Genomic DNA, 72,089 nt, shown 5'->3' on the forward strand with positions numbered 1-72,089 from the left:
AACGAATATCGGTTTAAAGACGCGCGACAAAATAACTGTATTTCCATGATGGTAATTATACACGACTTGCACGAAAAATATGAAATGTACACAATTTATGTTTAAAATTGACAGTGACATATATTAGGCCAAGACAATGTGTTTAATGTCTAAAATCTTATTAAATTAATGTAGCCATATGTACATAAATCAGTGTATTTAGGTAAATTTCAATCACATTTTGTTTCGGCAGTGTAAGACAGTTTTTCATTTATATTCTTAAAACTATACTGAAAAGAGATTAACTGAAAAAGTTTGCAGACGAAGTTGTAAAAACACTTTTATTCGGGAAGGGCCTAAATTGTCCTCCCGCAAACTTGTAGTATATAGCTGTTTATTACCTGTATTATAAGAATGTTTTTCATGAAGGTTTTGTGAGTTACAAAATTGTTGAATTCCATGTGCTAAGTTTATAAAAATCACGTTATCGTTTGGGCATATAATATATTTTGCATCTATTTATAAATTATAGCCTCGTTTCGGAGGATTCTTCCGAAAAAAATCCGAAGATGCTCGACGGGTTCGTGTGTGTGTGTGTGTGTGTGTGTGTGTGTGTGTGTTCGGGTTTAACGTCTTTTTAAACAATTTTTCAGTCATATAAACGACGGTGTCTACTTGTAGCAGTGAGCACAATGCCCAACTTTATAGTGCTGCCTCACTGGAATATCACGCCGTAGACACGTGGCATGATACCCCACCCAGTCACATTATACTGACACCGGGCTGACCAGTCCTATCACTATCCCCTTAATGCTGAGCGCCAAGCGAAGAAGCTGCTAGTACCATTTTTTACGTCTTTGGTATGACGCGGCCGGGGATCGAAACCACGACCTCCCGCACTCGAAGCGGACGCTCGACTGGTTTGTAAGCAGTCGGAAAATATAATTTCGGTTTGACATAGGCAACATTTTTTGTTTATTTGTTAGTTATTCTTGAACATATTCATGACTGGTTGGTCAGATCCGATGCAGTGGGCCATATTTTCAGTAAATAGGAAGTCTCAGCTACAAACTCTGGTTTTCATATAATACTCGTTCGGGTTTTAGTAATGGACCTTTAATACACACATTTCATGCAGAATTTGATAGGTCGATGAGCAAGGACAATTAAGCAACCGATATTGCAACAGGTTACTTCCTGATATAGTCAGTGCGCAGTTGTTTACAATTTTACAAAATTGCCGGGATTATGTGTTTAACTGACATATATATAAAAAAATATGCTTTTATATACTCCTATACTCCTTTTGACGTTTCTTGTGCTAGTGTTGAACATTTAAACAGTGCTGGTTACTTATTTTTGTCCGTTTTTTTATTGTCCAACGGTTGATTCTATGAACTACAATTGACATTTTGAAGTGGTCAGGTAGAGAAGAATGGTCGTCGTCTGTTTTTCAATATTATTAAGCAAAGGCCTCTGATTTGGCATATACATAAAATATAAAAACGAGATTTATCACATATTTGACGCCACGGGGGCGAAATAATTTTGGTGTTACACTAGTGTAATAAAGCTTTACCATTGACGTTTGAAGCATAGAAGACGTTTAGTCTTCAAGAAATGATGTTTCAGCAGGAAAAGCTAGCATGTAACAATTTTTATCATTTTATTCAACTCGATAAATAAAGTCAAAATGAAAAGATACTCATGAAATATCCTCTATAATTATGTACCGGTACATTATTTGGGAAATAGATTTTCTGTTCAAATGCGTAGTAATCTAATCACGAATATCGGAAGCCTGAGTGATTAATTACAACGCATCTGAACGAAAAAACGAATTACACCAGGAAGGGATACTAAGCTGGAATCCTTTTTAGGCGTAAATGGACGGAGTAAACCGGAATAGCCAAAATTAGGTCATTTCGCGAAACGTGTTTAAATCGACAAGACAATGCACGGTAAAATCCCTTTTGGTATATATATAATTAAAAGAAAATCTTAAAAGTATTAGATTATACGGCAACGCCTTTCCGCTGAATGCATAATTAAGTATTTCACCTTCTTCCACGCATGACATAATTGTTACTTCGGAATAGCTGATGCCTTGTTAAATGTTATATATTATGTTTTGAGATGTGATGATTTTTTGCTCTCGCGGGAAAACAACATACTGGTTTCGAAGCAGTTTCCGTCGGCTAGTAGTATCCGTCAACGCGTTTTTTTACGTTTCGTGACGTTCTTCACAATGAAGTCGATATTGTTTCCATAACGCTACCCTGCAATCCAGAGCTCTGTGAAATTTCAGCAACAAAGGGTAAAAACTTTCCAAGAAAACTCGTATTGTTCATTCCATAATTGTTTTGTTTACATTCCGCACATGGGGGATTTCACGTGCAACCAATGCGCATGCGCAAAGAATAACTCCGTAATCCCCAATTAAGTTGAAAGTTCCTCCTTTTGGCAGTCGAAACCAGATGATTTACCAAAAATACATAATAAAGATAAAAATGAGTCATTTTTGTGCATCGGTAGAACATCGGCTTCACAAGCATGAGATCGCGAGTTCGAGTCTCAGGTTTTGCTTTTTTTTTTTACCTCCTATTTTCAACAAGCCTAATTTAACACCTGAACCTTCAAATTTCTTAAAATTGTATTAATTAATTTCACCAGAAAGATTAAAAAAACACGGATGGTGCTTTTCTAGTCGTATTCACTGTAAAAATGTACATAAATATTAAAACAAAAATTGATGACGGAAACTGCTTCTGTAGTCTACCGATTCAGCTCTATTTATTCACCCCTTTTGGAGCCCCTCTGTGTGTTATCATGTGCGCTAGACACTATTGATATTCATGTTTTCGTAAAGCAGAAGAGCTAATGTGTTCTCTTTGGGAGCATTTTACGGAACTGAAACGTTCAAGAAAAAAGATATTATAAAAACCTTCATTTTATGACGGAAACTGCTTCGAAACCAGTATGCCTCTCATGTCAAGTTGAGTACTAATTTAAAATATATAAAATGTATAACGTCCCTGAACAAGCTACCACAACAACGTCAATGGAAGCCAGGTTCGATCGGTATAAATGAAAGAAGTTGATGTTTATTGTTTATTCACATAAATTTAAGAACAAACATAAGATATTTTTGTTATCATTTGGTTCCAAACAGCGGCACGTCTGTCGCATAGAATGCGAGTTTCCGCATGCTTATCATGCTTATACGTTTCTCTAAAATATAGACGCATTTAGAAGACGGTCTGAGATATACCAAAGTAGTAACAAGAGGGTAACGTACCTTTTAAAATGATGTTGAAATACTGCATTCAGCAGAACGGCGCAATTGTAGAATAATCTATAATAATCTATATTTCTATTAATGGTATAGGTACAATAAGTGGTTTAGCTGCCACCGCTTAATAGCACAATAAACTTTCAAAGGGATATGAATTAAGTCAAAGCCTATTTGGAATGGGATACAACGAAAACTGTGTATAAATAAATAAACAAACAAATATCGTGTATGTTCTTCATTATTTTCATGCTTATAAAGACAGCTGCTGTACACTAGTTAAACATCATAAATAAATCTTATATGATATCATGGCAGTCAAAGACATTTTCTACACTGAATAATTTTACAAAGTTTGAAAATAACAAGAGTAACTACGTCACTAAGGGCATTTCACGTTCAAATACATCGAAACAAATATGCAGTCCTTAATCCTGAAATCAATGCAAGACTTACTTTAAAAAACAAACTTTACTTAAAAATAGATGGAAAATCATTTTTTAGAAGAAGCTTGTTTAATGGAGACTAAGCAACGGCGTTTTCAAATCGCTTGAGTTGTTCTCAACTGAATAACCTCAATGAACATGTCGGACAGAAAATGTTGTTAACGATCATGATTATACTCAACGAAAGGCCCAGTGTAATATGACAATTACTTGAGTTTCAATGACTGCAGGTGTATAGATGTGTGGATGTCATGGCAACAACACTTCGTATACATGTTTTCATCTTAATCATAACAAGCAGAAGTAATTTATAAGTTTAAATTTACCATCAGATTTATATGTGTTTTACCGGTAAACGGTTATTTGTTTTACAAAACGTAAGAATGAGAACAATTCATTGGATAAATGTGTCCGTTTGTTTCGTTTGGTTTGGGTTTAACGCCATTTTTCAACAGTATTTCAGTTATGTAACGGAGGGAAGTTAACCTAACCAGTCTTCCTAGATTCCAGTACAAACCTGTTCTCCGCAAGTGTTTAGCAATATCTTTCATAAGACTAAAAGCACATGACTGACATTTCTCACATGTCTAGAAAATAATATGTGTTAATTACATCAAATTACCAGCACAAAAGTGTAAATGCAATTCTATCATTCTATTTTACGACCTCTGCTCATTTAAAAGGTTTTGTTACGCATATAAGGACACTATTCAAACCATAAAAATTACTTTCCTTGATATTATTACTATTCTTGCCATGAGTATTATTGACAAACCTAACAAAAAATCAAAGAACTAATGTTCCTTAAAAGGTAAAAATATTCTATGCGTACAAGTAATATTTCCCGGTACAGTGTAAATTGCTATAACGAGAATCGCTATAAAATGTTTCCGCAAAGTTTCTATTACAAAACAAGCAATCATTCTCCCGGGTGCGGTGGGCAACATGATATCTTATATCGGTGTATAATATGATACATGTATTACGATTTTACAAAATACTTGGAATGTGTTAATTGTCATTCATTTTAATAACAGTACGGTGGTGCATTTTCAGCTACAGCTATATATTTTAGATCTCTTTGCTCAGTTAAACACTTTTGAATTATTAACTGGTCGTACACACTATTTTCTGATTCAAGCGGGATATTCTTTAATAAAGTAATTTGTTTCAACAGATAGTTGGATTATTGTTGAAGCTTATCATGTATTTAACAGTTATTGTTTCGTTTTCGCTACTGAGTTTTGTTCCCATAGATGTGGAAGGATACTTCCAATGTAAGTCTTTGCATCTCTGTATATTCTTGTTTCAAAATGATAACGACTAATAATTTTGATGTCTAGCTATTTCCAAGAGACATAAAATAACAAATAATAGAATTGACTTTACAGCGAGAAGGAACAGCAAAATTTGAATGTTCCGAATTCGACACCATCGGCTTTCAAACTGTTTATTCTAATAATGATTTATTAGTTCATGCTTTAGTCTCTGTTCGTGTTTCAAAGGATGTAAGGAAGGTAATTTATTTATCTATTTTGTTGCGTCGCACAGACACAATTATAGCTCATATGGCGGCTTTCCAGCTTTTATGGTGGAGGAAGACCGCAGGTGACCCTCCGTGCATTATTTCATCATGAGCGGGCACCTGGGTAGAACCACCGACCTTGTATAAGCCAGCTGGATGGCTTCCTCGCATGAAGAATTCAACGCCCCGAGTGAGGCTCGAACCCACATCCATGAGGGACAAATGATTTGAAACTCACCGACCTTTACCACTCGGCCACGGAAACCCCTGTAAGGAAGGTTAGGTCACGTCGGTGTTGTAATCAAGTATATTGTGCCCTCAGGATTCTTATATATCATTAAGTAATGTTTTCTATATACTTGGTAATTTGTTGGAGATATTTTGCCAAGTAGATCTGAACGTGATTTGTTTTCTTTTACTCGTAAATATGAGCAGTAACAAAGTTTTCGTAACGAATGATTTAAAGGTGTTAATCAGATTTTGATCAAGTAATGGATTTGGTCAAAGGTTTAACAAAGGATCATTTACACTTATTTGTATTCATTGACTGCTTAAGACATGTAAGAATTTTGCTTCTTTTTTTTTTTATTATTTTGGTTTTCCTGTTCTTGTTGCGAAAACGAGATAGAGTTATATTAACATATGTATAAATTTATTGAAGATACTTTGCCTAAGAAATCATATGGAAATAAGAACTATTGTATTATATTTGTCAAATATTTACATGACCAAATATATATATGTAGCCGAAATTCATAAGAAATGCAAGTTTGTAAAAATATCATTATCTCCCTGTTCCTATCTTGGTTACGCAACTTGGATAGAAATTCCGAGGCTAACACTTGCAGATTGCTGGAATATTCCAATATCTATGAAATGCAAAGAAAAATGTAGAAATTATATTGAAAGCAATATTCCACTTTTTCAATACTTTCGTAATAAAGGGGAGTAATTACAAAATTCCATCAATAAATAATAAAAACATGCATCTTTAATAGGGATCTAATTCTATGAAACATGTCCTTTTAATTAAATCTGTAACAGAATATACTAAAAATGAAAAATGTCATAAAATGTTGCTCAAATGTGATTGACCACCTTTAAAGTCTACATTTCAATATTATGATATAGCAGTTTTGAAACAGTTTTAGCATAATATTTTTCCGGTCGCTTCGGTTTTCAAATATGTTGGTTTTCAACAACTGATTCCGTGATTTAAATATAATATATATAAAAAAACTGTTTTGGTCAAAGACATTCAGCTCACTTATTACACAATGTCTTTGTATAGCCTGACTGTAAACTCTTTATATGTTAGAGCTTCTTTTTTACAGTGTGTGACTTTAATAAGACTATTTTTGCATCAGAGGAATCAACCGCAACGTTTCTAGCTAATTTTACATATAAAGAATACTTTATTTCTTTCCACAAACCTGACAGACAATACAGGAATATATTTGTTGTTTTTGGTCATCGTGACGGTCATATAGCTGAGGACAACTTATACTGGAAAGATAGTTCATGGAAAAACAGAACTCATATTAGCAGTCAACTAAACACGAACAACCACATCGATATTAGAATAGATGTAAGCAATATCAGTATGGCGGATAATGGAACATACGAATTAAATTTTGGTGAAAATGTTTGTTTCGTCCTGTTTGTAATGCGTAAGTATAAACATATATAAACATAAACATAATCTAGACTAGGTACATAAATGGTACGGTTTTTTTAAATATTCGATATTTGACAGCTATCATTTCATATATCAATGTATATGCATCAGTTAGCTCTGACGGAGTACCAAAAGCAATGTTGAATTGACAATACTGAGGACAAAAAAGTTACAATATTGAATTTCTACTCATCATTTCGTACTATCTTTTGTAAAGCAGATATTTTATATCTTATTAACAAGTGATTTCTTATAAGGTACAGGCGTCTCACTTCTAATGATGGTTTGTTCACAAATGAATTGGGAAAATTGCGAATGTATTTCCAAAACCGTAATTATCGAAGTCATATCCTTGATGATGCTTTAGTTAAAGGCAAAGAAAATCTCCTATATAAGTGACCCCCCCCCCCCCCAAATACCAGACTTTTTAATCCCCAATATACAAGATCCTGTCTGGTCCACTCTGATAAGGGTCCATAAAACCCCGGTAGACTTGACATGTAGCCTAATTATTGTCAAAGAATCATAAATTTTATTGCCTACAGATAAATTGGTTATTTCCTGTGTTTTGCATTTTATTGATTGGAGTGCTGTTTTTTGGGTTTTTTTCAGAATGTACACAAAATCATTTTAATTGATAATATACTAATTTGGATTGCTCAGTCATGTTGAATAATTTCCCGTCCAATTAAATTATAACTCTTATAGCAAAGCAATTCTCACTCCTCAACAATAAAATAATTATTTTAAAACTTATATTTATTTAAAGATAAATTACAATTTTGGGTATATTCAATGATTATGATCTTTTTATCAAAAGTAACAAAATAAAACCTGAAAAAGATAATTGCTGGATTTTATTAGAAATTAAAGAAGCGTTCAGCTGCATTTTTAATAGATAAAAAAGGAATTAGACAGAAGGATTTTATATATTAAAATGCATAAATCCCCTTGTGTTGTCTAAATAATGTTTCTTTTATGTATAATAAATCCAGCAATAAAGATATATCATTGTTCAACATACACATATTTTATTATTTCTAAAAGCTTTGTGCCTGAATGCATTTTTTATATTTTTGATAAAAAACAGGCAATGATGAGATGTAATTGTTAGAAAACTTGATTTATTTAAAATATGATAAAAACACTGTTGTATCTTATCACTTTGTTTATTTAGCCCTATTTCAATCAAGCTTTCTAAACTCGTTATAAAGGTGAGAACTGATTTGCTATAAAGGTGAGAAATATCACCTGCAATTTATTTACTGCACGGTAGCTATACAGTAGCTAATTATGATAAACAGAAGCAAGTCTATCAATGGTCCAGGCCTGTGTATTGGCCATTACCACCAATACGCAGACCTTATCATTCCCATAGGCCACATACCAGGCATACCAGAATCAGTGTCTTTAAGGCATCAGTATTGTCAGCCGAAGAAGCCATGATCAATCACAGGCAGAATACAGATGATTTTATCCCCTTTGTTTGTGTATACAACCCATCCCTACCAAACATTTGTCAGATCCTTAATAAATATTGGGGGCTTTTTGAAATATCTGAGAAAAGCAGTGTACGCAACCTGGCCAAATGTAAACCAATTATTGCCTACAAGCGACCTACAAATCTAGGTGATATCTTGGTTCACGGTAGCCTGATGTCTTCGGATGTAAATGGTGGTGTTCTTAGATGCAATAGAACACGATGTTCTCATTGCGCTAATATCACTGACTGCACAGTTTACAAGCTCTCAAAATTTAAAAACTTACGATGTTAAACAAAATAACGTTTACACTATGTTCCCGGCGGCCACGGCAGTCACGGTTCAGACCACCGTGGAGAAAACGGGATGAACGTGCCACAACGTTGGGGGACGGGATTGGCAAACGTGACAGACCGTAATTGCCGTGGATGCCGGGCCAGATTTTTAAACTGTCAAAAAATTTGCCACGGCAGCCACGGTGCGGATGAGAACCGTACTAGACCGTAGTAAAACGGGAGAAACGCAACAAAACGTGACAGTACGTATTAGACCGGTACAAAACTGGGATGTGGTCCGTAGTGGGACGGGAATCATATGTATTCCGCGGCATCTGAAGTTCCTTTCCAGTTTTGTCTCGTTCTGCACCGTTCATTCACGGTTCTCACGGCAAGCTTGGGTGTATAATAGCCGTTTCGTTACGTTTGAATTACGGTGCGTCCCGGTGTCTGACGCTTTGCAGGCCGGTGTGTTACGGTACGTTGAGTTCTACTACGGTCTGACACGGTGCACGCGGTCTTGAAAGGTGTATAAAAAGGCCGCGGCAGGCAGGAGAGCTTCATTTGAGTCTGAGCAGCCGACGACGAAACATTGAATAACTTGATCAAGCTTTGAAATGCCACTAAGGAAGCGACGAACAAAGGCCCCACGTCCTGCACAGGTAATACCGGTTCAGGAGCGGTCTGAAAGTCCTCTTCCCTATTCACCGCCGCCAGATCAAGAGGAGGTTACTGCTCCTGCTGACCCGGTTCCTACCAATGAGACCGAGGAGGCAGAAGAAGACGCATGTACTAGAAAGAGGGCAGCCTCTAGGGTCGTTACCACCTTTTCGGAGGAAGAGAAGGAGATCAATATTGACTTCTTGCAGCAGAATCCAACGTTGTACTCCAAGAGGCTTGCTGGTTACAAAGACGCGGTGGCGAAAGAAGGCTGTAGGCGGAGCAGGCCAGGCAGATGAAACGCACCCCTAACGAACTCAAGACGTGGTACGACAGCATGCGCACCAAGCTTGGTAAACTAAAGAAAGCGGCCACCAAGTCAGGGCAAGCTGCAGATGGCTTCACTGCCACCGAACGGTAAGTCACACTTTATTTCTGCGCCGGGATTGCTCTAAATACTTGTAATATTATTTGTAGTTACAGCTTTACCTCTAGAAATAGTTTAATAATAATAATGATAATAATGATTATAATTTATATAGATATGCTCGTATAAGTTATAAATTTCAAATTCTATTTCATCAGGTGGATTTGCTAGCACTTCCAGTTCCTGTCGGATCACATCACTCAGATGCCCAGAATGACCGTTGCGAGCTTCAATGCCCGACTTCAACCTTCTTCTTCTGCTACATCTTCCACATCTCTACCTGCTCCTGATCCTCAAGAAGAAACTCCACCTGCTCCTGAGACTCCAGAAGACGCTCCATCTGCCGGCACCACAGATTCTACGCACACGTCGTCTACAGCCAGCGCTAACCCAGGTGCCCTTATGGGCCTCTTGGAGACTTTCCTGACCCAGCGACAGAATGAGGCACACCCATCAACTGCGTTTGGCTGCTACGTCGATGGAAGTCTTCGAAGCCTCTCACCAGATATCCGACGAAAGGCAGAAACCAGAATTATATGGGCGTTGCATGAGTGTCATAACGAAGCGGAGAGACAGCAGCTCTGGCCGGTAGATTCACAGTACACTGGACCGGCTGGCCAGCGACACCTGGCTGCGTGCGGAGAGCCTCCAGCCCAGCGTCCAACCGGTCGTCCAAGGGAGCCCTCGGTCAAACAGTGGCAGCCACCTCCCTCCCAGTGGCCGTCTGAAGTGACCAACTCACCCGATCTCTGGCACTCAATGGATCGACCATGGGTGCAGCAGCAATTTCCTGAGATGAACATCATCTGTCCACCGCCAGTCACTGGAAATCAGCAACAAACACAACGATCGTCGTCAACCCAGTCGCTATCAACATCAGCTGTCGAAGGGCAAGATATGTCATACAGCCAGATGCTCAACTCCGACTCTTATCTCGTTCTTGGTGGGTCAGATCCCCAGCAACATGACAAGTCCCAGCTAAGAGAGAAGGATCAGTAGCTCTAGCACTTCAGCCAATGAGAAGCAACTGGACTAGACGGGACAAATTTTAAAAGTGTTTACTACTTCTTTTTGTTATTTTCTAAGAACACAAATTCAAACTAATATATGCGTGTTTTTTTGTTTTTGTTTTTTTTTTACTTTTTCATGATAAGCCTGAAATCCGTAGAAAATTGATGACATATTTAGAACTGATTCATAATGGAAGAATTCATTTGATTTATGAAAAAAAAAGGAAGGCTTAACGCCGAAACGTTGGAAGTTAATAATTATCTATGAACAAACGCTACACGTGTTGTTGTTGATTTTTCTTATTTGTTATTTGATTTATGAAAGAATGCTCAGAAAGAGAAAAAAAACTAACTATTGGGAACAGTTCTTCAATGGCTATTTTATTTTAGTAACAAAGTATAAGATAAAGTAATTTTACTTTTACATAATAGAAATAAGTCAAGAATTTTTTATTGTTTAATTTCTTTTACCTTGATTTGTTTTACTATCATTCTGTCAATAAAGCAGTATCTTAAAAATGTTTTCACAAACTCTGGTCTTTGAACTTATTACGTATGATTGAAGTGGACGAGGAATTTGTACTTCATGGCAAAACATGTCTTCGGTGATGTCCACTCTAGTAATAATCAGGCAATCCCAGTCATTTACAGAGACTACTTTTAGTTTTGGAATTAGAAACACAAATTCTACAAGAAAGATATTATCTAAGAAGCGAACAATAAAGGCACTGATTAGACTGCGCGGATGAACAGTCTGGTCGGCGTATTTGTTGGTCGCATAAGTCATTAAGTTCTTTTTTCTTTCACTGGGGATTGATCATTCTGTCCTGCCACTCTACAGCACCAGCCTCTGAGTTGAAGTATCTTTTAAGGTACTCCCGTTGTTGCTTCGCGTCCAGGGTGTCTCTGTTCCTTCCTTCTGGTGGTACGTCTACGTACTGCCATTGAACCTCATCTCTCCAGTTGCCAGGAACCAGATTGTGTTCCTCATCTTCATGGTCTACCTCGTTCACTGGGATGACTGGAACTCTTGTCCTCAGGAGATTGTGGAGCACGACAGCAGCCTCAATTATGTCTCTCACTGTAATTTGATTAAAATTTATTATTCATGTAGTTTAAGCAACTATGCTCCGTTTGATAGACTGACGAAAAAAGAGAAAAATTTCGGTTTTGAGAAATTCAGGGTTATCCAACTGTATGTCGGACATTGAAATATGATCACATACAGATAATCTAACAAAAAAGAACGCTGCAAATAAGTGATTTCGCTATTTTTTATCACAATTGTTACCACGTGACTCACGGGGTAAAGTCAATGGTGTTAAAGCTTTTTTTGACATACCGTGTATGTACACGCCTGCGTAGCTCTGTCGGTAGAGCGTCTGACTACAATTTTATAACTATGGAGGTCGCAGGTTTGAATCCTTACTCGAACAAAAAATCTTTATTACATACATACTAGTAGTTTAGACACAAAAAAACGAGGGTTTTTTTTTTGTTCATAGAATGTCTAAACACTGCATTTGTCAAAAGAAAGAAAACATCAAAAAATGGAATTCAGTTGCTTTAATAAGCCCCCGGAGGCACGTGAGGGTGACCTGAGGCAAGACAGAATAGAGCCCCAGCCTAGTACTGGTGAAACTCAGGAACCACATGCTTAACTGAACTTTGCCGTGACATAACTGAAACAAAATATTGTAAGCGACGTAAAACTCCATTCAGTCAGTATCATTAAAAGGTTGAACATTATAGTAACAAAGTGATACTGACCTGTGTCTGGTCTCTGTTCCAAAGTTCCAAGGAAACATCTAAATCTCTTGGCCAGGATCCCGAACGCATTTTCCACCACACGTCTTCCACGGGATATCCGGTAATTGAAGATGAGTTCTTCTCTTGGCATCACTCTTCTCCCATACGGTTTCATCAGGTAGCTTCTCAAGGCAAATGCATCGTCTCCTAGGATAAAGTAAGGGATGTTCTGATTCTGATCATCGTTAGGCAGAGGGCATGGTTGTGGCAACCCTATTCGGGATTCTTCGAGAAGTTCACTGAGCTCCGAGTCATTATAGATTTGGGCATCAGACATATGTCCCACTCCACCGACTTCAATCCATATGAAACGATACTGGGCATTCACCAAGGCGAGGAGAGGGATACTGAAAAAAAACCTTATAGTTGTGGTACAAGGAGCCTGTATTGGGTGGCTTGCTGATGGCAATATGCTTCCCGTCCAGAGCTCCCACTGCATGAGGCAAATTACACTTGTCTTCAAATTCCCGGGAAAGAGATCTCCAATCATCGGGTGTCACAGGAACGGCGAACACTTCATCTTTGTAGGCTTCGACGACAGCATTACATACTTCTGGCACCATATGGCAGATGGCTGCCTTACTGCACCGGAACGCATAGGAGAGTGACGAGTAATTGTCCCCAGTGGCCAAATGTCTTAAAGTCACTGACAGTTTCAGTCCAGGTGTTAGGGCAGAGCGAAACTTCGTGTCTTGTCTCTCGATAACTGGTGTTATTTTTTCAAGGATTTCGTCAAAGAGCCATGGGGGCATCCTTAGATAATTTTGAAAGGCATTGATATCTTCGTTGCGGAGCTCCCTGGTGAGAAATGTTGCGTAGTGACCTAGCTGCTGCCTTCTATCTTCCGATAACCATGCGCGAACCCACAGGGATCTTGGCCTTCTCCTCCGCCTACTTCGCCTTCTTCCTACCTGGCTGCACGCAAAGACTGGATAACTGCAGCAAACAAACAAGAAAACACAAATGGGGCATTCATGTTCACTTGTCGAAGTATCTTGATACAAAGATTGCTATTAGATGATGGGTTTTCTTTATACCGTGGGCACAAACGTGCTCTAAAGCTCTCCGGCGTCCACGTTTGATCCGTAGAAGGCCTTTACAGAACGTGAAAAACGCATCAGACCTGGAAGAAGACGTGAACAACGTGAGGGATCCCATCAGAACGCGTCGGACCAGGAAACAACGTACATGCATCCCTGGTAGACCGCGGCCCGAAACTTAGTACGCCTTGGAGGAGCCGCTTCTTTACTCCAACGGCTCGTCACGGATACCGTGATAATCCGTGATGAAACTTAGCACAACCTAACAAAACTTGGATATGGAGACAAAATTGGCCAAAATCCCACGTCGCAATACGTTTTGGGCAAACGGGGCTGTCGTGGCCGCCGGGAACATAGTGTAAACTTAGCTGCATGTCTGAAAATGTTATTTATTTAATCACATGCAAAAAGTGGGACAAACACAGAAATTTTCACAAAAAATGATTAGCCATAAGTTTGATATTAGGCATTTTCCTGATACTCCTACAAATGTATCAGAACATTTCAATTCTGAAAATCACTCTGTTAGTGATTTTTCTTTCATGCCAATCGACTTGGTAAACAATGACTGTCATTCTGTTATGTATTTTGTCATGTTTAACTATACATTCTACATGAAGAAATACGGCTGGAACCAAGTGGAACTGGAGCCATAGAGGAAAATACGCCAGTATTTGTGTATGCTCATCCACATGCGTCAGTTATTACACGTCCGTTTGCAAATGCAACAATGGTTTGGTTATTCGATGGGCTATCTGCCAATCAAACGGCAAGTTTTATCCAACAAGATGGTTTGATTTGGATACCACATATCACGAGAGGTCTAGACGGGAGGAATGTAACGTACCGAGCCGTACAGGATAACGGAAATGTCAACGAAGTCAATTTTATTCTGGATGTCACGTGTAATACTTCTTGATGTTCTTATTTGCATGTTACATCGATTTTGAACGGTTTCGTCTTTTCTACCAACACGGATCAAATAAAATTCAAGAAAAGTTATACAATCATGCTTGATTCTGTATTCCAGATATCGTCTAGTTTGGTTTTCAAATCCACATAGATCTTGTTCAGATATTATTTATTAATTTAAATCAGATATTGATGAAAGAAGCGAGTTCATACTTGAAACAAGATTACTGCTAACAATACGATTTTCAGGAGTTTAAATAATGTGTGTGAACGTTCAATCAAGAATTATCAATGAAAACATATCAATTGTTGGTCATTCAGTCGGACAGTGTTATTTTCCTTGTCTAAAATCCCACTTTGCAAAAATGAGTCATAAAAGTGACCCCTATGAATTCGTTCCCTTCCTCATTTTAAGTACTATCTTGATATTTGAAGTTGAGCTGAAGAGTGATAGTGACATTTTTGTTGTTGAGATATAACTTTAACATTTTTGAGTTCAAGCAAAAACATGTGTGACATTATAAAGAAAAACGCACAAAATTAAGTAATGTAAATGGTAAGTATGTCACTCGGGGCGTTGAATTCTTCATGTGAGGAAGCCATCCAGCTGGCTTACGGAAGGTCGGTGGTTCTACCCAGGTACCCGCTCGTGATGAAATAATGCACGGAGGGGCACCTGGGGTCTTCCTCCACCATGAAAGCTGGAAAGTCGCCATATGACCTATAATTGTGTCGGCGCGACGTTAAACCCATCAAAATAAAATAAATAAATAAAATGTAAGTATTTTGTATAATCCTGAAAGTATATTGTTTGATTCGAACAAATGTTTAATAAATTTCAAAATAAAATAATTGAATAAGAAAAACCAACTTTTAAACCTTCAACGTTTTACTTTAAAGATTGCTCTACAACTAGTTTTAGAAATTGATACGCTCTTTGACAGGAGCTATTCAATATATCGAACAGGTATAAAAGTAAAACTGTTATCTACTTATTTATATTTTACACTTGTATTTAGATGGACCAAGCAAACCTCTCACCTTAGTACCAGGACAGACACAATATTATCTCGTGAGTGGAGATCTTATGCCGGACATAACTTGTACAAGCGACTGTAAACCGCCGTGTTCTACTTCATGGGGGAAATATAGCAGAGGCGGAACACTTAGCCTAGGGATCGTCACACCTTTTAATACAGGGGAGTACACGTGCACTGCTACAAGGACTGGTGTTAAGACCGTGGAACGGACAGTCAATATTTATGTCGCTGGTAGTTATTGTTAAGTTCAGCTTAATAAAAATACACCTGCCGCTTCTAGTTTTTTAGCTGACCTGTCGCATAGTGACAAGGTGAGCTTTTGTGATCGCCTTTCGTCCGTTCGTCCACAATTTCTTGTGAACACGACAGAGAGCACATTTTGCAATCAATTTTAATCAAACTTGCACACAGTTTGTATTGGCATAATATCTCTGTTCCTTTTGACAACTGGTCAGATCCCATCATGGGTTCCAGAGTTATAGCTCCTTAAAGGCCAAACTTTGCTATTTTTGCTTGAGAACACGAAAGAGACCGTATTTTGCAATCGATTTTAATCAGACTTGCACACAACTTGTACTGGCTTAATATCTCGGTTTCTTTCGATATCTGGCTAGATCCAATCATGGGTTCCAGAGTTATGGTCCCTTAAATGGCTAAAATTTGCTATTTTGGCTTTTTGCAGCCATATAGAGACTTCATTTATAGTTTGATTTGATACAAACTTGCAAAATATCTTTAACAACAATACTGATTGACCCCTGAAAGAGCCAAAATTTGTTAATTTTTACACTGTGAACACGATAGAAGTGATATTTTACATTCGATTTAAAACACACTTACACATAACTTAAGTCACAATAAGGTCTCGGTTCCTTTCGAAAACCGGCTTGATTTCCTCATGGGTTCTAGAGTTACTGCCCCTGAAAGGGGCAATATTTTCTATTTTTGCCCATTCAGCCATATAGAGGTTTCATTTATGCTTTGATTAGATACAAACGTGCACAGAATGTTTATCATGATGATCTCAAGGCCAAGTTCGAAATTGGGTCATGTGGGGTCAAGAACTAGGTCACCAGGTCAAATCAAAGGAAAAGATTGTTAACACTGCAGAGGCCACATTTATGACCCTATCTTCATGGAACTTGGAGAATGTTTTATCTTGATGATTCCAAGGCCAAGTTTAACAGGTGAGCGATATAGGGTCATTATGACCCTATTGTTTTATTAGTGTCTTTATGAATATATGATAATATTATTAATATTCTAATGAAAATCATTTTAAAGTTTACATTTATATCCTTTTACCCTTAGACTGCTAAGACTGCTAAATTTCTATAATGAACTTGTCCATCTTACAATTTGGACAGTACCATTAACTGTTAAAAGAGGTGCTTACCAACAAAAATAGTGGCTGAATAGCGAACAGTGCAGATCATGATCAGACTGCACGGATGTGCAGGCTGATCATGATCTACACTGGTCGCAAGGGCAGAGTCAATCGTGTCCAGCATGGTAAGGGTTAGTTTGCCTAATTTCATGGAATTTCAGTGTGCTGTTTTCCTTGATATTAAGCGCATATTCATGCTGAAGTGTGTTCCTGTTCTGTTCATACCCCTTTATAACATAACGTCAGAAGTCAAGTCCCGATGTTGTATTTGTTTTGCAGTCGAACAAACCTGGTTCATACAGTTATCACAATAAAAAGTGGTATACATTCTGTCAGTGGGAAGCATATTGCAAGAAATAACTTGCACAGCAGACTTTAAATCCCTGTGTAATGTTTCTTTAGGAATTCATAGTCCAAACGGACATTTAACGTTACTAGGAAGTGTTTCTAAGGAAACGACTGGGGGATATATTTGTACAGCAACTAGAAACTGGTCGAAGAGACGAGCCGAAGAGTGCATAACTATTCATGTTCAATGAACATGATAGATTTGTATTCTCAATATCTAAAATTGACCAAAATGTACTCTTATTTAGTGCTACACTGGCTTAAATTGAAGTGATTCAATTAATGTACATACAATATATTAATGTTAAAGTCTAGAGAGTGAAAGCACATCGTGTTTCTAATGGGTATATAAAGCATTCTGTCATGGGTCAGCTGCATATTATTTCTAGTGACAACACATTGCTTTATTTCAGATAACCCATCATTTACAATAGCCATTGCATGCCTAGCAACAGTCCAAGCATTGACAACGTTAGGACTCGGTCTGTGGGCGTTCCATATCTATAGAAGAAACAAACAATCGCCATGCCAAATGTGTTAGTATTTCGTAGCAAATTGTCATTGAATACTAATATGACTCTCAAACGATTATACTATTTTTCGAAAGGTTATTACAGAGCAGTAAGCAATATTTATTGATTTATATTTAATACAATAGAAATAAAAACTGTCAGTCCTGTCCCTGTTTTTATCATCATAGCATATTTTCATTTTAGGTTTTAATACCATTGCAAGAAAGTCGCCAAGCACAAATACAGATGACGGTTCAAACTTGGAAGCGTAAGTAATAATTGATATAAATTCTTCTAATTCTCATTAATTATTTTTGGTTTACATAAATCTCTCCGACTGGATTCTATTTGGTCGTAAAAAAACACGGGTGTGTTTAAAATGTTCGGATACAGAATTATTCAATACAGGAAGAGTACAAATTTCACTGGAAACCGTGAGCCTGCAACATATGTACTTAAAGATGTCTATATGGTTTCTATGTACAACATAAAAGAAAGACAAAGTGAACTATACAGAAAACAAGGACGAAACGAAAACCTTCAATAAAACACGATGGTGCAGCGCTGTAACGATCACTGGCAAAACAAAACTAGAGATTTAAAACTTGTAAATTTTGTAACAACCTTCACTCTTTATTCAAAATTTTCTCAAACAGCGAATGGCGGTGTTAGGTATGGCAAATATTCTAATTTTGCTTCATGACGCATGTTTTCCATAGGGAAAATACATTCGTATCTCGTAAAAGGTGTGTCAAGGGAGCAATATCTGTATATATATTCGTATTCCTTATATACGTTTATATGTGATACTGTAAAACGTGTAAGTACTCGCTTTTAACCTGCTGATTCTGCCTTTGAGACCAGTGCAGACCAAGATCAGCCTGCACGGATGTGCTAGCTGATCATGGTTTGCTTTGTTCGCTATTCAATCAGTAAATTTTCAGTGAACAATCCTTTGAATGATTAATGGAACAGCCCAAATTGAATGATGGACCACTTCATTTAAGAAATTTAGCATGGTAAAGGTTAAAAGATATTTCAATGCAGTGTCTTTATTTCAGGGTAAATAATCATGGACAGGAGCATTACGAAGATTTAGATCCTGACATCAGACGCACAAATAAAGTTTATGGTGAGCTTGTCATCATAAAATTAAGAAATGTAATATAATACATGAAATATTGAAAACTTTTGTGAGGTTAAGTTATAAATATGTCATTGTCAATTAAACGAGGTATATTTTTGTCGGTCAAGTCCATATTGACCGATGGACTTTGAACCCTTCGGAATTATCAAGCAAAATGCAAACACAAATATATATTATACTGTAGAATATTCGAACATTCGAATGTGTTTGAGGAAGCATTTAAAGTTTTATTCATTTTTTTATTTCATTTATTTAAAATTTTCAAAGGTTTGTTTTATAGTGCCTATATATATTTGAAAAAGTAAACATATGAATAAATAACGTACAGCTTAAGGGTACAAAAAGATAAAGGTCACTAAAGGGAACAAAATAGTCTAAGTACCACGTTTTTTTCTGTTGTTTCAGACAATCCTGCCGCGACTCGTTTAGAGGTATACGAGAACACCACATTATCATCTAGTCCTACTCTAGGAGTACAACAGACACACATCTAGCTACGGATTGATCGTTCTGTTGACGAACACTCACATCGTTGATTTGAATGCACTGTACTTCATTCTAAACAATTTAAATGGCAGCGCCTTTGCTGTTTTATAAAACACACCACAAGCGTACTCAAAAGTGAAATGTAAAGCATGACAACATGTCTGAGCAAATTAAACGTTTCTAAGAAAGATAATAGGTAAGGGTAGATTCCTCGGAAGCATAGAGCACCAAAAATACGCCATTTGCAGTAAATTCTGCGATTATCATTATGTGCCTAGTTTATATAAAAACAGCATTTATATACAGACACATCACCCTCATCTATTATCAGCCTGGAACAGTAAAAGTTTCTAACTAAAACGCAATGTAGACCTTTTGGTTTGCTTGCAAATTATTGTTCACTTGATATCGTCCATTCCAATATGTTCATGGGAAGAGATGCGCGAAGAATTTTGAAATGAACAAATAAGGTTTCATTAAGAGTTCTTAATATGAAATAAGGCACTGCCTCAATCGGGAATCGATCAGACTTCAACTCATCCCTTTAACATTTAAAAAAAACTGTCTACTAGGGTGTTTAATAACAAGCAAACTGTTGAGAAGCACAATGACAGACTTAAGGTGATCACAACAGCTCACACTGTGCTCAGGTGAGCTAAAAATCATACAAACTGAAAAGTTACTAGATTGCAACTCACTGTTAACAAGACTTAACAGACAGACACACATTAACAATCTATTTGCACCACGGCAGGTTAAGAGCTCAGTCTAGGGAGACATATTAGCCTTCTTGTGCAAGGCTTGTTTTTTCTATTTGTGTCAACTGTAATTCTGAAATTACTCGTAAAACAAATCCTAATTTTGTTTTTATATACACATCAAAAAGACTAGCATTACACTTTATTTATTGAATAAACTGTTCACATGTTTATCTGTATACACATTTATAATGATCACAGATCACACAACTTGTTTTATCCATACATGAAATATAGCTGAACTGTGAATAACAACTTTTAATAACAGTACTGGATGCTTTTGTCAGGCTTTGAAATAAGTATTGTCAAAATAAAGAAAATGTGACTTGCTGTAATCTGTATTCTAAAATGTACAATTTCTCTTACAACAAGAACAAATAAACAAGAGGGGCCATGATGGCCCTGTATCGTTCATCTGACAAATTGACATAAAGATCAACATTTTGACCAAGTTACTTTAAGATATGATCATAAATGTAGCCTCTAAAGAGTTAACTAGCTTTTCCTTTGATTTGACTTGGTGACCTAGTTTTTGACCCCACATGACCCTCATCAAGACATTTTGATGAAGTTTCATGAAGATGCAGTCATAAATGTGGCCTCTGGAGTGTTAACGAGCTTTTCCTTTGATTTGACCTAGTGACCTAATTTTTAATCCCACCTGAACTAGATTTAACTTGGCCTATAGATCATCAAGATTAAAATTCTGACAAAGTTTCATTAAGATTAAGATATGGTCATAAATTTGGCTTCTAGAGTGTAAACTAGCTTTTCCTTTGATTTGACCTAGTGACCTAGTTTTTGACCCTACATAACCCAGATTCAAACTGGACCTTGAGATCATAAAGATTAACATTCTGACCAAGTTTCATGAACATATAGCCTTAAATGTGACCTCTACGGTGTTAACAAGCTTTTCCTTTGATTTGACTTGGTGACCTAGTTTTTGATCCAAGATAACCCAATATCAAATTGTCCAAGATTTTATTGAGGGTAACATTCTGACCAAGTTTCATAAAGATTAGGTCAAAATTGTGACCTCTAGAGTGTTAACAGTCAAACTGTTGACGATGGACGGATACAGGGCGATCACAAAAGCTCACCTTGAGCACTTTGTGCTCAGGTGAGCTAAACGCTAGAGTTGTCACAGGAGTGACGAATTATACCCTACACAGAACTAAGCCAATATCAAAGCAGCATTTTCTTGAGCTATGACCTATGACCTCAAATTCAATCTCTATAGTTTCATGATCCTCTGCCAAAGTGTTCTCAGTTGTTGTATGGAAAAGGTTTAAATGTTCAGGGTCATCCTGACCTTTGGAACTCTAAATCAATACAGGTAATCTGCTGGTCAAGACCAACCTTGTACTAAATTTTGTGTTTCTCATCCAAGCATCCTAAAGTTATTGTCCAAAAACCGTTTTAAAGAACTGTTATTTATTTTGTTGAACTTAACATCACACCGACACAGGATAGGTCATATGGCGACTTTACAGTTTTAATGGTGGAGGAAGACCCCATGTGCCCCTCTGTGCATCATTTTAAAGAACCGGGTCAGTGTGACCTTGACCTGTGACCTACTGACCTCAACATCATTAGGGGTCACCTGCTGGTCTAAATCAACCTCCCTAACAATTTTCATGATCCTAGGCTCAAGCATTCTCAAGTTATAATCTGAAAAACATTTCACTGTTTTGCCTTATTGTGACCTTGATCTACTCACCTCAAAATAAAACTTGACCTGCATTTCATGATGTGACACCTGTGTACCAAACTTTATCATCCTAGGCTCAAGGTCTCAAGTTATCATTCGGAAACGGCTCAACTGTTCAAGGTCACTGTGACCTTGACCTTTGATATATTGACCTCAAATTCAAACAACCTGTATTTTATCATGTTACACCTGTGTTACAAAAGCTATGATCCCAGGCCAAAGCATTTGCAAGTTATCTTGACCTTTGACCTACTGACCCCAAAGTCGAACTTGACCTGTAACTATGTACCAAAAAATATTTAAAGCGGTCAAGCTTTTCATGAGTTATCACCTGGAAGCCATGAAAACCTACTGACTGAAAGACAAACAAGCTTACTACATGGGGGTATAACAGAACATTCTCTTTAAAATCTCATGAAAAATACGAGAACTAGATACCCACGGGCAATATGTCAAGCCCGCCAGCTGTCAAAAGGACTGGGAGTTGTGCATGACACTCCTTGTCTCATTGAGGCAAACATTTATGCCAAATAAAAGAGATTGCAAAAAAGTTACAATATAAGTTATTTACAGTAACAACAAAGGAACGTATAATTTAAAAAAAAAAATTAAAAAAAAAAAATTAAAAAAAATATATAAAAAAAATTCTAAGTCCACATAAAAATCCGCACCAGCAGAGATAGGTCAAAATACACCTGAAAATTGGATGTAACATGCATGTTGTACTACAGAAAAGTAGTCTTGATTTTTCCCTACGACCAGTAATAAAAAAGTTACAAATGTAAGCTATTTATAGTAACAGCAAAGGGAAGTAATTCTAGGATCTTTTGCATGACACTCCGTCGCATGATGATGAACAATTGTGCCAAGTTACATCAAAATCCCTCTATGCATCAAAAGAAACGCTCCAGACAAAGTCATTTTTGTATCTGACTTTGTACCTCTAAGTGTGACCTTGACCTTAGACCAAGTTCTTCCGTATGACACTCCGTCTCATGGTGGTGAACATTTGTGCCAAGTTACATCAAAGTCCATCCATGCATGAAGAAGAAATGCTCCAGACAAAGTTGTCATTCTTGTATCCTTTGACCTCTAAGTGTGACCTTGACCTTAGACCTAGGGACCTGGTTCTTGCGCAAGACACTCCATCTCATGATGGTGAACAATTGTGCCAAGTTACATCAAAATCCCTCCATGCATCAAGAAGAAATGCTCCGGACAGTCATTTTTGAATTTGACCTTTGACCTGTAAGTGTGATCTTGACCTTTGAGATAGGAACCTGGGGCTTGCGCATGACACTCCGTCTCACTGAGGTTAACATTCATACCATATATAAACAAGATTGCTCCATGCATGTCCAAATTATGGTCCGGACGGACGGACGGACGCACGCACATAAACCGAATAGACATTTGGACAACTATGTCTTTGCTTCCGCACACGGGCTCGACAATAACAAAACCAATGTGATAATACATTATCTCTTAAAGTAACAGAGCTTTGTCAAACACTGCCCTTCTCAAAATAAATTTAGTTTCTAAATAAATCCTGAATTCCTATCCTTAAAAGTTTTGTTTTTTTAAGTTCCCTTGTTCTTCTGTCTTTTTATATTTTCTGGTGTTTCTTTCTTGCTTTTCAAGTATACTGGATTTGTTGACCTTCCATTTTGTAGCTGCCTGCTCTCAAGAAGTGAACCTGTAAAACAGAAATCAGATATTGTAAATTGATAAAAAGAGACCCTAACCAACTTTCATCAAGATCCTATGAAAAACGTGACCTATAGAGTGGTCACAAGCAAAAGTTTATCGATGCACGGACGGACGCCGGACGCCGCGCTATCACAAAAGCTCACCTTGTCACTTTGTGACAGGTGAGCTAAAAAGTCAATATCTGAGAACCGCTTCCTCCGGTAACAAATTAAACCATTTGTTGATGTGATTTTTGGGAAATGTTAACCTTGCATTTTGGGATGTTGGGAAAAAAATGCAATATTTTTGGTTTGGGAAGTGGCCAAATACAGGCCTCTGTCATATAAGGATGAAAAGCCCTGCCGGCTAACAATTTCTGACAAGAAATCATTTTCAAAGTTTTTCTTTCCGGTCAGTTCTATATGGAATTAAATTCTTTGGGTAATTTTGAAAGATCATTCTGTGAAGTTTGGTGTAAATCTGCCCAGTGGTTCTGAAGAAGATTTTTTTACAAATTGTTGGCACATGACGGACATCAACTCATGTTGTCACCCTGTGACAGAGGTGATTGAGCTAATAATTGTTTAAATTTGCATACATGTATTAAATTTTATGGTTTTGTCCAGAAATGCTTTATCATCAAGAAAATGAAATGGAGTCTTTACTAAGGTCTAAAAAAATTTTGTTTCCGGTAACATGCTAAAATAAATTAGGGTAGGTAGGTCGGAAAAACTTTTTCTTTGGATTTTTTGAAATTATTTTTAGGGAGACTTTTTCGAAATTATTTTTGTGTCAAAAAATGAATACACATAGGGGGGTTATGCCTCTGGAGCATCAGTAAGTTGATTTGTAACATCACTGTCCATGTTTAAAGCATAAAAAGTTTTTATCAAAAAGTTGAAAAAAATGTTCTCAAAGACAACTTTTTTAGGCGGACAGACCGTCCATTTAGGGTCGGGCCAAAAATTTATGGTAGGTCAGGATACAGGAAACAGACAATTTTTTTTACGCCTAATGTTCCTTGGTATTTGCACTGACTCAATCGCAAAAATCTGTTCACACAAATACTAATTTGTATACAGTATATCATACTTTTTGAATGATTGAAACTGCTTCCCACAGCTGCAACTATATAATAAAGAAACAGAATGACAGAAATACCTTATGAGCCGCAAGCAAGTGGTTTCAGTCTGTCAACAAGCACTTTGGAGCAGTACAACAATCATCTGTATAATAGACCAAGATGCCTGAAAATAGTGAAAAGGGAGCAAATTAAGGAAACATGGACAACCAGCTGTTTTGAAATTTCAAAGGTCTAAGAGCTAATATCCTTTTCGCAGTTTTTCAATTTTCATGCCAATAAGATGACCCCAATTATATCATTGGCATGGCGGGAGAAATTTGTTAAATAAAACTTTTTTTAATGAAAATAAAACAGTAGCAAATTTTGTCAAAATGTATAATGAAACGAAGTAAATGCGGTTAAAAATTTCAGTTTGGAAAAAGAAAAGTCACTGTATGAGTAGGTCTGTTTACACGACTGACCAGCCAGAACAGCCAAACATTACTTTAACCCAGTGAATTCCAGGTACCTTTTTGACTTGGTGGTCTATGACCTTCACTTTGCTCGGTATCATTAAAAGGCAAAAACAGACTGGTAAAGCAGCTAGAAGAATCTGTTCTGCCTTCCTCAGTTTAGTATGAACACAGGAGCTGACAAAATGCTACAATTGTTTATTGGTATCTGACGGTCATGATTCATAAACGTATAACTTTAAACGTATCTGAGTATGTGTGCAGTGTACAAAATTCAGATTTCAACTAACCCATGCTGGCAACCAGATAGAAAATTTTCCAAGCCTGACACCAATTTCACATGCCTTAACTTAAAGCTGAATTTTGAACCATAAAACAACTGGTCTAGCTCATACCCTCAAAATACTTCATCATATTGTTGGGGACATGCTCGACTGGGGATTCCTAGGAGAACAGGAACTGAATGCATCGGAGCAAAAAGTAATGTGAGCGGCTTCAGTTTGCATTTGCAGAGCTCAAATTTAACTTTTTTGACCAACATAAAAATTTTAGCATATAGCTTTTTTTTCTTGTTGCTTAGTCTGAAATCTACTTGCAAATTTAGACTTTTAATTAAGAATGTTAGAATATCCTAAAAAATCATGCTAGAACATCAATATTGTTTGCATGGTTTTCCTTGGCGTACAATTTTGTGCGTTATAACTCAAAATAACCTTCAAAGTAATTCGGAACGCATCATTGATGGCGTAACTTAACTACTGGCTGAAACTACGGCAAGGCAAATTATCGTACCTAATATTGTATTTATAAATAGTGATTCGACTGTATACATGTACGAATTAGTAAGACAGCCTGCATTCTAGATTTAATTATAAGATAGACCGGCTCTACATTTCTTTATAATCAGTAATCCATTCAATAAAAAATGGCTAACCAAAAAAAGATGTTGTGTTTTCTGTTATCCTCAAATGAAAGAGAATCTACAAACATTAACAAAAACCCCAACAATTTTGACTAAATTGTTTGTATTTGCAAAATAAATTGTGTGAAATTTTGATCTTAACTTGCATTCCATGAAATTGACTTACATTTAGCGGGTCCAAAATGTGGTTGTATCAGTACGACATGTAAACAGTATGCATATATTCCAAAGAAAGATCGAGCCGAATTGCATGTCTGCACCAAGTTGCGCTTATCAACGCTATCCTGACTGTTGACAATTTGCACAGTGTCAAATGAGTGTGGAATAAACGAAACAAACGCCAATAGCATAATGTAATGCATTAACACATAATTTTTTTGGACTTCAAAAATTATGCGTCATAAAAATCTGAAAAGGGGAAATAATTCTACCAAAACTGAAGGCAACCAAGTTATTTTTATTTCAATTTGTGTCATATGAACAGATGAACCAAGTTTGAAAGAAATATCTTTACTATTTTTCAAAAAATGTTAGTTTTTATGTCGAAAGCCCGATGGGGCAATGTTACCAGCCTGTTTAAAATCTATATTTTTTTCTATAAGCCGATCCGATTCCCTATATTTAGACCGAGCACAGCTTATCGGCAGAATCATAAGCTCAACTTAATCACTGTGTCAGTGTTCGAAATTCGTGGTAGTCCAAATTTCAACTCGGGCTACAGATTTTCCGCAGGTACAAGCCCGACCAGGCTACTAAATTTTCCTATAAATTTGTTTTAAAAATCATGCTAATTAAACGAGTAAGCATCGTGATTTCATATGATCTCCATTAATAAACACTAAGAAGGCATCACGCATCGTCCAGACTGAGGAATGCTTATTGAATTGTTGTTGTTTTTTTTGCACTCTCACGTGTTGACAATCAAACACGAAGTGTCAAAGATGTAACCACAGCGCTAACTGGCTGAATACAATCACCTCTCACAAGTACCTGCAGTAGGCAGAGCTTAAATTATGCTATCAGTGTGTGTGTAAATGTGTATTCAGCACTCGTTATTATATCTTGCAAATTGTCAAAAGTCCGAGTAACAGTAATTGGCAAGTGCCGATCCTAAAAAAATCGGGCGTTAGTCTACAAAATGTTATATGGTGCAAAAATTAAGTATTTTAAGGTGTTAAAGTTCGGGGACGTGAAATTAGTGTCGGGCTAGTCCAAATAATTGTACTCGAGAGTTAAATTTCATTATATTTTTTTGACTTGTCGATATCCGCCTTTTCTAGGTAGACAACGTAAAATATCAAAATGTAATATCGGTCTACCCGAGGTCTCATTATTTAGAATAAGTGTTGGGCTTGGAAAATTTCCTATCTGGTAGCCCAAATGGTCTAGTGGATTCAAATCTGAATTTCGCACACTGCTGTGTATACATGCAGTGAGCCTTAAGAAATAATAATCTAAAAGGCCCATTTCAAATTGATGAATAAATAAAAATGTAAAAAATAAGGAATTTCTTAGTTCTGGCTACCATAACTTAACTGATGCTATTTTTATTCTCTGATGGTCGCGTCCATTAAGTTATGGCGAAACCCCATTTGGTTAACTAACCAGTATCAAACCGCAACATCTCGCACACTTCTCTCGTGAGAAACGGATGACGTCATGCAACAGTTCAGAGCACGTGGTTATTTTTGAAAATCAAGTTCAAAATTTCACTTATTAATGCATTTATTTTAATCATAAACATAACCAATTTCGATAAAAATTCATTAAAACATATCCCAGAAAGTTTAAGTTCTCAGAAAATGTCAATAAATAACAATTCTATACCGAATATTGGTTTTCAAATGAAGAGTATCCAGATCAGGTGACAACTGCAATGGCGGACACAATATTGCAGACAGGGGTACCAATTTGAAACTTGTGTGTATAACTTGTGTTCAAATTATGTTGCATGGATTATTTTATACCAGATCAAAAGAAAAATTAATTAGAAACATTTTAAAACAAAAGGTGAGTTCATTGCATTTCATTTGATGAAATTATAGCGTGACAGACTTCTGGCACGATTCCTGGTTAGGTTTTAGTACGGGATTCGTTTCAGCGCAGAGATCCATAACAGCATATAAACATCTCTGAGCTGAATATTTTTAGCTAGGAATTTCTATGCTATTTATGGGTGGGGTGTTTGTTTACATTATTATTATACAATGGAAAGTTAGTTACTCACGTTTCTAAAAATGTCAACAGGCCAACCATGCACATGCTGTACTGGAGTGCCGTCCATATTCTATATAAAAGTAAAATAATTCCATTAATCAGTCATGCCTGCAAGTAAATCGCCGATTTTCTTAATTTTAAAAATTCAATATAGGCTTAGTAACAGAGAAGTTCAAAGAAACTAAAGTACCGGAAAGGAATTAAAATACGATCTGAAAAGCGACACAAAGGTGAATCTATTCTCTCATTCCCCGAGCTGAAGAACTCGTTGGAGAATGTTTTTGTTTCCTCAAATTTTCAAAATGTCGGCGCCAGTGTAATGTGTATCCACTCTCACTCTAAATATAAAAATGTTCAAAATGTCGCCGTTTAAAAATGCTACTCAGTATAGAATAAAGCATGTTTGTATCACAAATTATATCAGCGTTGTATTAGCATCTGACGCAACAAAATTAACAGCTTACTTTGAATTTTCTTTCGGGTCGCAGACATCTTATTGTGCGGATATTGCGTTTCGCCTACTGATCTGACGGACGCTTATGAACATTAACGAAGACCGTGATATCCCGAATTTCATCGGGGTCGTCGCACGCCCATGGTCTAAACCGGAACTCCATATTTTTTTATTTGGATAGTATGTGTTGTTTGGATACCCTCGTATGTTACCGTAGTGGGATTCGATCCCCTATAAAATTGTAGAAATGTTAAAGGATGAATTAATAATTGCTATTGTTATACTGTAAAGTACACTAACAACATCGCTTAAGAGATGAGAAGATAAGAAAGGCATTTAATTTGAATTACTAGTAGATGTAAACTACGTCGTCGTCTTTGACACAGATATGAATACAAACCTACCCGTACATTGAGGTAATAAGTGTATGCATTCTGTGTGATGTGAAACGTGTGCACAATAGTAAAACGGAGGACTTTGTACATATTGTAAGTTTATTTCAAAGGGAGATGTCTCCGGATTTATGTATCATATTTCGATATTCGGAAATTACTTTTTTTGTAAAACAATGCAATAACAATCGGCAATATCCGTATATTTATCATCACGTGTTTTATCGGCATGCTTCAGAAAATTGATTGTTCCTAAAATCTGGAAAAATTCCGAAATCGAGGTCAGAGACTAGGCAATCGAACGTAAAATGCCATATGTTGTTACGGATCCAATATCATAAAGCGTAAAGTTTGTTTCTTTCATTAACCTTTAGCATGCTGCCGGCAGGTGATTCTGCCTTTGCGACCAGTGCAGACCAAGATCCGTCTACACATCCGTGCAGGCTGATCATGGTTTGCACTGTTCATTGTTCAGTCAGTAAATTTTCAGTGAACACCCCTTGATTAATAAATGATACTGCCCAAATTGAATGAAGGGCAAGTCTATTATAGAAATTTAGTAGGGTAAAAGTTGATATGTGAAATGTTTCACATGGCTAGGGCTTCTTAATGTTGAGATATATTACTAGCATTCTTCTCTAATCAAAAAGTAACTGTTTCTTAGCTGAAAACACTTACATACCATCTATCATCTTTGCCGATATTCAGTTACTGAATGTATTAGGGCGATCATATTTAATCAAATGTCTTATTTACAATGTATGAATTTGAAATGATCAGCCTTCGAACAAGTCCGGAAAATTTGAAACAAGCTTTGGTTTATCCAACAAAGTAGGAAACCTGTAAATTGACAAAGTGTACAAAGAACGTTCTCCATGTTCCATTGTATTCTTATCATATTCGTTCTGGTTTTGAAACTCCTATAAATAAACATTTATTTCAAAGATGGTTCACTCACAGTCTGTTCAAACACCAGTTTTAAAAGATAACATATCTATACGTGTCTGGGACATTTAATGGTGAGAAGAAATGCGAATATATAGAACTTGATATAGTACTAGAGAGAAATCAATGATATAAATAATAATCCTACCTGGCATTTATCTCGGCATGTGTATGACAACACTCAAAAGGAACAATGAACTAAATGTATGTTGAAAAACCTGGAGATAACTCATTTCATTGTAATGTAAAATTTCAAGGTAAACATTGAAGATGATTTAATAAAACTTTATCAGTGTAGATTTTCATTATACGTTTGATAACTTTTTTTTCGTTCATGTCTTAAAATATTATGTACAAATATTTATCGTTCAAATACTGACGCGATAAATGTACATGTTTGGTGTTGGTTGCACGATTATTTGATCGTGTCGAAATTTATTGATTTAAGGAATTTCGCAAGTAAAACATGTGAATATTGACCTATTTTCTATGAAAAGCATCTAACAAATGAGCTTGAAGCAGTGTCAGTTTGAATAGAAGTAGATGAAATATCAATGTTTAAATAAGTGGTATTTGTGAAAATTTCATTGTCATTTTCACACAGACAATTGTCTTAGAGTTATTAATATGTCAAAACCGCTGTACCGTGGTGAATTGTTTTCATTGATAATCTTCACGACGTGTCTATACGTGACAATTATTTCTTAAAACGCGAAAATGATAGCCAAGAAGAAACTTATATGTAATAAGACAAAACATCAAAGCGAGTTACAACAAAACTATTAATTACTCACTCTCACGCCTAGCAAATGTAATTTTCATAACAGATATCAGCTTGATCTATGCTTTATTGAAAAGATGAATGTTTTTGGAAGATTTCATACGAAGCAGCTGGGTAAAATGACATTTTTGATGATTAATTTTTTTCTTCTAGTTGAGTTTCATTTTCTTAAGAGGTACTAGTCAGTTGCAACAGATCTGACAGAGCGATTTACCTAAAAAATTTAAAAAAGGAAACAAAATGATAAATTACAGATTTGAAACAAGATATAGATTTGTTCTGGCACGTACCGGTTGCTGTTTTGCAATGAGCATTTAGTGTTTACTTGTAAGCAAGTGGAAGCAGGATAGTCCTTGTAAAATATAGCGTCGGTTTTTCTTGACATATTGCCATGTTACGATCAGACTGGCAAATTGTGCATATTAACAAGGGCCGAATGGGAACAGAGGTAGTAGAAATTTTTAACTTTTATACCTGAAACATGGTCTTAGAGTTTTTGCTAATTCGTCGTAACATATTTTTTTGTCATTTCTAGTTTTTATTGCTGTGAAGCCTGTGTTTAAATGGACTTCAAAGCAAAGTTAAAAAGATTCGGCAATTGACCAATATGATACTTGTTGTTTAGCAAGGCAGCTTGCTCATCTCACCTAGATAATACTAGATTGGTACAGGGCCATTCAATTGGTTAAACATTAAAACTAACCTGTGCCGGTAATGGCAAATTAGGCTTAGATTCAGTTGCAGCAATTCATAAATCTTTTCTGCAACATAAGGAACCTTACCAAAAATTGCAAGGTTGAGTTGTCAACATAGGAGAAGAGGTTGTTCAACTCTGTAGAGTCAATATCGGCCTTGACAGAAATTTCAAATACATTTGTTTCATGTCTTGAATCTGTGGAACTAGTACCTTTTGTGTGGATGTCATCTTGTGACACTGCATAAGTAGCAACACTCTGGTTGGTTCTTTTATCAAAGTTACAATTACATGGTCTCGTAAACCTTTCACCAGCTCATGCTTTGCCACCGTGATGAGTTGTCCATCATTGAATAATTGCACTTTGTACATGTAGTAATTTCCTCGCGGGTGAACGATGTCCGTTATTTAGACGATCTCACTTGAACAGTGTTCATGACCAAAAAACAAATCGTTCATTGTTTTACAATTTTTGATACTATCTTTTTTGTACTCGCCAAGGGTAGCAACTCTATGTAAGCAATCTGGTGATATTACATATATCTATCTCCCTTTATTTAAGTCCGCACGCAGCTGTATGGGATGAACCCATATGGGATAAGACTTTTCGAGAGAATTTTTGTCCGGTAAGTGAGAAAAATATACGACTGTATAGAGACAAAATGTGGAGACAAGTTTTAAGGCGGACAGATATGATATATCCCATTCTCGAATGAGGTATAGAGTAGTGTGCTTAATTTTTTATGAAAAAGGAATAGGAATGTCAAAACGCAATTCTTCTCAGATGTCATTGACCTTTATTCTGCTGACAAAAAGAAACTCTGACATTGCCTATATCTTCTCTGTTTATAGAATATTAATAAAGATGATATATAAAATTATTGGATACAGAAGTATCTTATTTGTCACATTGATAATTTGGTCTTGAACGTGCAGACAAAGCTTAAATTTTGAGAACATATTAGGCTGATAATTATGTTTATATAATTTTTAAGCCATTAACCACATTTGACCTTGATCTGAAGGCTCAAACATGTTTTGACCTTATGCTAAACGGACAGTCAACTTAAATGATATTTACGCAAATTTAACCAAATCTTATATAACGGTGTTGAAGGTAAGAAACTAATAAATGTGTAAGGACATTGACAGGTTTAGGGAAGGACAGACAAACGAGCTGAAATATGACAGAACAGAATTTTATTTTAGTAACTTATACGATATCTCGTTACATACATACAATTTCAAATGAGACAATTTCATGATAACATGACAGACTCATACAATCTTAGCCACGTAGCATATTATTGTCTTTTTTTTTTTGAAAGTAAACAGATGTTGTTATATCACACATAATCGGTATGCACATGTTATACAGGTTATACAGTACCAAATTTCCCTGATAAACTTTTCATCAATTATTTATACATACATTAAGAATGACAATAAAGTAAATTGCACTAAGGATGTATTAAATATAGAAGTACTATATGTAAGTTGTTTTATAGTGACTGGTGTGTATGGTAAGAAAAAAGAATGTATTTTTTTACAAAAATATTTGCACCAAGCCCCTTTTGACCTATAAGACAATTTTTGTTGTTTAGGCATTATAACTAAAATATTCCAACATTGATCAAAATACACAACTGGCAAAGAACTGAGCAATTTTGAATGAGCGATAAACCCGACAAATTCAGAGGTACTACGCCGCTATGAGAGGGTCACATTCAGATCATCTTCATGTCAATACACCCTGTGAGTGTTCCATACCCCACGGAGTTGTCCACCGCAGGTGCAGGTTCTGTATGCTTGACGACTCAGCCATGCTAACTACAAAACCAACTGGAGATACTCGTCTCTCTGTTTGCTAGCTAGTCATATGAATTTACCTAAATTTAAAAAAAAAAAGATTTATTGTATGGCTGCGATGATTCTCTTATTTTGTACGTAATTGGTCTGATGTAATAATAACGTTTAATATATTTTAGGCTCTTTATCACGAGCAGGCACCTGGGTAAAACCACCGACCTTCCGTAAGCCAGCTGGATAACTTCCTCACATGAAGAATTCAACAACCCGAGTGAGGCTCGAACCCACATCGATGAGGGGCAAGTGATTTGAAGTCAGCGACCTTGACCACTCGGCCACGGAGGCCCCTATTTTAGACTCATTAATGGTAACTAGAACATATTTAAATAAAATTATACTCATCCTCAATCTCTTCTTAGTTACAAAATTGACATAGTTTTACATGACGCTGTACCCTATTACGTCCATATCTACCAGTTTCTATGCGTAGACTATGTGCTGATATTTTAATCCCACTGATATTCTTATGGATAGATTTACAAACAATAGTTCAAAGATAGTGATTCATGCAAAATTGTGGTTAGATATACACGTTTAACACTTGATTAATTTCTAAATCTGAAAACCATTTTTGTAAATGTGTTGCTATTAATATCAAACGGGTTCTCCCAAATATCAGAGAGATCAAAATCATCCAGTAGATGTTTTACATCAAGTGCGCACTTTTTTTACATCACGTGTGCATTTTGATATATTTTCCTTACTATATCATAGTTTGTAATATCTTAAACCAGTACATAACCATATGTACATACCTATTAACATAGTGTAGGTGTCTACCTAATTCACTATTAACAGCAGCATTGGTTGTTAAGGACGAAAGACCCAGTGAAATTAAAAACAACATCATTTTTCACTCGCTTTTGCGGAATACAACTTTTTTTGCTGTATTAACTTCAAGACCCGACATAGTAAAATATTCATATATGGCATTTAAAGAGTGCTGCATATCTTCATGGGATTTGACAACAATTACCATATCATCCGCATATATACTGAACAGCAAAAGAAACTATCCAGATGTATAACTGGTATCTTTTGAAATAAAAAATTGATTTTTCAAATTTGAAGTTTCTTCATACCAAAATTACACTTAAAGATCTTCACGTGATAATTTTTCAAAAATCAATCAACCGTGAAGTCAGTAGTCCCACAATAGCCGTTTGAAAGGCTGTATCTTCTACGCGTCAGTTGCATTGTAACATCCGAATTGGGCGCTCGCGCTAAACTTGATTCAGTCGTGCGGTGCAACTAACAATATTTTTTTAACGTTTTGCTATTTTTCCGGTTAGTCAATTGTCAATATTTCCAATAACAATAAAATTTCACAAAGAATATCGTTAATTACAGGTGCACGTGAATTTCGTGCAAAACGGCTATTGTGGGACTACTGATTTCACGGTTCATTGATTTCTTAAAATTTTACACGTGAAATTCTTCAAGTGTAATGTGATATGAGAAACACGAGTGATTTATAAATTAAAGTTTTTTAATAAGAAATACCCCAGTAATAAAACTGGATAGTTTCTTTTGCTGTTCAGTATAGTATAATAATAATACACCACATTCTGATCTATTTGGTTAAAACTATTCAAGATCTTCCAAAAGTATTGAAAAAATAGGATTTCTCAACTCCGGAACAGGTCTTTTACTACTTACAACATCTTTTTAGAAAGAAAAGTAAGAACAAAACAATTCAAAGAAACAAAAGTAAAATCTACAATCGAAAGTATTATCGACATATATCTATATTTTGACAAATTTACGGACCGTAACTCACCAATTGATAATCATGTGATGTTTGGAGATTCTAATTATAACAAGAGCTTGTAGAACACTTGCATGAAGTAACTGACAAGGAACAGAATTTATTGGAAACTGCACACTGCACATTTGACGTATTGACCTTATATCATAGGTCATTTACCAGTCTTAAATGACTTCCGTATCAAATGTGATCTTAGACAAGGCATTATCTAGTTTTCTCGCAAAAAGTTCTATTGTCAATGTGATCTTGACCTTTGACCTACTGAACTCAAAATCGATAGGGGTCATCTGCTGGCCATGACAAATCTCCCGATCAACATTCATAAGCCTATCCCAACCGTTCTCCAGTTATCATCCGAAAACCGATTGGTCTACAGACCAACCGACATCCATCATCAAACAATAATATTTACAATATACCCCTCCTCCTTCGAAGGAGGACAATTATTTTTTAAACTAGAAGATGCCCATGTCTCCACTAATGTATAGTCGTAACAGGCAAGAAGTCAATAGAGGATAATAGCGAAAGGCAACGAGACACTAATGGCTGGCTGCAATAGGGATCATCTACTTGGCATGTCCAATCAATCCTATGAAGTCTCAAAATTCTGGGTCAAGTGGTTCTCAAGTAAACCATTTTCCATGTTCAGGCCCCTTCAATCGAGTGAGCCCAAAGTCAACAGGGGTCATCTACTCTGCATGTCCCATCATCTTATGAAGTTTCAACATTCTGGGTCAAATGATTCTCAAGTTATTGATCAGAAAGAGATTTGCCATCTTCAGGCCCCTGTGACCTTTCCCTTAAGTCAAGTGACCCCAGAAACATTAAGGGTCATCTACTCTGTAATTCCTATAATCGTGATTGAAGCTTCTTGGTCAAATGATTCTAAAGTTATTGGTTGGAAACTGCTTTCCATGTTCTGGTTCCTGTGACCTTAACTTCTGATCAAGTGATTCAAAAATCAATAGGGGTCATTTACTCTACATGTCCAATCATCTTACGAAGTTTCAATATTCTAGGTCAAGTGGTTCTTAAGTTTTTGATCAGAAACAGGTTTCCGTGTTCAGGCCCCTGTGACTTTTAGGGCTTGACAGGTGATTTTTTTTTTTTTTTTCAAATGAAATCTCATCTTGGTAAAAGCAGGCTATGAATATATTATACATGAATTACATAGAAAAAAGACACTTCAGAATAGTTCTTTAACTAAAAAGCAACCATAACCGAATATTTACAATGATATTAAAGTGTTTGTTTTAATTCAATTTTAAAACAACCAAAACACCTACAACTGTCTTCAATATCAGCACACATCATGATCTTCAGATTGCATTCAGTCATTTTTTTCAGAGCTCTGTAGGTTAATGTAATATGCATCATAATACAACATGCATGTTTTAGTGTTGTTATATTTTCTGGTCCTTTATGATCATGGAGTCCATTCAATATATGTGTAATAGAGTTCCGCTTAAGCCGGTGCTAGGGGGCGTAAAGGGTGTTGCACATTTCATTACCTCTCATTCAAACCGTGTCTGTTATTATTCTTCATGGTTGCATTCTATGCTTCTAAAGGATCTGTTTACGAATTTTATTGTTAAAATTGCAAATATTGAAATTTGAAGGTTTTCAAACTTAGTTTGAACTGTCTCAAATGATTTCACTGCAGTCTTCCGAAGCCCGCTAATGTTTAATTATCCGAGAAGAATTCGTACGCCAGTTCGTGAATATTTGGGGACGAAAACACCGCGAATCTACCGGCGATTAAAAGGCGAACTTGTTTAAAATAATGTTTCTTTCGAATTAATTTTATACCCTTTAATGATATGTCAGTCACAAACACTAGCTAGAATGTAAAGTTAAATCAAAATGAAGTGCATATGTTCGTATTTTGGGGAAAACAGGTACGAATTTTTCGCCCCCTCCGTTATGGCTGCAATTTATTTCTTAAGTCGTGCAAATAAAAAATATTAGCGTAAATATTATGAAAGAATCGTATCTTTCTCTATGAAAAATTTATAAAATAACACCTCTTCCGTTGGTTTCATGCAATATATATGTAGATCAACGTGGATGGTGCCGAAGTACTATTTTTGTAGGTTGTTTATAGTTTTTTGGTCACGTGATAAAGAAATGTTTTGGTCATGTGATCAAAGCAAGCGTGATCATTTTCATACGCTTTGTTTTTGTTATAAAATAAAGATAACGACAAATATATACTTAAGCAATGTATTTTTTGATAAAGTTGAATCTCAGAAGCTTTCTGAAAGGATCGTATCTTTCTCTATGATAAATGTATAAAATAACACCTCTTCCGTTGGTTTCATGGAATATATATGTAGATCAACGTGGATGGTGCTGGAGTACTATTTTTTTGGAGGTTGTTTATAGTTTTTTGGTCACATGATAAAGAAAAGTTTTGGTCATGTGATCAAAGCAAGCGTGCTCATTTTCATACGCTTTGTTTTTGTTATAAAAAAAGATAACGACAAATATATACTTAAGCAATATATTTTTTGATAAAGTTGAATCTCAAAAGCTTTCTGAAAGTTAAACAGACATGAATTACGTAAAATCTATAAAGGACATGGAACTTGTTCTTCGGTTTCAGATAAGAAATTTCGTCCGTAAATTTGTGGTATGGTAAAATCTGTGGTCACGCTTCGCTGTCCACAAAAAATGTTGAGTAAAATGTAACTTACTTACAAGAATTAATGTCTTTTGCCTTAACATGCAAATACAAAATATGTGATTAGAGGTTATATAATCATATCAATCAAATAACAATGAAAATAAATTTGAAAAAAGTCTTTACAGAAATAATTAAATGTTTTCCTTGAAAATTAAAACATGCACCTCTTTGCTCTAATCGCATTCCCAGTATCTGTTTCTGGTACCACTGCGTAGCAGCCTCTATTCTCCATGCTTCACAAAATGTCCTGATTTTTTCCCTATCAACGGACAGGTTTGTCCTGCAGAATGAAACACAATTATTTAACACACAACACATATACCTGTCAATTACTTTGCATAGTTTTTATTTCACTGCCCATCTTGAATACGGCTTATTTAAATTGCCTGCTCTTTGTTAAATATGTGTTCGATCACACAGTTATCTTCAATTACTTCTGAAATTTTGAAATAAGAAACCGAATGATAGATGTCGTGTTTATTTAAAGTTGATAAGTCTTTTTGCATACTGTAGGTTGATCAATATTTGCAGAGAGATAAACGAAATAAGAAAAAATGTCATGGAAGCTTTTTTTTTATTTTCAACAGTACAAACTGTTATGAAATCAAGACAAATATGTTTACTATCAAACCGCGAAATAGCATAGTTTGTAGCAATAGGATGTGAAAAAAAAAAAAACATTTTTACAAAACTGGTTATTTGTCACTCAGTAATATTGAGCATTCAGTTTGCATATTTCGAAAACTGGCCGATCGTAAATTATTACATTGTATATATATACGATCTACTTTTAATTCATCGTATCAAAGCAAGATCACGATCTCTTGGACTTGGATATCTATATAATATCTAAATTTGGTTTGACCCCTGATAATTTAGAATTTACGCTATATATCTTAAACTGATTTAATTCCATTATTACAGACATTTGAGTTGTCTTGGACAGATAAACATGTCGGACCAGAAGGTATGGAAAATTCTCTAATCAATCAAGTGCGCATCAGTTTAAAAAAATTACAGTAATAAAAATATTTATTATATACATACTACTGAATTTTCATTTATTTCTAAGCCAAGAATGATTCCGGCTGCACAGAAAAGGTGTTGTTGTTGTCGCTATGTCTAAATGTAAGCAAATTACGTTATCTAACATTTTCGTATACTATATACAGAAAATACATGTTTTGTTAAATATATTTGTATGCGTATCTCATGGTATGAAAACTTGTATATCACAGTGGCGTTTATTTTCATACCATTCGATGAAATTGAAAACCATATTTATAATAAAAACTTGAATTTTTCTTTTTATTTATCTTGCATTTCTGGTGAATGAAGACTGAATACATTCATTTAGTTCCTTTATAAAATACATAAATACATGTGTATCTAACAAACTATAAATTGTATGTAATAGGTGCCTCTTTGGCCAAGCAGTTTAGGGCGCTAACTTCAAATCACTAACTCCTCATTACTGTGAGTTCGAGCATCACTCGGGACGTGGAATTCTTAAAGTGATCTTCCTCAAATGAAGAATTCAACGCCCCGAGTGAGACTCAGTTTTTCTGCTGGCTTTCGGAAGGTCGTTGGTTCTACCCAGGTGCCCGCTAGTGATAAAATAATGCACGGATTGATATCCTATATCCTATAATTGTGTTGCGCAAGGTTTAACACAACGGAAACATAAAAATGTATATAAGTGATAACATAGTTTAAGCATATTTACTCATTGAATACATTGTCTTCACCTGTGTAAAGTGACACTTGGCAGTCGATGGTTGTGGTCAGAGGATGCAGTTTTGAAATACTGCTGTATCTTTACATCTTCTGTCATATCTTATCTTCCAGATGATGGCAGCAACCCTCTTGAACATCTACGTACTGTTACAGAATTACTTATTTGCCCGTGAGTATATGTGAAAAAATGTAAATAGTACATGTTGCATTAATATGTAAATTTTACAGTAAATTATCATTAATGCAGACCGGTATGTGGATGATTAAGTAAGAAGTATTACTAGTACATGGCATATAACATTTAATACATGCGGCGTGTAACCGATTTGTATTTTTGAGATATGTTAAAACATGGTTCTTCTATATATTATTTCAATTTTAATATGTCATATACAAGTGGATGAAATAGAGAAGCACTATTTCATGGCGCATGTTCCCGCGGAATAATTACGAGTGCACAGATGTCTAATGAGTATTATAATAAGAAGATGAGTTTTTGTTTCTAAACTATCTTAAATACCAAATCAAGAATCAAACATGCCCGAGTCGGGAATTAAACCCGGGTCACCGCGGCAATAAACAGTTACCGGCGGTCTTGACCAATACACCGTGTTGAAATACGTACTTAGCAGTTGTTACATATAAAGCTTTATTATATACCAATATAAATTCTGTAAAAAATCGGCTTGTATTTCACAGTTAAATATGAACAGACAGACAAAAATTCCGTATTGTACCTTTTAAATTCCGTATTGTACCTTCCGTATTGTATGCTGCCGCACTATTTTCATAAATATGCATGACCCGACACATTTCTATAAATAGCGCACATAAAAACGTCACTAAGTTCCACTTAATATCGATAAACAATTGAAGATTTCGTTCAAGAACAAAACAAGAATCAAAATGGTAAATGTATATAATAAAAGGGTCATTATAACAGTAGCTAGATTTGGGACTTTGTATTCGGCTCTCGTGGATTTTGCAAGGTGTGATCACACTCGGCGCTTGCGCGCCTCGTGAGATCCGATCTGGCAAAATCCACTCGAGCCGAACACTGCATCCCAGATCAATCTACTGTTATAATAACCCTATTTTATCGTGTAGACAGTTTTCCTCTGTACCCTCATGCCATCACATCGAAAGTGTTTGTTTTTTTCTTTGTATTATTCTTCTGTGTTCTTTTTTCTTTTTTTCTTTTTTCATCAGTTAAGTGCTCTCATCTTCATTACTTTTTTCTCTTATAAACACTTGTACATCCGCCATCTGTAGTATATTATTGCTCCAGTGTATATGTTGTTATTTTTTGTGTTCGTGTTTTTCTAACTAAAGCTTAAGGGAAGGACAGTCTCTAATGTTGTCAGAACTTGTTGTCCGACCCTTTTGCCCTTTGATTATGAATGTTTGAATTGTAATTGTAATAATATATCAAAGAGCAATAAAATATGATTAAATCAAATCCTCTGTACCCCATTACAAACGCTTTTCAATTTTCAATGGAAAAATAGAAAAACCAACTAATTTTTGTATTTCCATAACTTATGATATGTTTATATAAGTTTTATAGCGATACTTTTCTGATATCTTACATTTTCTGTTTTGTTGTCGTGCGATCTAGAGGCCTTAAAATTAGTACATACTTTATAAATATATAACTGAGCACTGTGTGCTTTGTAGTGCCCACTATTAACAGGCAAATTCTTGAAGCAAATGACTTTTCTTCATGATATTAAATTATGACTGCAGTTCTTCATACAAAGTTTATATACTTAGCAAAGTTAGATACATTTGACGAGTGCTTTTCTACATTTAAATTTAACCTCTTAAGATCAAATATTTTAGTGTATGTCGAGCGGAGTATATCTTAAAGGAAAGTTTTGAATAAACCTACTGACACTTATAAATATTTGAGATATGACATGCTTAGATATCTAACTTTATATTTCGTATGTATATCATTATCACTCCAGACGGCATCAGGTGTTTTGAATGCAACGACACACCCCATCCACGTCTCTGTGATACGGTGGTAACATGTAGCTCTAGTCAAGTAAGTCGTTACCAAGTAACTTATAAATCACTGATAATACTTATCGCTGTTGTGTGAAATAAGTGCAATATAAGTGTATCACTAACCAACTTGTTGAACAATAGCATATGATAGCAACTTTTCTCGTTCATCTTGCCGAAAATCGAAGTACATTATAGTACAAATATTCTACAAACATGTTCATAACATCCTTTATAAAACTTTTTGAATCTCTGTATCTTGAAACTAGAATATCAGTACTCAGAAGATACCGCCAAATCAATACAATATCCAATATATAAATACCCTATTTTTATATTTCAACTGGTGTGTTCCGGTATAGAGTCATTCCAATACGATTTAGGTGATACAGCGACATTTTAAGCTTTTGATGGTGGAGAAAGACACCAGGTGCCCCTTCATGCATTGTTTCGCGCATGGACGAGCACCTGGGTAGAACTCAGTCAGATTTTACGTGATCCAGCTGGATGGCACACTCACAACATTACGTCTACACCCTATCCGAGCTTTCGAGCCACCCCGAGGAGGGGTATGTGATTCGAAGACAGCGACGTTAACCGTTATTACTGCAGAAGACATTTAAGAAATAATATTATATACCCTTCTCAAATGCGCTCATTTGATTGGTCGAAGTGAGTGCACGCGCGGGTCCGCAAAAAGCGATATTGACCTGCTAAAGTGATAATTACTCTTGTGATATCACCTTTTCTTATACGTATGAAATATGGGCCTGTCAAATGAATGCATTTGAGAAGGGCATATAATATAACAATTATAGACTTATGTTCCGCTCAATATGTGTTTTGATGGACCTGTAACAACACATATTGACCTCGGACTGCGTCCTCGGTCAGTGTCAGTTTTACAGATCCGTAAAAACACATATTGACCGGAACATAAGTTAAATTGACAATAACTGTATAATATATCTCATCCAATGATTTATCATTGAATAAACTCATTGTTTGGAGTTCAGATGCGAAGGAATTATATCATGAGGACGCAGCATGAGTGATTGATAATAATACGCATCTGAACGACAAACCATGATATTATTCAAGAGCAAATCACTAAATGATATATATATCATTTCGATTCTAACACGTTTCCAAGAAATTTTAAGTATATCCTTGACAACATCCATCAAATATTTGCCTGTTTCTTGTTGGTTTCTTTTCCAATGCGCCGCTTTGCCGTTTTACTCTATGACGTAATAATTGTGACGTCAGAACAGTGAATTGTTGTAAAATAACATACAAATTCCAGCCTTCTTTGTTGAATAGCAAAATTAATCAAATTGTGTTAGAATGTGTAATAATATATGACCCGTACTAGAAAAGTCACTATCAACAAGAGCGGCCATGCCGGGTCATAATAACAAAGGAAATAATTCTATAATGAAAGACGACATGGTTATGGTTTCTGCGCATTGCAATTTCGTGTAATGTCGGCAATGTTAAATGTCGATCACTTTTTCAGTTATATTCCGGACAAGCACAATGACAAATAATAAAGTGAGATAATTAAAGCATGGTACAAAGTTTTGTTTGTTTGCTTTGGGCTTAACGCCGTTTTTCAACAGTATTTCAGTCATGTAACGGCGGGCAGTTAACCTAACCAGTGTTCCTGGATTCTGTACCAGTACAAACCTGTTTTCCGCAAGTAACTGCCAACTTCCCCACATGAATTACCAGAGGTAGAGGATGTATGATGTCAGACACAATGTCGTTTATCAAATCGTCACGGAGAACATACGCCCCGCCCGGGGATCGAACTCGCGACCCCGCGATCCGTAGACCAACGTTCTCCCTACTGAGCTAAGCGGGCGGGTGTAGTTTTTTGGTTCAAATACAATGCCCTTTCTCCAAATGTCTTCTATCAGTGTATGAAATATAAACTGAACAAATAAAATCTGTAAAAAGATCCTTTGGAAGCAAATAATGCAACCAAGAAGAATAATAGCAGACACGGTTTGAATGAGTCTGTTCATGTGAGGTAATGAAATGTGCAACACCTCTCACGCCCCCTAAACCACTTGATCATTTCTTGCCCTATCTTTGTTGCGACAAGTTAATAATGGGGACGGTAATTGAAATAAAAGAAAGACAAAATAGAGTTATGTTTCTTTCAAAAATATTCTCTATCAACGTATACAGTTGGATATATTTTCTTAACTCTTTTAGAGTTATGCTTTAGATAGCTAAATTAAATGAAAGGGACAAAGAAGTGTCAGGATACGGACGGGCGGACGAACCGACATAGTAATTACTGCAAGCTTTCCACCAAAAGCGGGACCGTAAAAATATGTTTATTACTTATATGTAGATGAATAAGTGCATTTCCAATAACTTCAGAAAATGTTACTTTCTAATGCCTGTTTGTTTCCATGGTAACAGTCCTGTGTTGTGCAGCAGTACGTCACTTCAGATGGACTAATTTTGTATAAATCTGGCTGCATGGCAAATACGGTAGGTTTTTCTTATATTAACATAACATTTTGAGTTCTTAACGAGATCAATTAAGTCTTCATAGATAAAAAATATAATAAGCCAGTCTTTAACAAACAGGCTATGAAAACCGTAAATGTCTTTAGGAAATAATAAATTAGTGTAAAAGTTATCATAGAATGAAGTGTAACATTGCGCGATCAAACAATGCTCATTAGCTTCAAAAATAAGTAATTTTTAATGAAACTGCCTTTATGTATTTTTAAACAAGATTTCATCTACATTCATCTAAACATCTTAATCACATTTAGTGTTTGAAATTATTTTTTTTGTCCAATGGCATTGCAGTACTTTTCAAATATAAATGTATGTATTGGTTTAGACTTCCTTTATTAACATTTCCTTTTGCACAAAAATTTATAAATTCTTTATTCTGGAAACAGCTTCTCCTATAATAACTGGGAAATACTATTTATATACTTTTTGCAGCGATGTAAAGGACCAGATCTTATAGGAAAGAGGGAGGAAATAACTATAACTAAACGAGAAGATATTATAACCTGTATTGAATGCTGCAGCAATGACTTTTGTAATAACAAAGGATGTGGTCAGTCAGGTATGTACTAAAATATAAAATCTGTACTGGCATTTTCTGCGGAAGATTTATTGTGACTTATGTAAAAACAAGATAAATTCTTTTCAGCAGCATAATCAGTAGTCTGCGATACATTTACAACTTGAAAAGGGGATGATTTATTTTTGTCTGGTTTTACGTCACACTGATACACTAATATGTCATATGGCGACTATCCAGCTTTCGTGTTGGAGGAAGACCCCAGTCTGGCTATCGGGTATGACTACAGAATTTGAATCAACTGGATACCTTCCTCACAAAATACCGCTTAAGTGATACCCGAACCAACATTGGTGAGGAGCATGTGACTCGAAGTCCGCGACCATGACCACTCGTCTAAGCAGGCCCACAGCAAGAGGATGAACAAAATACTTAAATTATCGAGCAATCCAAATGTTATAAATATGAAGAAAAAAAAAACAATCGGGAACCACACTCAGCACTGGTACAATCGATGCTCGAGGGAGAGGCGTTTCAAAGAACAAAACAAAAATGTGATCATACTTATTCATCTTGATAAGTCTGGTCAAAATGAAACATACTAGATGACATTGATGTGTGTGAACAAAATTATAAATGTAGAAGGAAGTGCATGTTTCGATTGAGTTCACTACGCAGTATTATATATAGCATACTATAGTTATAACAATAACCAGTTATTTCATTTAACAAACTGGTTTTCCGAGTTATGAAATGCGTATTGAAATAACAAATGAAGAAAATGATACATTAAAGTACATATCTTCGTATCAGAGCTACCAAAGGATCAGAGAGGACTATACTGCTACAGCTGTGCTAGTACGTTAGACCCAAAGAGTTGCAACAAGGTCTCCGTTTGTTCATCCGAACAGGTAAATCTGGATCTACGAGGGTCCTGCAAAAAGTTCTGTCACTAATGGGCTTCCGTAGTTTTATCCCAGGTATATTTTAAAACGCGTCATTGCACTTGAATGGTGTGTCCAATAGCTAACGATTTCCGTCTATTTCATGCAAATTGCTTTTCAAATGACCGAGATATTTCAAATTGAAGTACATGCAGTCATATACACTGACATTCGTAGCTATCGCAAATGCCGCATTAGGTTTGATATAGATTCAAAGCAGGTATTTGATGAATTGTGTTGTATACATGAACCTCAGGCTATTTCATTGCACACAGTTTTTTTAGGTGGGTTAAAGCTGTTAAAGCGAAGATGATACCCATTCTGGTAGGTCTAAAATCTCTGTTACCAAGGCAAACATCGCTGTTGTAAAAGCTGCGGTCGAACAAGATATGCGATTGTCGGTGAAAGATATGTACTGGCATATTTGAAGACAATGTGCAAACAATTCTAAAAAAAGCGCTTGGGCCTGAGAAAGGTTTGTGCTAGGTGGATACCTAATTTGTTCACTAAGGAGCAAAAGAAACAAAGGCTCAAATGTGTCCATGAACTTTTGAAAACATACAAAGGCTGTGATAGTCGGGTTAACAGGTGACGCAACCTGGATACACAATTTTAAGCCACAGAGAAGGGCTGGTTATAAGCAATGGAAGCGAAAAGATCAAGAAAACGCCCTGTATTGCCAAGAATACCATAAGATCGAAAAAGAGTTTTTGTACGCAATTTTCTTTAACCCTAGTGGGCCAGTCGTTCAAGTACCTTGTCCATCTAGTTTGGTCCATTCATCAAGAACTGTGTACTAAAGAAGATAAAAACGTTTTACAATCAGAAACGCCCAAGCAGAGGGTGGTCAGGAGTCCATCTTATACACGACAATGCCTCCTCTCACAAGTGCGATGTTGTTACGTCTTTATTTGGCTTCTGAAAAAGTGGAAGTTGTAAACCATCCGCTTTATTCATCTGACCTGAGTCCCTGTCACTTTTTTCCAAGGCTTAAGAAAATGCTTTCTAGAAAGAAATATAAGTCCAAAAGTTCTCTTGTCAGCGCCATTTATCCGTGTCTAAAACAGATACCAAACGAAGACTTTTATCTGCTTTTCGCAATTGTGTAAAAAGGTTACAAAAATGTGTTTCGGTAAAGGGGGAATACTTTGATGATTTGTAATAGAAATAATTTTGATAAAACCTAGCGCTTAAGAAATCCGAAACCAATGACAGAACTTTTTGTACGACCCTCCTATGTTATCATATCTAAAATAGATAAATATAATCATAACATTACTAAATTTACCTGTCATATACCACAACTCCAGTTGGTAAATGTGACGTTTTGATACAAGCATAACTGTAGCATCTTCACGTCAGTGATACTTCAAACGGATTGTTACAAGTTAATATTTTACCATTAATAAATTGACAAACATTATCTAAAGCTGTTTAACAAGGGTAAATAATGCACATGCAAATATAGTCCACTTGTCTTTGTTGTGAAAAGAATTATGATAGTGTGTCGAAAACCGTCTTTTGTATATGTGCAACGGAAGTAAACTAAAAGATATCCATTCAGGTAAACTATGTGCTTGCCTGTGCAAATAGTTGTCTTATTTTTTGCAAGCATAGCTATAGGTCATAAATTAAATAATAACTACAGTTATTAGTAAAACTTACAATAAATTCAAATAAACTAATTTTCGGTTATTCAAAGAAAGATTTAGCATTCAGTTTCTAGACATTATTTTCTAATGTTTTTCTCTCTTTTGAAAATTTAGGTTCTATCTCTAATCAAGTTCTTTTAAATCCATGAATAATTATTTACGTCGTCTGTTTGGTCATAAGTATTTCATATGATATTTTGACAAAATAGATAGATAATGTCTTATTATTTTCAGACTTGTCTTATTAAACTGAATACAGCTTTCCTTGATCAAAACAATCCCGTCTACACCCAGAGTTGCTCTCCAAAATCGGTAATATGACTCAGTTTAATGCATACTTCAGTTTTACTAAACATTTTAAAAACATATATTTACTAAGAGACAAAAGTATATTTTAGGATCATTGTTACTTAACTCTTTGTTAATTAACCAATGTTTTAAATAAAAAAACCTTGATTGACGAGTCACATATATAATTATGTCAAGAAATCTGAGAAAATAATATATTTGAGATATACATGACTCATCAGCTCTGCCGTTTAACGAAAATTGAATTTGTTGGGTTTAACGTGGCGGCCCATCACAAGTATAGGTCATACGGCGACTTTCCAGCTTTGATGGTGGAGGAGGTCCAAGGTACCCTGTGCATTATTTCATCACGAGCGGGTACATGGGTAGAACCACCGACCTTCCGTAAGCCAGCTGGATGGCTTCCTCACATTAAAAATTCAACGCAGTTCAATGAAATTCATTAAACATTGGACACAGCTGTCTCGGATTTTGGACTCATTTCTTTGTTCAAGATTTGAAGTGTAAAGCACATCCCTAGATTAGATATCACATATCTTGACGCAAAATAATGGTTTCATAATGCAAGCTGTTAAAAATTTAGCAACATGCTGCGGAAGGATACAAACAGTTCAATTATTCATTGCACCTACCTTCAGTGCAGCGATTCTGTAGCTTCGCCATGTCAGCCATCTTGTTGCAACACGGACTTTTGTAACGATAACTTTGACTGTATTACTACACCTGGACCATGGACTACCACACCAACCTCAACCAAACATGACGTCACATCTAAACAACCTGTTCAAATTTCAACTACCATATCTAAACAACTGACAACTGCGGTACACAATGCTGTGGTTGGTAAGAATGATACATGGCTTTGTATTCATGTGTTAATTACTAGGAAAATTAAATTTGAGTACTTTATGATAATATGTAGAATATTTTTTGAAAAGAAAAAATAGTGGAACAACTTGCCATTTAAATACAACTTTCCAATACGAAAGAATTTTCTAGTGCGATGAATTGTTTGTCATTAAATGTCTTGTTTCCAATTTGATCATTATTCTTTCAGACAAAAGAGCTAATAATCTTTGTGAAAATGTCATTTATGAACGTCAAAGTATATTCCTAATTTGTAAACATGACAAAACAAAGACTAGAATATGTTCATCACGCTCACAATGAAAAATGAAAAAAAAAATCAGAATATTTTCATTTTAATTTAGAGGCTGAATGTCGTAAACACATAAATGATGGTTTCTGGTATGATCCGGTTACTAGCACTTGTATTCAAGTAAACAAACTCTCCTCTAGTATCAACCATTACCAGGCACAGCAACGGTGTATACATGAGAATGCCACGCTTGTGTCAATCACTAGTCAGTATGTTCAGGAAAGAATACTTGTTTGGATATTTAGCCACCAATGTAAGTAACATATAGGTAATTAAAATTATTATACACCTATATAAACTCTGTCAAAAATACGATAAGTAGATACGAACAGGCAGATAAAATTCCGTATTGTACCTTTTGCGTTGTATTATGCCGGACTACTTTTATTTTATATATGTGTGACCGGACACAGTTCTTTAAATAGCGCACATAAAAACTACTCTCAGTTTTATTTTAAATGTATAAACATGTTTAATTTCGTTTTATAACAAAACAGCAAACATAAAGGTGCAGGTATATCATAAAATGAGCGTTGTAACAGTAGCTGGCTGTCGCGATAACAGTGGCTGGATCTGTTACGCGCCTTGTGAGATCTGATCTGGCAAAATCCACTCGAGCCGAATACAGCATCCAAGATCAAGCTATTATTATGAGAAACCTATTGTATCACACATTTATCAAATACTTTTTGCAATATATGAATATGTATATCGATTACTTCCATACATAAATTGACTAACCTTCTATATATAATTTTGTTTGTCAGTAAATGATACAAATTTTTGGATTGGTGCTAAAACTCATCGAAACGGTTCGCATATTTACTATTGGCCGGGTGGTGAAAACGTTGTGTATAGCCACTGGGGAGGAGCCATAGCCGGACAACCGGACGATAGACGTCTTGGCAACCAAAATTGTGTATTTCTAAATAACCGTGACCGGTACTTCTGGCATGATGACGAATGTAGTGAACTGAAGACCGGTTTTATCTGCGAAATTTGGAATGTCACCAGTGGCCAAAAGCGTTAGTTTTCTATTACTTATATAGATAAGGAAGTTTGATTTTTTTGTTGTTACAAGGTTTTATATATTATACGTAGGCTTTTGTGACGTATGGATATTTCCGTTCTTCATAAATATAAATATGTGTGTGCCTGTTTTATCGCACTAGAGTTAGAGACATGTACACAAATAATTGGAGACAAGATCTTTGTTCAAGATCTTCTTTGTTTTGATATAAAGAATAAAAACAAGATTTCAAAATGTCAAAATATATTAGCAAAATGAATAGTTATACTTTAATAAATATTTTAGCTAAATTACCTTTATCTTCACACGAGGTTTCTATTGAAACTGATGGAAACAGAAATATAGACTCAGTGAAACAATATGTAATGTACAATTTGTCAATGTAAAGACATTAAAGATAAATATCATTTTGTGTTGAAATGTCCGATAAGGCCTTATTAAGACCACAATAGATTCCTAGATATTACCAAGTTATTACCATGGACACCCAAGTACATTTGTATGTTAAAATTCACTCAAATGATAAAGTGTTGAATCAACTGGCTTTATTTTGTAAAAAAAAGCCTTTAAATTGAGATTAAATGAATAAAATTCAATGCAACAGATGTTTTGTTTGGCCAAATTTATTATTATTTATTTCATTCTTTACGCATGTATGATTTTGTTTTTGTTAACGATAAACTGTAAATCGTTTGACCTTAGTGATGGGCCGACAATCGGCGACAACCGAATAATCGTCGGCGTTGCATTCATGAGCGCGATCGCCGACTTCACTTTTCCCTGACCGATTAATTACTTGGCACCCTTAACGGATAATTTACTTGTTTCTGACCTTTTTCTTTCTGGTATTTACGATTCTTTGGGGCAAATACGCCAAGGGAAACTACTCTACGTAAAAAATGGCTTCCTCCAAAGTCTCGGCAGAAATTGAGGTCATCTGTGATCACCCAGATGTTGGAAGATATATGGCTTTTACAAAATTAAGCCGGGAAAACCATCAACCTAAAATCTTGACATTAGTATGGCAGTATGCATAGTATTTTCAATATTTTATTTTGTGGAATTGAAATCATTCCAGTTGTTATCTAAGAAGTAATAAATCGTTAATACTTTTTTGCTCCAAATAATTTTAATTTAATAACACAATATCACTGGATAAGTCCCTGGTGAAATTAAGACGAGTCCCTGATTTGAAGTTTACTATCTTCACAAATATTTTACTTTTACACTGTTAACTTACTCGTGTTTATGAAGGGATACAATAGAAATAGGATATTTGATGTTTGTGTGGTTCATTTCTTAAGTAATGACATAAAACATACACTGTGAGGTGAACTTATAGATATGCAACTAGAGTAACCGATTATCCGATTATGTCCGATTGATCGAATCGGTTGGCTTGTCCGATTATGCCGATTAATCGGTTGGCAAATCTAACCGATTTGCCCATCACTATTTGACATAATTAAAATGTCTGTTCTGTTCTGCTCTATATTATAAATATAATATATTATAAAAATAAATATTATAATCATCTGTGTATTGCAGATTCTAAGTGTATAAGCAAGGTATTTGAAGGCTACACGTACGATCCGTTCAACGATTTCTGTGTGAAACTCCACTTTGACGACCATATTCACCATTACACACAAGCAATGGCCAAGGACGCGTGTAAAAAAGATGGCGCCTCTCTTGTTACATTAGATAATGAATCAAAGATGGACTATATTTTGCAAAACATATTTTCAAATAGGCGTGAGTAACGAAAAACTGTTTAATACATGTATAGTATATTCTGTAATTAACAACTTCTCTCTAATATATGCTCCCCGCCACCATTTTCCAAACAAGTTTATATTTACCAAAAAATAAAGATACCCCTTTCCAGGATTTTCACAAACTACCAACTTTTGTAAAATGTAAGGCCCAGGAGGAGGTTGGCTTTAATAAGCAAACATACGGATATTCAATTGATTATATGATTTGTATTCTGGGCTCTTATCTGACTTTACAGTCGACATTGCACTAGTTATTCTAGTTCTGAAATTCTGCATGAGCATCACTGCATCTGAAATCATCTCGCCAATCATTTCACATACAGTAAACACTTGTTCTGTGTCAGTCTAAATATCATAACCAGACTGCTGACACCTAACGTTCGCCAGATTGCTTATTGTCATGTTACTGTGTCAGTAATCTGCTGTATTTATGTACAATATTTAAGAAATAACATATCTCATCCAGTGATTTGTCGTTGAATAAATCATTGTCTGGAGTTCAAATGCGAAGGAATAATACGCATCTGAACGACAAACAATGATTTATTCAAGAGCAAATCACTAAATGAGATATATATTATTTCGATTCTAACACGTTACCAAGGATTTTTAAGTACATCCTTGACAACATTCATTAAATATTTACACGTTTTCAATCGGTTTCTTTTCCAGCGCGCCGCTATGCCGTTTGACGTCATGACATAATAATTGTGACGTCAGAACAGTGATTTGTTGTATAATAATTCACTGTTTTCTGCCTTCTTTGTTTAAGGATGTACGAGCATTTTTTTTCAGGATATCCGCCATTTTGAAAAATGTTTCTTCAAATATTGCTTTCTAACAAATGTTTCGACAAATATTAATGCTAAATAATTAAAATATGGCTAAAAATGTACCATTTAACCAAATATATTATGCTTTTTGCGAAAAAAAAATTTCACCCTTATTTTTGGCTGGCATTTGCCTAAAATTAACGTAAGATTTACTATGGGGTAGGGGTAGGTAATTTCAAATATCTATTAAAGTAGATCAGGTTTGGCTTTGATATTTTTTTGACTGATACATATAATGTTAAGCTATAAATAAAATAAAAGTTTTCAAGATAGCACTTTATATTATCTAGAAAATATAGATTAAAACAAAAAGAACAAAAAATGTCAAAATTCACCTCTTTTGTAGCAGTTTTTTTAATAAATCTCTTAGATGCACGGTGACCCCAACTTTTTTTCTTTCCATTTGGAAGCATTTTTGTGTGTCTTTAATGCTGCAAAATATTTGGAAAATCTTAACGTCAGAATTTTTTTTGTCGATCTAAATACGTTTTTTCCATTGAAAATAATGTGGGTGGGGTAATTATGTCAACATGTAAAAATTAAAGAGACTTGTTAGTGACATTTATGCTTATATGATACTGACATCACCATATATTCATATTAACCTGTAAGACCTGAAATCCCTATAAGATTAAGTAGGATATTATATGTTTTATATAGTACCACCATTTTTCTAACTTTACAAAATTTCAGAAATGCTTAAGCAGTGGGTGAAGAAAATGCCCTATAAAATTAAAACGAGTTCGGTGACCTATGTTTTTTCTACTCTTGTTTGTCTTAGAAACTAATGTTCTTCAAGCTCACAGAGTATAAAAAAATTCTTAACGTTATAAAAAATTCGCTCGTACATCCTTAAGAAATAATATATCTCATCACGTGATTTGTCGTTGAATAAACCATTGTTTGGAGTTCAGATGCGAAGGAATTATATCACGAGGGCGCAGCCCGAGTGATATAATAATGCGCATCTGAACGACAAACAATGATTTATTCAAGAGCAAATCACTAAATGAGATATATTATTTCGATTCTAACACGTTACCAAGGATTTTTAAGAACATCCTTGATGACATACATTAAATATTTGCCCGTTTTCAATTGGTTTCTTTTCAAGCGCGCCGCTATGCCGTTTGACGCCATGACGTAATATTTGTGACGTCAGAACAGTGAGTTGTTGTATAATAATTCACTGTTTTCAGCCTTCTTTGTTTAAGGAGGTAGGTTACCTTCATATTTGTATGTGCGCATGTCCAACCGGAAGCTAACGTGACGATTTACGACGACGTTTACGACAAATTAAATGTGTTTGTATATTCATTCTTCTGAAAACAAATCATGAACCTGTCTCCGATCTGATACTTTATGGTTTAATAATGCAGAAATAATGAATCAATTGCCGCAGAAACGCTTCAAAACAATGTTGCCTTAAAATGACGTCATTGACGTCATGACGTTACGTGTCAGTTACCGCGCAAAATTAATAGATTTTATCTTGAAAGTACGTAATTCTGTGCATTTTCTTTATTTTAACTATCTTCAAATAACAAAAATTTGCTGAAATATTTGTTATGAATCTTTTGCTCTGAATAATCATCAACATTTTGCTTCTTTTATGTAGTTATATTGAAACGTTATGCGGATTGTAAGAAAATGGATGATGGTAACCAATGTTATTTGGAATATAGTTGGATGAAAGGTTACTTGTAACGGCCATTTTCAAATAAAAAATCTAGCAGTTTGATTTGTAATACTTATTTTTCAGGTTCCGTTGATAATTTGTTACTTATATTCTGAAACTAAGATCTAAAATTGTTCAAATTTCAGTAGAAAAATGTGGTTCCTTGAATTTAATTGATGTTACCATGGAAACGAAGCCCGTGACCTATGTATCTAAATGTAAAATTCAAAAGCGTTGACACTGGTCTATTTAAGAAACACAGCTTCGGCTTTTTATTTTCATTTCAACAATATCCGTGAGAATAATAGCAGCATGCTGAACGATTTTTCCATGAAAAATGCAAGACGAGGGGTACTGCCGTATGTATTCTAAGCTGTGAAATTTGTTTGAATCAATGCAAATAACAAGAAAATATAACTTACGTTAGAAATAATATGTTTTAAAGCTACATTAACTAGAATGATAATCTTATTCAATAATTATTTATAAGAAATTACGACAAAAAGCAAGATATAAGCTATTTTAAACATCTCTGTTGCCATGGTTACTGTAAACTTTAAGAAAAATAGGGTACCATGTAAAGTGCTTGGTATTTTGCTTATAATATTTCCCAAATATTCCATGTTGGTCATTAACAGAATGACATTTAAGCCGTCGAAAGCCCCTATTTTTATACATAGTTGTTTAAAAATGAGAGAAAATGCGTTACCATGGAAACACGAGCCCCGCGACATATACATTTAAAGCTTATATTAGAAAGCGTACGTGCATATTAGTAAAATTATCAATTATGCAGACTTCTACGGATATCAATGAAACTAAAATACACTGAAAAGTGTTAAATATCCGTATTTTCCTTCTTCTTTCAATATGAAATACCTTTAGAGGGTCATGTTCTTCAAACCTGGATAAAAATTGAATTTGAAGGGACAGAGACAAACGAAATTGAGATTGTAGCAGGTAAAACTTCATATTACACGAAATACAAACAAACGCTGCGGTTCAACTAATTTGAATTTACCCTTGTAACAAGGTAACCTACCTCCTTAATAGGAAATGAATCGGATCGTGTTAGAATTAATAGGAAAATAAATCGGATCGTGTTTAAATTATATATAGGCTGTTTGTACATTTAATAATACAATTAACATTTGTCAATTACTTATATAAAGAAAATGCTAACATTTGTCATCTACTTATATAAAGAAAATGCTACGGATTATTGGATTGGTGCAGAAGACATACATAATAACAGTGAGTTTTATTGGTCAACTGGACAAAAGATTGCCTATTCTCACTGGGGAGGACCTGCATGGGCTGATAACCTAACACAACCAGATGAACTGTATGGCGCTATAAATCGAAGATGTGTTTACCTGAATCATGAACATAACTATACCTGGTTCGACAGAGATTGCTCATCACATTTGACCGGATATATTTGTCAGTACTTTGGCAACAATTCTGGGGAAGGTATGTCGTGATATGGGTTACATGCCAACGTTTAAAATATAAAATGGTAGTCAATTTACAGACCAAGAATTTCTTAAGTCAGTATTAGTATTTTCTTGTTCTAAATTAAGCTATAAAACGTAGTTTTCAATAATTTTAATATTTTAAGACAGACTTAGATATATCTACCCGCAGTCTATTTCTCTTCTAAAGCATTTAAGGTTTAGCATAGAATTAATCAAAGTTGTTATAAATGTAGATTAAATTGATTTGTGGCAAAATGTACATTAGCTAAAATAACTGCTTTAGCTAATCACTTTTCTTTCCTGTTTGTCGGTTACTGCCAAATTATAAAACTCCGTAATGCTGTACTCCATAATCCTACACATAACGGACGAAGTGAGTTTAGTTTTTTGTCTTAAGTCATTCCTAGTCGTGCGCTCAAAAGTATCGCTCTTGGTGCTTTGACTTCAGATAAGTCACTGAATACATTGGTATAGTGATATATTGGATTGAACCTATTTTAAATAATATGTTTAATTTATGTCACCGGGTATTAGATGACATGTGACGTGTTTGGCTTAGAGGGGAATTATCATGTTTAGTCTGCTTTTTATGATAAAATGGCTGTAGTAAAATGTGAGTTTTGCATGCCACAAGACACATTTTAACCCCCAGTTCCCTTAACCGAGGTTACATTCAACGTGTCTTTTGTTCGTTCCATTTTATATGTTATTTATATGTGTATTCGTGCTGACATCTAGACTCATTTCAGCAATGGTTGTAAATATGTTATGTACATGTCATTCCTTATTTCGCTTCATTTTATTATCATTTCTTTATATTGTTGACTCATTGTTTGCTGTAAAGCTTGTCCTAGTTTTGAGACATCATTTATGTCAATAAGTTATTTATAGTCTATGGTTTCCTTAGAAGGTTCCATCAACAGGGTGTTTACATTATTTTAAAGTCTGGGTTAATCTTCTTTTAACTCTTGGTGGTCAATGAAAGTTCTGGAAGTTTCCATGATGCTTTAAGTAGGAAGCTGTCTGAGGACAGGGTAGAACCTACAGTAAGATCCTATTAAAAAGTTTTTTCTGTATTTCTTAATAATAAAATAATACCAGTTTGGACATTTAACATTTGATGGATATACATTAATATGTGGATTTAAACGCTTATATTCAATGAGAGGATTTATATACTTTGGATATACTAAATACAGTTTGAATTCTATGAGCAATTTGGAATAATTAGTGACAGAATTTAAATTTGACCATGACATAATTTGGACTATTCTTGAATATTACAACTGGACTTAACGGCTAGTTAATATTTTCAAGGTAGTTGAATGTAAAATTCTTTATTGTTAACAGTAGCTGGTTCGTTTTTCTGTTACCTTTAATATTTTAAGTAACAAGCATTGTTACCCTTAGACGTAACAAATATCATACAAAGGCCGGTTGCTACTTCGATTCGTATAATATCATTCCACTAAAGTTTCAGTGTCTCAACTTTCGATGTGTGTCTCTGTTTGCGTTGCGTGTACTCAACTCTTCAGAGCATTCTATTTTATGGTCATCATTTTCAATAATTGGAATACATATAATTATCTTTTTCTTTTAAAGTATCAATTACAAACTGTACGTCCGGATTAAGTAAGGGTTACTTATACGGCAGCTCGTCTAAATTCTGCATAGCCGTACATACGGTGTATGTACTCAACTCTTCAGGGCATTCTATTTTATGATCATCATTTTCACTAATTGATTCTTTCTTTTCCAGTATCACTTACAGACTGCACGTCCAGATTAAGTAAGGGTTACTCATACGACAGCTCGTCTAACTTCTGCATCTCCATTCACAAAGGAGAAAATGTAACAAGATCCCAGGCGCGACAACGCTGCTCCATGGACAAGTCCACCGACCTCGTTGTAATTGACAACAATCAGAAAATGGACTATATATCAAAATTACTTGGAGGTTAGTAGATCTTCTTTTCTATGTCAGAGGTAAATGAAATTTTGAAAAAGGAAACAATGTTTTCAACGGTTGAATAAGAAGAGGGGGCCTAAGTGGCTGGGTAGTTTCTGACTTCAAATCACTTACCCTCACCGATGTGGGATCGAGTCTCACCTAGGTCGTAGGATTCTTCATGTGAGGAAGCCATATAGCTTACTATTGGAAGGTCGGTGTTTCTACCCAGGTGCCCATCCATGATGAACTAATGCCCGGATCCACATCTAAGGTCTTCCTCCACCATTAAAAGCTGGGAAGTCGCCATATGACCTATAATTGTGTCGGCGTGATATTAAACCTAAATAAAAAATATGAGAAAACAAATACAGTATGCCTGTAACAAGAACCCCCTTCAACATCTTACTTGGCAAATATATTGCAAACAGAATGGTCTGATGGTCTAACTGATTTCATCCGTAAATGAAAAATAAGACCAGAATATAAAAGTGGCCATTCAAGCATTAAATTACAGTCACATAAATTAATAATAGTTTCTGTATGCAAATTAATATAAAAGGCTTCTTTACAAAGTGTATAAATAAAATAGTAAAGTTGTATAAAGAACCGAACCCATGATGTATAAAGAAGCGAACACAAATACTCTACAAGACTTAATTAAAGGTGGTCTACGAAATGTGACATATGGTTCTAATATAAAAGTAATAAAAGAAAAGTTTAAAAAATGAAGAGAATGAAATCAAAGACATTGAAATATTAGAAACTAAAGTAACATGAGTTCACTGTAATCAGAATGTGCTAACTCTTTTAGAGATCAAAAAGCAAGAATAAGACAGAATATATGATTCAACGTAAATGGAATATTTATTAGATGTAAAGCAGTGAACACTGAGGATAATAAAAAGTAAGTATTTGGAAAATATTTTTAAAAAAGAAATACTGAAAAAGAAGAATAGGGGGAAATTCAAACTGAGAGTAAATGGAAATGGCATAACAAATCAAGACGAGGACGTAAAATTCTATGAAAAATTATATTTCAAACAAATTGAAGGGAATAGGAATAAGTGTATAAAGGACCCCTAACAGAGTATGACTGTCTACACCTATTACATGAAATGACAAATAAAAGAAGGGTATAGAGACGCCATACTTTCGGACAGTCCAACGCCTTTAAAACCTCACCATTTTCAAAGAACTGTTAAGTATCTTCGTTTTAGTGCATTTGCAATAATTCCACTTAAATATCCTAAACAGTGAAACAAGACGAATAGAGAAAAAGAAAAGAATATCTGTAAAATCTATTTTTTATTTCTTTTCGTATTTTAGGAATAGTGCTATAATATAATGAAATAATATAAACTGGAAAAGGCAAAAGCATAACCCTGGATTTTTCATTAATTTTCATTCATTTATACCTCCTCACATATAACATAATTGTTTTGAAACTTTGAATTAATTTTCATATATTGGTAGTACAATGGTCGTTGACTTATTATGCAATAACATAACATGTCAATCACTGTTCTGTTAGGAGTTGTATTATCATTGTAAAATGCATTTATTGTTAATTATGTTGACCATTATACAAATAGATCATAAAAATTTCTTAACTGATTTCTGGATTACGTAAAAAAGACTGTGTTTTTTGAAGGAGCATTGCATCTGCTTTACCAGTTATTTTAACTTGAATGAGCAACAAAATTATGATTAACGCAATACTACAACTTGAAATAAAACCGTACATTTGGTTGTTGCACAGTAACCAAAACATACAATATCGGTATTGGAGAATATATGATAAATAAATCATCTTTTAGCGAATACTTAAAATTCAAAATGACCGACATTGAGAATAGTAAGTCATGTTTGTTGCCTAAACCCAAATTATCCTGTTTTAACCATAACCATGCTAAATTTCTGTCGGATGTGCAGGCTGATCTTGGTCTGTACTGGTCGCAAAGGCAGAATCACTTGCCGCGAGCGGGCTAAAGGTTAAAATGTTTCTGCATCTATCAAAATTTCATTTCTTTCATATATCTTCTAGACAGTGCTGCAGATTTCTGGATCGGAGGATTGGATACGTTTCATAATGCTACTTTTTACTGGGAACCAGTCAACAAAGTATTCAATTATACAAACTGGTTTACCGGGATACAACCCTTGCCAAGTGACTGTGCATTCCTGGACTACCAAAACAAATACTTCTGGAGTACAACATCATGTTCCCGTCCAATAAACGGATATATATGTCAGATTTCGGAGAAGTCAATCAGTTAGTTATTTTCACTCATTTTTTTTACCAAAATCCGCTATATTTAGATAAGAAACTTTTGTCAGAATTGGTGAAATTCAAGGTATAAGATATAAATGCGTAGGCTGTATCAACAGATTGTTTATAAAAGATATCCAATCACTATAATTATCTGAAAGATTGTATATTTATATATTTACATAAATTGAAGAAATTCCCCATCAAATAGATCTAACTTTACTAAATATATAAATTGATTGGGTATGTAGAGCTACATTCATAACTAAACGTCATGCAGTAACAGTCGATTGTTTTTTTTTTTTTTTTTTTTTTTTTTTTGGGGGGGGGGGGTTATTTTAAACTTCCAGATGTTTAGTGGTAGTACACTTATACATGTGTACTGTGTGCACGTACTATTTCAACATAATGCATATTACCGTTATTACACATTAGCTTGCTAATTTTACGTTTTCAAAAAATTATATGAGGTATTCGTTCATGTCTTCAAATGTGAAATTATGTTCTAGTTTCTTTAATGTAACATTCCAAGTGATAGTTAAAGCGTATAAATGAGTATTTAACATAATATCTCAAAGAACTTTGCATTAGGAACAACTGTTTTGAAAACATGGAACATATTCCATGCCAATTTCGCTAAATATTTCTTTTTCTTTACTTTTTAATATACACATAGATAAGATAAAATTTCATTACACACATAGCTATAGATATCTTTATCAATTCTGTCCAGAATCACCGGCTTGTGATACCAGTGGTGGTTACAAAAATATTGCGGCTAACGAGAACTATGTTATGTGTGTGAAACTGCATACAGAATCAGTGCATCGAAGTGAAGCACAACAAATATGTGCTGGCGAAGGAGCAGTTTTAATTTCCTTGGACACAGATGAAAAGCTTCATCAATTACGTTACTTTTTATCGCAAAACAACAGCAGTAAGTGATGAATTAGTATTATTACAATGTTTGCCTTGTCTAAAAGCAAGAAATAGCCTGTTTGGACTGGTTTTCAGCTTACCAATGCATTCGAAGTTGCTCGCAAGGTGAAAAGAATTCATGAGATTTAAAAGATGTGGTCTTTTGCGTTGTTTTAAACAAAAAAAACTATAATAAAACAAATCAGTTGAGACGGGTCAGAAGAAAAGTGAAGCAGTAAAAGTGAAAATTATTTAGATTTTAGTTTTTTTGTACCACTTTGCTTCAAATATGTTTAGAATCAAAGCCTTGAAACGTCTGGTGGTTGCGAGTTTTTGGTAGATTTATTTTTTGTTTAAATGCTAATCTACAAATATATATGAATGACAAACAAATACAAATGTGCCTCATATCTAAGATGAACTCTGCCTGACCCAGCTTGTGATGTAACCATGGGCTGGAAAAACCTTGTTATTGATAGATCTTATATAATCTAAATGGTCAGTGTGAACGGATACAGGTTGAATCAGGACTGCTTGGTCTTTGATAATTCATCCGTATTGTTCATGAATGGGACTATTTTGTGTAGCACATGAACATCCTTTGGATGTGATTTGGAATAAAATAGAGAGGCTATATGGTTGTCAGAAATACACTTGTAACTTTGGTAGCAGGATGAACCCGCAACCAAAAATGTGATCGAAGGAGGACTGTGATATATTTCAGCGTGTAGCCTTTCATGATTACTTGAACATATTCACTTTAATCTTGAAAGCCAGGCATTTGTGTTTTATGCTAATGTATACTTATCTACCAAATTTACATTTCATATCAGTACCACCATTTTAAAGTTTCGGTGTTTCTTAGCATTTCCCATTCTTTATTGCTAAATTATTTTTTTTTTCCTTTTTTTTTTTTTTTTTTTTTTTTTTTGTAATTGTGTTAAAATTCACATTTCAGCTCGACATCAATCCCTGGTTACATGGACTGGAGGGAGAAGAAATGGTACCAATTTCTATTACCCGAACGGTGTGATCTCCCCTCTCCCTCTGTTCTGCGCAAAACATCTAGGAACCTGCGAATGTACTTACACAAGTATAAGCAAGCAACTGAATATGCATGCACATACTATAAAGTGTAACAATTCTAAATCACACAGTTTCATGTGTGAAAGAACATTTGCGCATGGTGCAATGGCTTGATATTTAATGTACAATCTTGAAAAAAATATTGTTAAAGTTCGGTTAAGTTTGTGTGTATTTTATGCGCAGCAAAACATATGCACGATTGTTATGTTTCCGTACCAAAGCTTACAAGTACATAATAGTTTTAACTCCGTCTCTTTTTTGAGAACGTCCTCTGTGATTATTTGTAGTAGAAATGGATCTGTATATACGTAAATAAAATGTTCGTATCTAAAATGAGACTGACGTTAATTAAGATTCATATATCATTTTATTATAAGTAGTAGTAGTAGTAGTAGGAGCAGCAGCAGCAGCAGCAGCAGCAGCAGTAGTTGTAGTAGTAGTAGTAGTAGAAGTAGTAGTAGTAGTAGTAGTAGTAGTAGTAGAAGTAGTAGTAGTAGTAGTAGTTATAGTAGTAGTAGTAGTAGTAGAAGAAGAAGTAGTAGTAGTAGTAGTAGTAGTAGTAGTAGTAGTAGTAGAGTAGTAGTAGTAGTAGTAGTAGTAGAAGTAGTAGTAGTAGTAGTAGAAGTAGTAGTAGTAGTAGTAGTATAGTAGTAGTAGTAGTAGCAGCAGCAGCAGCAGCAGCAGCAGCAGCAGCAGCTGCAGCAGTAGCAGTAGTAGTAGTAGTAGGAGCAGCAGCAGCAGCAGTAGTAGCAGTAGTAGTAGTAGTTGTAGTAGTAGGAGCAGCAGCAGCAGCAGTAGTAGCAGTAGTAGTAGTAGTTGTAGTAGTAGGAGCAGCAGCAGCAGTAGTTGTAGTAGTAGTAGTTGTAGTAGTAGTAGAAGTAGTAGTAAAAGTAGAAGAAGTAGTAGTAGTAGCAGCAGCAGCAGCAGCAGCAGCTGCAGCAGTAGCAGTAGTAGTAGTAGTAGGAGCAGCAGCAGCAGTAGTAGCAGTAGTAGTAGTAGTAGGAGCAGCAGCAGCAGCAGTAGTTGTAGTAGTAGTAGTTGTAGTAGTAGTAGTAGTAGTAGTAGTAAAAGTAGTAGAAGTAGTAGTAGTAGCAGCAGCAGCAGCAGCAGTAGTAGCAGTAGTAGCAGTAGTAGTAGTAGTAGGAGCAGCAGCAGCAGTAGTAGCAGTAGTAGTAGTAGTAGGAGCAGCAGCAGCAGCAGTAGTTGTAGTAGTAGTAGTTGTAGTAGTAGTAGTAGTAGTAGTAAAAGTAGTAGAAGTAGTAGTAGTAGCAGCAGCAGCAGCAGCAGCAGCTGCAGCAGTAGCAGTAGTAGTAGTAGTAGGAGCAGCAGCAGCAGCAGTAAGTACATAATAGTTTTAACTCCGTCTCTTTTTTGAGAACGTCCTCTGTGATTATTTGTAGTAGAAATGGATCTGTATATACGTAAATAAAATGTTCGTATCTAAAATGAGACTGACGTTAATTAAGATTCATATATCATTTTATTATAAGTAGTAGTAGTAGTAGTAGGAGCAGCAGCAGCAGCAGCAGCAGCAGCAGTAGTTGTAGTAGTAGTAGTAGTAGAAGTAGTAGTAGTAGTAGTAGTAGTAGTAGAAGTAGTAGTAGTAGTAGTAGTAGTTATAGTAGTAGTAGTAGTAGTAGAAGAAGAAGTAGTAGTAGTAGTAGTAGTAGTAGTAGAAGTAGTAGTAGTAGTAGTAGTAGAAGTAGTAGAAGTAGTAGTAGTAGTAGTAGAAGTAGTAGTAGTAGTAATAGTAGTAGTAGTAGTAGCAGCAGCAGCAGCAGCAGCAGCTGCAGCAGTAGCAGTAGTAGTAGTAGTAGTAGTAGGAGCAGCAGCAGCAGCAGCAGCAGTAGTTGTAGTAGTAGTAGTAGTTGTAGTAGTAGTAGTAGTAGTAGTAGTAAAAGTAGTAGAAGTAGTAGTAGTAGTAGCAGCAGCAGCAGCTGCAGCAGTAGCAGCAGTAGCAGTAGTAGTAGTAGTAGTAGTAGGAGCAGCAGCAGCAGCAGCAGCAGTAGTTGTAGTAGTAGTAGTAGTTGTAGTAGTAGTAGTAGTAGTAGTAGTAGTAAAAGTAATAGAAGTAGTAGTAGTAGTAGCAGCAGCAGCAGCTGCAGCAGTAGCAGCAGTAGCAGTAGTAGGAGCAGCAGCAGCAGTAGTAGTAGCAGCAGCAGCAGCTGCAGCAGTAGCAGCAGTAGCAGTAGTAGTAGTAGCAGCAGTAGCAGTAGTAGTAGTAGTAGTAGTAGGAGCAGCAGCAGCAGCAGTAGTAGCAGTAGTAGTAGTAGTAGGAGCAGCAGCAGCAGTAGTAGCAGTAGTAGTAGTAGTAGGAGCAGCAGCAGCAGCAGTAGTTGTAGTAGTAGTAGTTGTAGTAGTAGTAGTAGTAGTAGTAAAAGTAGTAGAAGTAGTAGTAGTAGCAGCAGCAGCAGCAGCAGTAGTAGTAGTAGTATATGAAAACCTTTTCATGATAAAATACGTCCAAAGGTGATTTACATTAGTATATACATATGTCCATATATACATACAACTGCAGCCACTTGAGGGCTGTTACTGCAGATACAGAGTGATCTGACCAGGACAGAGCGGGACAATCTCCTAGAACGTGATAGATCAAAGCATAAAATAAAATGTAAAAATATGTATATTCCCAAACACAGCGATCTTTCTTGAAAGTTTCAACTTCTTTCTTTAAACAATTTTGTGCATGTGTCTGTTTTACGAAGAGAAATTCTCCTTACAACTGGAGGTACACAAAGATTCTACAAGAACATCAGAGACTATCATATCCAACTTCAGTCACTGTTAGGGTCTACAGCCATGGTCTGTCAATCAGCTGATGGGTGGTCCAGTGGTACTTCTCCAAGCCATAAGTGCAGGATTGTCAATTTCGGACAACAATATTTTTAAATATATGAGACGTTGGTCAAATTGACTTGTTTAATATAATTAAAGAAAGTAGTATTTTTGATGTTTCGGCTGGAAATGCTAACATGTGACAAAAAATATTATATTTATGACTTTCCACATTGAACTTGAATAAGATTGATAAAATACTCGACAGCGCCGCACATTTTATTCAACTCGTTTAATAAATTCAATATGAAAAGGCACTCATGTAACGTCCGCTAATGAATGAAACTTGCGAACGTTTGTGAACACTAAAATTTCGAAAAATACAGATCCTTGACCAAATTCTGATTAATCGCCTTTAAACTGACACACATATTAAAATATGATGACTTGACAAAAGTTAGATTTACAAACTCTAATCGTACACACGTATGAAATCAAAACTACATAAACTTTGTTAATTCAAGCAAGAAGTAGCAATAGTCCTATTCCATATGTTTGACTCCTTCCAAATGTGAAACTATAAATGAAATACTAGTACTCAGTAGTAGCTAGACTAATACAAGCAAAACTTAAATAAATACACTATACGACCTGTATATTTACATAGATAACGGGGTATAAGAATTAGCACGTAACCTAAATATGTACAATTTTGATAATAATATCAACACGCGCGTATAGTTTACAGTCACATCGTGAGTATAATTCAATGTGTTGAATTTAGAGAAGGTTAGTATCATTTATAGTGTTCTCTTTTTCAAGTCAGATTTTTAAAAAAAAATCAAAACATGTCTCTTGGAAGAAATGTGTGTATGGACAGATCAATGGTGCACGGTGGAAACAGGTCAACTATCACTTAAAAGTATTTATGATTATAAAGTATACATACTGTTTCCTAAATAATTTAAAACCTGTGTTGGGCATGATGCATAGACTATTAGCTGTGAAAATGCCAGGGTCACATCCGAAGTCGAAGTCAAAGGCAATTTTCACACCTAATTATGCCTAGCATACGGTGTGCTTATCATTAATGCGTAATAATTCGAATGTTTGGCAGAGAAGCAAAATATCATGACTGAGCCGTGCCATGAGAAAGCCAACATAGTGGGTTTGCGACCAGCATGGATCCAGACCAGCCTGCGCATCCGCGCAGTCTGGTCAGGATCCATGCTGTTCGCTAACAGTTTCTCCAATTCCAATAGGCTTTAAAAGCGAACAGCATGGATCCTGACCAGACTGCGCGGATGCGCAGGCTGGTCTGGATCCATGCTGGTCGCAAACCCACTACGTTGGTTTTCTCATGGCACGGCTCATGTGTTAAGGTACAAGTAAGCTATAAGATACGAAACAGCGTCTTACTATTAACCTTCTTATTATGCTTAACATTAATTTGTTCTATTGATTGACATATAATACTTCTAAAGTTTTAATAATATCACTGTACAAATATTCATAAGTGCCGTGTCCTACGACATTGACCGTACAGACATGGATTTGCTTCTTGGAAACATTACAACTTCTCTTCATGCTTACAGGAAAGTCCAGTGCTGTTCTAGCGTTTATTCTGTAGGGTATGGCTGCTAAAATATGTATGAGGAGTTTCAAAAGCGAAATAACAATGAGAGTTATTTACATATACAATTTAAATATTTATAATAAGACACGGAAGTTTAATGTAACCACACAACCAAAACAGGGTTAGTTTAACAATTTTATTATTAGACCAACGTTTCGGATTTTACAGAGCCTTCTTTAAATATTTGATTAAAAAAAACAGTAATTTTTCCATGGAAAATGATGGATTTAATTTAAGGTAAGATATACATATAAACTGTATTTACTTAATGATGAAAAATAAACCGTATTATATCCAACTTAAAGGAAAGAAACAGTCATGACGCAAAAGAAAAACTTTGTAAGTCAACTTCTACAATATGATGACTCGCTGGTGACAATATGTTCTTCATACTATTCAGGCAGTTCATTAGACACATGTTTTGTTAAAACCTGCAAAATGCTTATTCATAATTTAACTCCTATCATCCGGTTATTCAATACCCGCATTATTTTTACGTTGAATATACACTAAACATTCATAAAATACACAACAAGCGGGTTTGAAGTGCTTTTACGATGACAGAATGATTTGTTTTTTAAGGGGGAATGGTACTTTGTCAAAATTTAAGACTTGCTAATAGTCGTATATACCAAAATAAACTTGTAGATATTTCAAATTTGTATCATCATCTTTTAGAGCGATAAACATGCGTATGACGTTACCATGACGTCGCAAACATGACCCGTTTTCGCGCTTTTTACGTCCGTTAATGGTAGCACTAAAATGGTATAAAACTCGATACTACAAACGTATTGTTGGCGTCAATGCATTAGATTATATATCAAACGACAGAATAAAGCAATTTCTTAGTGATCATTAACATGAAAAGGTATTTTCTATCCGAATTTTCGAAGGAGGTGCGAAAACAGACTTTGGTTGTTTAAGAAAATTCAGGAAAAAAATCGCTTCTGATCCATTTTGCAAAAAATTGGCCGTGGAATTTTTGCCAAATTTTTGTATGTAAAAATTCATTATGTTGTTAATGGCTGTGCAAAAATAGAAAAAAGTTCACCGAAGCGTTTTTCTAGTACAACCGTTTGAATTAGAGCATTGTGACGCAATAAACAACGTCGCTTAAGACATGACGTAAGCACGTGAATATTTACATTATTTGCCTTATTTTTACACCAGTGGCTGCAAAGATGGTGCTCTCCATACATATGTGGAACTATGCTTTCTAGCGCCTGTATTAATTCAGCTTCTCCTTTTTGTTTGTTTTGATTGACAGCGTATGTGAAATTCTTAATGAATGATGATTTCACTTTTTCGGTTAATGATGGACAGGCTCGACTAATCTTTTCAAGTTTATTTCCTACGATCCGTTTTGTATGTGCTGGATCTGAAAATTTTACAATGTCAAAATTAACTTTCCTCCGTTGTTTATTTCGTTGCTGCAGAGTCATCGTCCTCTATAATATGTTTGTACATCAGTCCAGAATTGCTTGCCTCTTTATGCAATTGAGCACTAATATCGGGCTCCATAGCTTTTACAGAATCGCTCCAATTTTTTGGCATCTGTGAAGTTGACCATATTTAATTGTTTTCGTGTAAACTTTGGTAAGTTTTCACACAGTTATTGTTACTTTCAAACATTATGTATGTTGCAACAATATTTGTTTACTTATTTATAAACTTGAACCCTAATATAAAACAGTTATTGACTGTTAAGCCGTCGGATATGATGTGATATTCACCGGAAGAGGGCATTACCTCTTCCAGTGAATACCATACCATATCCAATGGCTCAAAGGTCAATAATAAATATAGTTTTCAAAACGAAAATTAACATAAATAATTGACAGAAACCTCAATAAAAATAATGCTTTTTTCGCTCTAACTTTGGAAAATTATTGTACTTATATAGCAGTCATAGATAATTATCATTCACACGGGCGTGTTAAATTTGCATATATACTATTTTGTATGTGTATTTATTTTATGTAATAAGTTGCTTTGAAATAAACATAATATTTTGATGGCAAATTTATATTTATAGATAAATTTATTGATAATATTTTCTTTAGTACTAATATTTACGAGATTATCCCATTTTTGTTTTCATGCAAAAATATAGCCAAGGGAGACAAACAGATACTGATTAATTAAGTACGGCTGTTATATACATTCTTATTACAGAAACACAACCTAAAGCATAGATTTGTACCAGCATCGTGTTGACTTGTCAGGAAATTATCAGTAGTGCGGTACGGTGACCTCGGAAAAGGGCGCATAACATGCGAGATTGTCGGCTTACATGGAAATTCCAAATGAATTCATATTATTGTGTGTTTTGATTGATAGAATCTGTTTTACGGCCCTTTCAGTATTTCAGTTATGTCAGGCAGGTAGACAAGCTTACTGCCGCTCATAGGCTGTTTTTTGATAAAAAATATAAGCATTCTTAATTTATTAAGACTTATTATACAGCCATTCTATTCAAACTTATTCTTTCTAAAATACGTGTAAAATAAAAGCTCAGTACATAATCCAGGATCGGGAACGGATTTAGCATCTTTTTAAGTGATCGTTCTCTAGTGTATACTGCTAGTTTCTATATGGACCAACATTGCAAACTTTAATATATTTTTTATTGAATTTTAGGAAAGACAATATTGTGAACCAAGCCGCGAAACAAACGGCATCTGGACGAACATTCATCATTCTATATCGTTATGTCGTCATGTAAACGGAAGGGGCACCTGTCCGTGATGGCATGTTTAAAATTCATAATTTAGTCGTTTTTATTCAGGCTTTTTTCCCCGTCCTGTGCAACAAATAACAAATAACAGAAATGTTTAAATGAAATGAGCCGCGCCTTGTGAAAACCAACATACGGTGGCTTTGCAGTCTGGTCAGGATCCATGCTGTTCGCTAACGGTTTCTTAACTTGCAATTAGGCTTTAAAAGCGAACACATAGATCCTGACAAGACTGCGCAAGCTGGTCTGGATCAAGTACGTCGCAAAGCCACTATGTTGGATTGTTCATGCGCGGCAACTACATATTTAATAAACAGTGGTAAACGTAAACATTTTAATGATAAAGGTTTTATCTGTATCTTTCGCAAGAACAGTGACAACGAGAATTTATAATATGCTACGTACATTGAACTGAATAGATTGATAAAATACTCGACGTCGCTGCAAAATGTATTCAAATCGTTTAATAAATTCAATTTGAAAGGCACTACTGTAACGTCGCGCTAATGAATGAATCTGCAACTGTTTGGAACACTTAAAATTTCGAAACATACAGATCCTGGACCATTCTGATTATCGCCTTTAATATGACGACTAGTTTAAATATGTCGACTTGACAAAAGTTTAGATTTACAAACTAATCGTACCAACTGTATGAAATCAAAACTACATAAACTTTGTTATTCAAGCAAAGAAGTATGCAATTTTCATATTCCATTCTGTTGACTCTTCCAAATGTGAACTATAAATGAAATATGTACTCAGTAGTACTAGACTAATACAGCAAACTTAATAATAAACTTGACGACTTGTATTTTTATTCATAGATACCGGTATAGAATTAGCACGTTACTAAATAGGTGTAACAATTTTGATATTTAATATTCAACACCGCGTATAGTTACACGTCACATGTGATTGATAATTCAATGTGTTGAATTTAGAGAAGTTTGTATCATTTATAGTGTTCCTTTTTCAAGTCAGATTTTTAACAAAAAAATCAACTAACATGTCTCTGGAAGAATGTGTGTATGACAGATCAAACTGTTCACGGTGAAACAGGTCCAACTATCACATTAAATAGATTTGATGTATAAAGTATGACATTGTTCCTCAAATAATTAAAACCTGTGTCCGGGCATGATGCATGCTATTAGCTGTGAAAATGCCAGGGTCACATCCGAGATCCGAAGCAAAGGCATTTTCACCCTAACTTAGCCTAGCATACGGTGTGCTTTCATATAAGTGCTATATTCGATATGTTTGGCAGAGAAGCAAATTCAGTGCCGTGAGGAAGCCAGACTGAGTGGTTTGCGACAGCATGGTATCCAGACCACTCGATCCGCCGTTCTGGTCAGGATCACTCTGTCGCTACATTTCTCCAATTCAATTAGACTTTTTAAAGCGAAAGCTGGTCCTGATCCAGACTGCGCGGATGCGCAGGTGGTCATGGATCAGCTGAGTCTGCAAACACTAGTGGTTCTAGGCTATCGGTCAATGGTTAAGTACAAGTAAGCTATAATTACGAAAAGGTTTAATATTAACCTTCTTATTATGCTTAACATTATTTGTTACTGATTACATATAATATTCTAAATTTTAATTAATATCCTGACAATATTATAATGCCGTGTCCTACGACATTGACTACAGAATGGATTTGCTTCTGGAAATTACAATTCTCTCATGTTACAGAAAGTCCATGTACGTTCTAGCGTTATTCTTTAGGTATGGCTGCTAATATGTATGTAGTTCAAACGCGAATACACAAACTGAGAGTTATTTCATATCAATTTTAGATATTTATAATAGACACGAAGTTTAATGTTACCACACAAATGCAAAAATCAGGGTAGTTAACAATTTTTTATTGATCAACGTTTCGGATTTTACAGAGCTTCTGTAATTTTGATTAAAAAAAACATGTATTTTTCAGAAATGATCGATTTAATTAGGTAATAGAAAAATACTGTTATTACTTAATGATGAAAATAAACGTTTTATATCATCTTAAGGAAAGAAAATGCATGACCAAAAATAACTTTGTAAGTCAACTTATACTATTGATGACTCGCTGTGACAATATGTTCTTAACATTCAGGCAGTATTAGACAAGTATTTTAACTGCAAATGTCTTAACATAATATTCAACTCCTATTCTCAAGGTTATTATCGCATTATTTTGTTGAAATACACTTAACATTTATTTTGAAATAAAACAAGCGGTTTAAGTCTATTTACTGACAAATGATTTCTTTTTAAATACTTGAATAATGTAATATTAGCTGTTATTTCGGGCGAAATTGTTTCATCGTATGTTGTAGAAATTTAACCGAATTAAAAAATTAATCGAAAAAGTTCTTTGATATTATATTAACATTACATAATACATATTTGATATATACTATAGGTTAAAAAAGTAAGTAACATATAACAATATTTCTATTTGTACTTTCAGGACAGCTATCTTTCCATTAGATGTGACGATGCCGTCTATCGTAAATTTACAAGATATCCTGTTGACAGACTGGAATAAAGAATGGTTACCTCAAGTCATGGAAGTGCTTGTTTACTTCACCGCGGTGTATTTGATTGGATTAACACTTTATCACGTGACCAGAATATCATTTCCGTCCGTAATGTCTGAATATGTTTTTGACTTTGTGAAAACAATGACAATATGTGCGTACTCAATTGGGATGATACTTGTTCGGATAAACTTTGGGGATGTATGGTTTATATTAGTTCTCGTCCCGCTTATTTTGTTGACCGTGATTACCATTCCAGGGGAAGCAACTCCGGTCACAATATGGGTGCAATACTTTCATAACCGCCTAAGTGTTCCCACGGTGCTTATTAAGACCACTGTGCTTATGATATCAGGAGTAGCTGCTTTTTGGGTAGGGATTGTTGTTTTGAAATTGAACCTACATGATATCCTATTTGGTTTCAAGTATTCGACAGTATTACCAACGATGTGTTCCTCGGCGCTAAATGTCCCTCTATATCAGGGCTTTGTGCTGGAGATGCTGGCGGTCATGTATGACTCTTGGTTCATTGTGCAGAAACTTTCACCAAACCTACTACTAGATGCTGCATTCAAAATATCTAATACTGGGCTGTTGGTCATTGCAGGTAAGACAGGGTCATTTATGTATATTCA

General features: G+C 35.2%; 3 protein-coding genes and 1 long non-coding RNA gene across 8 annotated transcripts in view; 3 read left to right on the forward strand and 1 right to left on the reverse strand.

Moving 5' to 3' along the window:
• The first annotated feature begins 4,341 nt into the window (after positions 1-4,341).
• LOC123532705 (uncharacterized) lies at positions 4,342-20,540 on the forward strand. Of its 2 annotated transcripts, XM_045314245.2 has the most exons (8): positions 4,343-4,994; positions 6,577-6,912; positions 14,243-14,527; positions 15,554-15,805; positions 17,723-17,845; positions 18,026-18,089; positions 18,883-18,953; positions 19,374-20,540. In XM_045314245.2, exons 1-8 carry the CDS (start codon positions 4,922-4,924, stop codon positions 19,460-19,462), a joined length of 1,293 nt encoding a protein of 430 aa, XP_045170180.2. In that variant the 5' UTR covers positions 4,343-4,921; the 3' UTR covers positions 19,463-20,540. The 2 variants fall into 2 exon arrangements, with proteins under 2 accessions (XP_053373800.1, XP_045170180.2); XM_053517825.1 differs by lacking the exon at positions 14,243-14,527 and having other exon boundaries at positions 4,342-4,994.
• A 971-nt stretch (positions 20,541-21,511) lies between these two features.
• LOC128546680 (uncharacterized) lies at positions 21,512-28,851 on the reverse strand. Of its 3 annotated transcripts, none has more exons than XR_008366148.1 (4): positions 28,755-28,851; positions 28,301-28,360; positions 24,777-24,862; positions 21,512-23,622 (listed from the first exon to the last, which is right to left on the reverse strand). It is a non-coding gene; the product is annotated as an uncharacterized LOC128546680 (long non-coding RNA). The 3 variants fall into 3 exon arrangements; XR_008366150.1 differs by lacking the exon at positions 28,755-28,851 and adding an exon at positions 28,481-28,706; XR_008366149.1 differs by lacking the exon at positions 28,755-28,851 and having other exon boundaries at positions 21,513-23,622; positions 28,301-28,430.
• A 19,979-nt stretch (positions 28,852-48,830) lies between these two features.
• On the forward strand, positions 48,831-62,091 carry LOC123530683 (secretory phospholipase A2 receptor-like). Its single transcript, XM_045311431.2, has 8 exons — positions 48,831-48,840; positions 49,519-49,776; positions 51,330-51,536; positions 55,277-55,543; positions 57,308-57,505; positions 59,544-59,771; positions 60,502-60,705; positions 61,645-62,091. Exons 1-8 carry the CDS (start codon positions 48,831-48,833, stop codon positions 61,884-61,886), a joined length of 1,614 nt encoding a protein of 537 aa, XP_045167366.2. The 3' UTR covers positions 61,887-62,091.
• A 3,138-nt stretch (positions 62,092-65,229) lies between these two features.
• LOC123532343 (aquaporin-12A-like) overlaps positions 65,230-72,089 on the forward strand; it is a 9,007-nt gene continuing 2,147 nt past the window's right edge. The window contains exons 1-2 of one of the 2 annotated variants that reach the window (XM_045313754.2): positions 65,230-65,339; positions 71,385-72,061. In XM_045313754.2, the coding sequence (XP_045169689.2) occupies positions 71,413-72,061 (649 nt within the window). In that variant the 5' untranslated portion in view covers positions 65,230-65,339; positions 71,385-71,412. Of the gene's footprint in view, positions 65,340-66,212; positions 66,424-71,384; positions 72,062-72,089 lie in introns of those variants that run through there. The other variant, XM_053517827.1, reaches the window with a different exon arrangement.

The sequence above is a fragment of the Mercenaria mercenaria genome, chromosome 11 (genome assembly GCF_021730395.1).
Source record: "Mercenaria mercenaria strain notata chromosome 11, MADL_Memer_1, whole genome shotgun sequence".
Classification (NCBI taxonomy): Eukaryota; Metazoa; Mollusca; class Bivalvia; order Venerida; family Veneridae; genus Mercenaria; species Mercenaria mercenaria.

Bases quoted from the DNA above. Each gene is read 5' to 3' on its own strand.
- LOC123532705 (XM_045314245.2), top strand. From the start codon at position 4,922: ATGTATTTAACAGTTATTGTTTCGTTTTCGCTACTGAGTTTTGTTCCC. The intron at 15,806-17,722 runs GTAGTTATTGTT...GCTTTATTTCAG, and splicing joins AGTCAATATTTATGTCGCTG to ATAACCCATCATTTACAATA. The intron at 18,090-18,882 runs GTAAGTAATAAT...TCTTTATTTCAG, and splicing joins GACGGTTCAAACTTGGAAGC to GGTAAATAATCATGGACAGG.
- LOC123530683 (XM_045311431.2), top strand. The intron at 55,544-57,307 runs GTATGTCGTGAT...TTTCTTTTCCAG, and splicing joins TGGCAACAATTCTGGGGAAG to TATCACTTACAGACTGCACG. The intron at 59,772-60,501 runs GTTAGTTATTTT...AATTCTGTCCAG, and splicing joins GATTTCGGAGAAGTCAATCA to AATCACCGGCTTGTGATACC.